The sequence below is a fragment of the Diaporthe citri genome (genome assembly GCF_014595645.1).
Source record: "Diaporthe citri strain NFHF-8-4 chromosome Unknown scaffold_13, whole genome shotgun sequence".
NCBI classification, from domain to species: domain Eukaryota; kingdom Fungi; phylum Ascomycota; class Sordariomycetes; order Diaporthales; family Diaporthaceae; genus Diaporthe; species Diaporthe citri.
This window is the reverse complement of record NW_025064858.1, coordinates 8,680-62,267: the sequence shown is the minus strand read 5'-3', so window position 1 is coordinate 62,267 and position 53,588 is coordinate 8,680. Positions and strand designations below refer to the sequence as shown.

Below are 53,588 nucleotides of genomic sequence, written 5' to 3'. Positions count from 1 at the left end.
ATAAAATTATTTTAATTATATTAAATTAATTATTTATTAAAATTTATATTAATATTTAATATTTATCTTTTAATTAAGAATATAATAAATTAATTAAAGAATAATATAACTTAATAAAATAGGTTAAAGCTATACCTTTTAAGGTAGCTAACTTAAAAAGCATTAAGAAATTCTTTATTTAAAAATTTCTTTTTAAATAAAGGCTTTTAATAAAAGTAATAATAAATAAGAAATAAGAAAATATAAGTTAATTTACTTAATATCTCTTAATAATTAAAGTTAAAAAGATTATAATCTTAATATATAACCCTTATGCTAATAATATTATTAAATATAAATACTTTATTATTATTATTATTATTAAAAAAATGCTTAATAAAGGAATTAAAGATTAAATATAAATCTTACCTTATGCCTTTTTTATTAATTAAACTTTACTTAGGAAATCTTATAAAAAGAATTCCTTTTATCTTCTTTATAGCTTTAAATTAATTATTTTAATTAAAACTATTATTCTTATATAGCATATTTAAATTTAAACTTTAAATATATTTACTTAAAATGCTTTTAATTCTTAGCTTTAATTACTTTTTAATTTCTTATAAGATATAAAGGCGATAATTAAATTAATTTTAAATTATAAAAAGAAAGCTGCGTAATAAAACATATATTATGGTTTTCCTTAACTTATTTCTTTAAAAAAAAATAACCTAGTTTTGCTTATTAATAAGCAAAGAAAAGTTAATTATTCCTTATTTTAAAAACTAACTTATTATTAATTTAATTCTTTTATTATTTATAAAATCTATTATAATAATATTTATAAACTTTAAATACTTAATAATATTTACCTTTTAAGCATATTTTTATTAAAATAATTAAAAAGATTTATTAATTATTTTAAAATATAAAAACTTAAATCTTATTTATTTTAAAAAATTAACTTTATAAATATTATAAATAATAACTTCTTTTTAAATATTTTAATAAATTTTAATTTATTTAACCTTATCTTAAATAACCTTAACTTTAATTATTATTAAGATTAATTAAATATATTTTTATTTATTACCTAAATATATTAATTATTTATAACCTTAAACTTATTAAATTCTTTAAATTTTAATATTTAAGATACTAAACTTATAATATGCTTATATATAAAATAAAGAAACTTAAGAAATAAGCCTTTATAGTTTATTAACATTCTTTTGCTTTAATTAAATAACCCTTAACGTTCTTAATATAATTAACTTAATAATACTTTTAAATCTTAGTTTAGGTATTTATTTAAAAAAGGGGGTTGTCTTTTCTTACATATATATATATATACATTCATTATAATATGAAATTTCTTTTTTTTTTTTTTTTTTTACATACATTTATTTACCTAATTAAATTTAGCTTTAAGTTTAAATATAAAATATTATATTTTTAAAAAATGCATTATAAAATTTATTATATATTTATTTATTATTTTTTTATTAAAATTAAAAACTTTCTTTTTTTTTTAATAACTTAATTTACTTTTCCTTTTTTCCTTTTACCTTAATTATTATTTATACCTTGCTAAAAGCTTACTTTTATAATTAATATAATGGGAATTTTGCATTATAAAGTTATAATTATTAGCCTTAAATAATGCTAGCTTTTTTTATTTTAAATAATATTAAAGCTAATTATTACTTTAAGCTATGCCATCTTATTAATAATAATTATAAAGCTAAGCATATCCTTAAACTTTATTTATTTAATTATTATAACCTTTTATACCTTTTTTATATTATTATATTTATTAAAAGTATAATTAAATCCCTTAATATAATAAATATAATTAATATAAGTATTATTATAAAAATTATATAAAAAGCAGTAATTAAAAAAAGGGATTATAATAAGGATATTTTTATTTATAATTAAGAAAAAGTTGCAACCTATATATTTTAAGCAATATTTATAAGAGAAAGCATTTTAATAATTATAAAAGGCTATAAATAAAGCTACTTAATAATAATAATTAAAGTAATTATATATTATTATTATATACTTTTTATAAAAAGCCTTATTGCTTTCTTTAATAATAATAATATTTATATAGCTTTTAATTAAATTTTTAATATTATTTAAAAATTATTCTTTTTATAGCTTATTAAAAAACTTATTAAATAATTCCTTAATTATTTTTTTAAAAATAAAATTAATAAGTTACTAAGCAAGGTATTAATTTTATTTAATATTAGTAATCTTATATATGTAAATACCTTTTATAAAAACATTATAAAGAATAGTTTTAATAAATTAATTTTTATTAAGAATGCCTTTTAAATTAAAAAAAGTATAAATACCCTTAATTAAAACTTACTTAACTTATAAATTATAATAAATAACTTAAAAAAAAAAAATCTTTTTATATTAAACTTTTTAACCTTAATTAAAAAGGGTTTAATAATAAAGATGCTATTATAAAAAAATATTTAAAAATAAAAAGATTATAATATTTTGTTTTAATTTTAATTTAACTTAAAAGCTAATTAAAATTAAAAGGATATTAAGAAAAAAAAAGAAGAAAAAGAAACTTAAGGAAAAAAAGGAAATTTATATATATAAAGTTGCTATAATAAGAAAAAATAAATAATGTTAATAATAAGCTACCCTATTATTAAAAGGAATAATTTACTACTTTATTTTTAATTAAGGTTGGTTTATTATTAAAAAGAAATTACTTACTTTTAATTCCTTGCTTATAAAGAAGTTATTTATTTTTCCGCTATAAAGGAATTTTAATTAAATAATTTATTTTAATTTATACTTAATAAACTTATAAATTAAAAAAAAAATACTTTATAATTAACTATTATTTAAAAAAAATAGAAAACTATATATTTTTTTATTTTAATTATTAATAAAATAATAAATTAATGGCTTTTAATAATAACTTATAAGCCTTTTTATCGCTCCTTCTTTTTAATTAATGTAATTATTTAACTTAAAGGTAATAAATTATTAACTTTTATTACTTTAGCTTATATATACTGCCATATCTATTTATTTATAGCTAAGCTCTTTTCCTTTTTCTTTTTTCTTCTTTTTTTTTTAACCTTTATATTATTATTAATTAAAAATTAAAAATTAATTATTACTTAGCTATTTTAATAATAATATACTTTTAATATATTAATCTTTTCTCTTATTTAATTCTTATTTAAAGATAAGTAATAATTATTTATAAAAGCTATCTTAAGCTATAGCTAAATATTAATTATATCTCTTCTTTATTTTTAACCCTCTTTACCTTAATTACTTATATAATAATTCTTAAAAATGTAAAACTCTTTTTATTATTATACCTCCCTTCTTTATTACTTAACTTTTATTATTTACTCTTTACTTTACTATTTATTTCCTTTACCTCCTTTCTTTATAATTAAAAGTTAAGATATCTTTTAACTAAAAAAAATAAAATAAAAAAGCGCTTTTAATTACTTTTATATTATAAAATACTTTAAAATCTTAATACCCTAATTTTAATAATTAAGCCTATTAATTTAAAAAAGAATAATTTAATGTTAATAATTTTAAAACTTCCTTATTTTAATAACTTTAAAAACTTACTTAATAAAGCATTATAATTTTTAAATATTATAAATATTTAAAACTAATAAAACTTTACTTAAAAAGTAAATATTAACTTTTTTAAAAATCCCTTTAAAATAAGAATTATTATAAATAAAATTTACTTAAATAATATTTAATAATCCTAAACCTTTAATTAACTATTATTTTTTAATATAAAATAAATAACATTTAATAATAAGCTTATAAAAATAATATAAAAATATTTTCTAAGCATTAATTTTTACCTTAAGCTAAGAAAATTAGCTAAGTTAATAAATTTAATAAAATAATATTAAGCCTTCCTTACCTTTAATTTTTTTAATATAAAAGGGATACTTTATAAATATAAAGAATTAAAAATTTAATATATTATAACCCTTATAATTTAATAGCTTTTTAACTTTTAAAATATTATATTCTTATTTAAAAAACCTTTATATTATAATTATACTTTACTTAAAAAATATTAATAATATAAATTAATAAAGAATTATAAATTTATTATTATGCTTATTTATATACTTAATTATTAAATAATAGTAATTTTTAATAAAATAAAGAACCATTACTTATTATAAAATAATTTTATATTAAGAAATAAAAAAAATAAGATAAATAAAAATATTAAAGTATTTATTTATAAATATTTAATAACTATCTTAAAAAATAAAATGCAAGAATTTAATAAAAAGTTTATATTAAAATTAAAATAAATTAATAAAATATTTTATAAATAATATACTACTAAGTTTATTAAAAATTATTTTAAAAAGAATTAAAAAAAGAATAATTAAAAAGTATAAAATTAAGCTAAGGCTTTTTTAATTAAAATTATATACTTTAAAATACTTAAAGCTATTACTAGCATTACTACCTAAATATTTATTATTTAATTAAAGCTTAATAAAATTAATAAAGCCATTTAAATACTTATATTAATTCCTCTTATTAAAATTAATAATATAAAAATAATTAAAATAAAAAGTAAGCTTTTATTATAAAGAAATATTATTTAGCAATAACTATTTAAATTGCAATATATTAAGATTATTATTAATTATAAAAAAAGCATAAAGGAAATAATACTTTTAATATAAATTAATTTAATAACTTAATTTTAAATATTTAATATATAATAAAGCATAAACTTTTAAATAGCTTAAAATTAGCTTAATAAAACTTTAATTAAATAAGCCTTTAACTTAAGTATTATATTATAAAATATTTTAAAGTTAATAAAAAATGCTTACTTTAATATATATAAGGATCTTTCTTATTTGCTTATTTTAATAATAAATATAAATAAAACTTAAAGTATATTAATTAACTTAAAATAATTAAAATAATAATAAAGTTTATTTAAAGATAATTTAAAAGGCTTATAAATAAGCTAGCTTAGTAATTAAATATAAAGTATAAATATTAAAAATAAAAGTATTATAAAAAGCAAAAGTAAAAACAAAAGCTTTATAAAAAATAAAAGTAAAAGTTAGCAAAGCTAATATATTATGCTTAATATAATAATTAAAAGAAAAAATAAATTTACTTTTTATTTTATAAAGATATTTAAATCTTTAATAATTATATTAATGCTAATTATTAAAGCAAACTTTAATAGCTAGGAAAATATAATTAATAAATATATTATTAAGTAAGTTTTAAGAATATTTAAAGCTTTTATAAAAAAGTAAAAGCTATAATAAAATAAGTAAGTAAGGGATTAAAAATAATAATAATAATTAAAATTATAATAAAGTAAATTTTAAAATTTAAAGGCTTAATTAAAAATAGTAAAGTTTTATTTTAATAATCTTTATAATACTTATTATAAAGTATTTAAAAAGGGGTATATTAGCGGATATAAGGAATTATATAAGAAATAATATTGCATTAAATTTTAATTAATTATAAAAAGTTAACTTTTATACTTATTTTAAATTTTCTTTTAAAAAATTAACTCTTTTCTTTTTTTATATATTTAATTCTTTAATCAAGCTTTTTTTATTTTTAAGAATTTTTAAAATATTTATCTTTTCCCTTTCTTTGGTTTCCTTTTATTCCTATCTTTCCTCTTTATTACGTTAAAGCTCCTCCTTAAGTTATCCTTAAAAAGGTTTAGCAAAACTTATTTCCTATTATTTAAATAGCTTGTTTTTAGTATATAAGTTAAAATACTTGCTATTGCAAATTAATATATTATTAATCCTTATTAAGTATATATAAAAAAGTTTAACGCTTTTAATAAGCTTATTTATTATAAAGCTTAACTTTATTACTTATAAATATATATAAATTTATAGCGTGAATTATAATGATATTTATAGCTTAATAATGCATTATAATAATTTAAGATTAATTATCGCTATCATCGCTATAATAAGCTAATGGCCTTAGCAATTTAACATTAAAATAATATACTTATCTAGCTATTTAAAATATAATATTTATATATAATTATTATAAGGGTATTAAATATTATTTAAAAATTAATAAATTATTTCAAAACTTTTTAATGCCTTATATAAACTTAAATAATTAAGTTATAAATAATTTAATACTTTTAAAGAGGAATTAATTAAATATTTAATGGAAATAATATTTAACCCTTACGTTTTTATTAAAAATTAAATTATTATTGCTATTTATATTAATAATATTCTTATTATTAAGAGTTTCTTTTAAGTTAATAAGTTTTATATTAAGCTTATATAATATTTTAAGTGCAAGGATCTTAATCTTTATAAATACTTACTTAAATTGGAAATTATATTAATTAATAATAAGATTTATATTTTTAAAAGGAATATGCTTAATAAATTTTAAAATGCTTTAATATATTTAATTATAATTAAAGATAAACTTTTATAAATTTAAATTTATTTTTAAAATAAGAAAAACTTAATAATATTATAATAAATGCAATAATATATTAATTATTTATTAAATTTATTAATCTTCTTATTATTAAAATAAAACTTAATCTTATATTTTTATATATAATGCTATTAATATTTAATGTAAAGCTTGTAATTTATTATTTAAATGTTATAAAGGGGGTGCTTTAATATATTTAGCATATATTAAATTATGCTTTATAATTTTTAAAATAAATAACGTAGTTTACCACCAAGTAGCGGATATTACCAAGTGGCGGATTTTTTATAACTTAGCTAAGTTTAAATATTAATTATACTTTAATTAAATTTAAATATTAAAATAAGAATTATATCATTAAATAGCACCTCTTTTAAATAAGATTTTTATATAGTTTTAGGGTTAGGGTTATAAGGTTGTAGCTATTTTAAATTAAATTAAAAACTGGGATTTAAGGTATAGCTATAATAAAGCAAAAAAAATAAGCGAAATTAACCTATGTACTTTACTTAATAATAACTTAAAAAGTATATAAATTTTATTATATATACCTTATTATATATTTTAAAATATATATTATATTTTAAGTTAAAATTAAATGTTTTATAAAGATAATTATACTTAAAATTTAATAGTAAATAGCTTAAATTTATTAGCATTTCTTAATAGCTCTTTAAGTACCTTTTCCCCGCATTCCCCGCAAAAAGCTATAAAAATCCGCTACTTAGTAATATCCGCCACTTAATAGTAAACTACATTATTATTATTTTAATTTACTATACTTAATATATATGTTAATGCTTCTTATAATATTAATTTAAATAATTTAAGGGCATTTAGTAAATATATGCAGCTCTTTAACAGCAGCTTAATTGCTTAATTATTAAAGCGTTAATTTATTATTATAAAATTTATTTATAAGGCGAAATATATAGCATATTTATTAGCATTATTATATTTTCGTTAAATAATTTAAGCATTAAGGAATTTAAATATTAAATATATTAAATATTTATTTATTTTATATATTAATAATTAATTAGCATTAAACTTTATTTAAAATTATAAAGTTAACGCTTAATTAAAATATATTGCTATTAATTATTACTTTATTTATAAAGGAAGTAAAGAGATATATAATGTTTATTATATTATATTTAAAGATAATTTTATTAATATTTACATAAAAGCATTGCCTTGCCTTATCTTTAAAAAGGCTTATATAAGATTAAAACTAAGATAAGTATAAGGTTTATATTGCTAAATAAGCATTTAAATAATTAGCTAAAAATAATGCAAGCGGAATATATAAACGTTAAACGATATTTATATAGTAATCTTAATATAAATTACAGCGGAATATTTAAACTATATTTTAGCTATCATATATTACATCCCTTATTATCATTAAATAATGATATTCGCGATAAGGGGTGTGTTAAAAGGTGCGAGGATTGTATGCCTATATGCTAGCGCTAGCCTATAAATAGGCTCCTTTTAAGCATTTAATAGCGAGAGATTTCTCTCCTCAACACACAATAATCAACTATCGTTTGCTTAATTGCTTCATTAATATCATGATCACTTGCGTAGTGTGGTGGTCCTTGAAATCGTGCTTGAAAATTTAAAGTATATGGAATGAAGACCGTCACTGACATAAACTACCTCATTTCTGTCCGAAGAGTCCACGCTTTTATGAAAGACTCGATTCAAGACCCTCAGCCTGGTGGCATGAACAGAACTGACACGGAAATGGAGTAGAAGAGACAGCACATCACAGGAGTGAGCGCCAAAACGCCCTTCTTGATATCGCAGGAGCGGGCCCAGTCATTGGAATGGTTGTACACATTATTGGATTGAAACCTATGACCGGAACATGGCTATCAATAGGATTTGGTGCCGAATATCCTATGTTCTGTCTTCAAATGTTACACTTATAGTTTTCTTGTAGACGAAGTGACAATCGACACCCACATGTAATTAATATCGCTTCAAGCGTGGCACACTTGTCTACAGTAATAGGTCCTATTATACTCCACTAGCACGGCTCGTTTGCTTAAGTTTGGTCTTCTGTGGAAGTATCTCAATGTTCCACTGCCTCGGACAAGGTTAGCCGTGCAGAAACTTCTCCTAGCCTGGCAAAGACAGATACACAGGCCTGAACGATATGCAGACCACAAACTCCAGCATCCAAAGGTATTGCTTGATGCACCTGTCAAATACCAGCTTATTTGGAGCAGTCCAGGAACCCCTATAAGCAGGAAAACTTTGGTTGAAAGGCTTTCACAACCTAGGCACCCACATTCTTATTATATTATCGAATCCCAACGATCGAGATGCAGCACTCATTCTTTAATAAATTTCACTTCTTCTACTTTTGAGATCCTCGCAAATAAGCTAGAGTACGTTAAAAAAAAGGCAAGCCAACAGCATTTGTCTCAAGTCATCGTCAGGTAATGGCCGAGATCCAGAGGATCGTAGCTAGGGCGCGCATTTGAGTAGGGTGAGCATAGGCAGATGACGATCTTAGGCTTTCTCAACACCTGAGCGGGTCTTTTCTCTTCTCACAAATACACGCTGACTAAAGACAGTTCGTTGTAAGAACCCCGGTTCCAGCTTACCCCCGATTTGATCAGTATCCGAATGTAGTATTGGAGGCTTCGTGGGAGCCACGGAAGTTAAAGATGGACGAGAAGAACAAGGTCATTTCAACACGCTGAAATTTGGTGACAAAAAGCGCAGTGCGAACAGTATCAACATATTCCATATCCACTTTGCCTAGATGGAGGCTTCTTGAATCCATGTACACTGGCACCCGCAACCGCTCCAACTGAGGCACACACAATGATACGTTGACCTTTGCACTTTCTCAAGCGATGGCCGTGGCAGCTTCGGAAGCGGCCTTTCCATCGGCCCAAACGACTTCCTCCGCGTGTACGACCTCTGCTTCCTTCTTCTCCGCCTCGCGGCCAGCCCGACCGACGGAGACATACTGGCGGAACTTTCTGGCGGGAAGACGCGCTTCGAACTGTAAGTAATGACGGATTAGCCATCGCAAGTTACTATTACCTGGCAATGGGGACGCAAGTTGTGAGACTCCTTACCATCTCATCGATTTCCTCAAGTGACCGATCTTTGACCTCTGGAAGGAAAAAGAATACCCATGCACTTTTCGGCGTCAGCATACTAGCGAAGCACTTTGGCCTAGACACGGGAACACTCACGCTGCGAGCCAGCAAGAAGGCGTCCAGATGTAGCCATACTTTGGTCCCCAGTTCAGAGACTCCGGGTTGATGAAGTAGGGCGCAGTAAATGTCGCAAGCCAGGCGGCGAAGAAACCGACGGCTGTCGCGAGGCCAAAGGTGTAGGACCGCAGCCGCTGCGATGGCAACTCTCCTCCCGAAATCCAGGCGTACGTGGCCACCATTCCCTACGGTTCGTCAGCCGAGGTGCAGCCATTGAATCCAACAGTACTTACATTGTAGCCGAATATGTATATGATTGCGAGTGCAACTATTCCTTTGCCTGTCGACTGGGTCCCCGGCCGGATGGTGTAGATGATAGCTGTCAGGAGCTGGGACAACCCGCAGATAAACAAGCCAACGGTAAGGAAGACGCGCCGGCGGCCGATGTGGGTGACGACGGCACTGTTGAGTATGATAGCGAAGACACCAACGGCCGTCAGAATACATGAGTTCTCGAAGCTGTTGCCGATGTTGGCCATCTCGAAGAAGTAGGTGCCATAAGCTGAGAAGTGTCAGACACGAGCCTAAACGTATTATCCGGGGCCTGAGGGAAGAAATGGCGCGGGAATGGGGCGTGCGGAATTACCTATCATGTACATTGCACCAGAGGCGCCCTGAAGCGTGATAGCGCAGACTGCCAAGACAGTTCTCCTGCGGTCCACAGGATGTGTCCACATGTCTTTGATGGCAGCGTTCTGCTTTGTCCGCATCTCTCCCTCCAGCGCCTCTTGCATGTCTTTGAGCTCTTCCTCTGCCTCCGCCTGGCCGTATGGTCGGTGCCACAGCAGCGACTTCAGGGCCCTGTCCCTATGGCCGTGCTCGAGAAGCCACCTCGGCGACTCGGGAATCACCAGGAGGCCGATAGCCATGATGACGGGGACGATGTATATTAGCCCCAGCGGAATCAGATACGATTCCCGACTCATGATCTTTGCTGTAAAGTTGTCGACTATAGTGCCGATCAAAGATCCGACTGACGTCCATACTTGGAAGGACGAAATCATTAGACCTCGGTATCGTGCCGGAACAGATTCCTATTCAAAGACGCCGTCAGTGGCGACTTCCATTGACGTGCTGCATAGGCTGCGAGACTTGCCTGGATGTACAGCTGCGAGAATGTCATGAAGAGGCCATTCGCCAACCCAAGCAGCAGACGACCGATGTATATAGCGTTGATATTGGTTGTTACCATCATGATGACATTCGAGATACAGCACAGCAGGCTGGCGGACCAGATACTCGGCTTGCGGCCCATGAAGGCGGCAATTGGGCCTGCGGTTGATGAACTCAGGAACGCGCCGAGGGTCATGAGAGACGAAATAAGCTGTTGGCGCTCCGTCGAGAGGTTCCAGCCCAGCGGGGTCTCTGGTGCTTCGTGTCCGAAAATCTACTCAAGGTCAGGAAATTGAATAGCATGTTGGCGAAGGGGTTTCAAGGAGCGGGCCGGGGAAGAGGGTTTTCGCCGCTGTACTTGCCTTGAGGAAGCCAATCATGGCCTGTAGGCCTCCTATGAGGCCGAAATCCAGTCCTTATTGTCCAGGTCAGCGTGCCCCATTCGGCTGGAGAAGAGTCTGGTTCTTGTTGTAAAGACCTACCATATTGGAAAGGGCACATAGAGACAAGGGTACAGGCTGCAAGGCACTTCCAGTGATCCTTGATTGAATAGGCCCTCCTGGCAGGAGCTGTAGTAGGGCTCTGGGATCCATCGCTGGAGTTTGTTGCTTTAGACTCCACAGTCTGATCGGTCTTCATGATGAAGATGATGGAGGCGTGGAAGCGCCGATGATCTGCGGAGATTGGGAAAGGGCTCTCGAGTATCGAAAAGACACGACCGAAAAGAGACAGAAGTCAACGAATACGCGCCGTCACTCTTGGAGAAATCCTGAAGAGAGAGGAGGCAGGCTTTCATATCTAGAGCCTGGGAGTGCTCGAGCCTGCCGCGGGTACACATGGTAATACGACGCAACCACCCTCGGTCCTGAATGCTAGATAGATCTGCCATCACTGATCCAATATGGGAGATTCGACAGCATGGTGCATTTTGCCGCCTCACCCCAGCTGGTGGGCAACGAATGGCGTCCTGAAGCCGTGCTGGGTGGGATGTCACACTGCAGACCATGCTTGATCTGGTTCCGACAAACCACCTGGCCAAATGGGATAACTGCCGGCCTGCAGAGCTTCTGTGGCTCTCCAGTCTCCACTGCGCCGCGCAACAGTCTGGGGTAACTCCTCTCCTTGATCAGTCCTCTGCCTTAGGCCCATTTGGAAATCCGGGGTAGCTTCGCGGGGAAAACAAGGGATGCATGCCCCTGTCCCTGACCTGTTCGCCGCCCGAAATCCCAACGCGCTGGGGCCGTACTGGTAGTGCACACGGGTTAGGAATCTAGATGTGTATTAGTGGTTGGGATTCGGCGTAGACTGTTACAGTCTGGTCTCGTGTTCCTAATGGAAGCCAACATATCCTGAATAGCGCTGGATTTGACAGAGCTGACTGATGTCTTGACGGCCGGCACTTCTGCAGGCCGATCACATCAGATGTAGTGTCCATCCGCCAACGGGAACAAGTTTGACGGCCAAGTGACAGGGACGATCTAGTTGTGCGGGGAGAAGAGAGACGGGGCGACCGGGGCCACGGGTGAAAGCCCCTGCCTGCATGCTTGGGCAGGCGTCACAACCATCAAAGTCGCACAGGGAGAGGTCGTTGCAATTGATCCATTAGATGACCCGCGGGATATCTACCACCCTGCAATGGCCAGCTGACCCACCACGGTGTCGAGAATCAGGGCAGCCGGAACTGAGGGGCCGTCTGATAGCAACACTGAAGCTGCGTATGCACAAGTCCACCTCCTCTCAGACGCTTCCTGACTTGAGCTTTTGCCGATCGGCCGGCGGGTACTGTAGAGATAAGTCGCGAGTACCCTCGTTTCAGGAGTGCTCACGTTGGTCTGTTAAGTATCTGTAGCAATTTACATTTCTCCCCCGCGGGGTCCGCCCTAAACAGAAGCAAACATCACCTCTTGGCTTGCACACGGCTCGACCTCAGGAAGCAGCGCTGGTGACCATCACTGAATCACACTACATACAAGGCGACGCACCTACAGGTCGCATTCCCGCATCAAGCAGCCATGGCCACCACCACGAAGCCGAAGACCGGCATCAAGGTCGTCGTTGTGGGAGCAGGCTTCGGCGGCCTCACTGCAGCCATAGAATGCCACCGCCACGGTCATGATGTCGAGGTCTACGAGTCCTTTCCGGAACTCAAGGTCCTCGGCGATATCATCTCGTTTGGCTCCAACGGCGGCCGCATTTTCTACCGCTGGGGGAATCACCCCGGCGAGATATCGGACCGCCTACGGAAGCTCAGCATTGACCTGAGTGAGTATGGCTTCCGCATCCACAAGTACGACACGGGAGAGGTCATGTTTCACCAAAAGACCCCCAGCCCAAATAAAGAGGCACCCGTGTTCAACGGCCACCGGGGCGAGCTCCACCAGGTGGTCTTCGACTATGCGAGGGACGAGCTGGGGATCCCCATCCACCTAGGTGAAAACGTTGCTGAATATTTCGAGACCGACGACAAGGCCGGAATCATCCTGAAGGGTGGTGAGCGGATTGTTGCAGATGTGGTGGTCGGGGCAGACGGTGTTCGGTCCAAAGCCAGGGAGCTCGTGCTCGGATACGAGGACAAGCCCAAGAGCAGCGGCTATGCAGTCTGGAGAGCATGGTACGTACAGCAGTCACGGAGCATGCCCTTCACATGAAGATGCACATGTGCTTACGTTCAAGTTAGGTTTCCCAACACAGACATGATCAAGGATCCCCGCACCAAGGAATTCTGCGAGAATGGGGACACCTTCAATGGCTGGATTGGACCCGACGTGCATTTCCTCTTCTCAACCATCAAGAACGGCTCCGACTGCTGCTGGGTGCTCACGCACAAAGACGAGCACGACATCGACGAGTCGTGGTCGTTCCCAGGCAAGCTGGAGGAAGTGTACGAGGTCCTCGAAGGCTGGGACCCCATTTGCAAAGCCATCGTTGAGAAGACCCCCAGCCTGGTTGACTGGAAGCTCGTCTACCGTGACCCCCTGCCTACTTGGGTGAGCAACAAGCGCAGGATCCTGCTCCTGGGAGATTCGGCGCACCCTTTCCTCCCGACCAGCGCCCAAGGGGCTACACAGGCCATGGAAGATGGCACTACGCTTGCTATATGTCTCCGCAGGGCTGGAAAGGAGAATGTTCAGGCAGCCCTCAAGACCCACGAGGAGATCAGGTATGTCCTCTCCATCTCAGATATAGAACCGCAAACCTTTGCTGATGGTGTATGCAGATACGACCGTGTCAAGGCGGTGCAGAAGACGGGGGAGACTACTAGAGACATGTGGCATAAGACTGATTGGAACAAGGTCCGAGAAGACCCCGAGAGCATTGCAATGCCTCGAGACGACTGGATACATTTCCATGACGCAGAAACCCACGCAGAGACTGTCTTTGATGAGATCTTCAAGAGACACTCTGGACCATCAGGAGAGAGAGGAGAGAACAACGCTGCGTTTGTTGAACACGTTGAGACTATCCCGCCTGTCGTCACGACCTAGAGTTATACGTGACTGTTGGTTTAGATGCTTCTTGTCTTCATCACCCTAAACAGACGAATAGATAGGGTTCTACATCGTGGGTCAAATCCCTTGTTCTCACATCGAGCCTGCAATAGCACCATCTGGATCTAGTCATTATTCTTGGCACATGGAAACTGGAAATTCAGAATTCAGTGGCCGACAGCCTCCCAAGCTGAGGTCTGGGTATGAGTACTGTGCTACTTGCGCATCTATCAAAGCCGTGACCCAAGATCAATCAGAACGGTCTTCACCTCCAGGAAGTTGTCCAAGCTGTTCGTGCCCCCCTCGCGCCCTTGGCCACTGGACTTGTAGCCGCCAAAGGGCATGTCGGCGGCGATCTTGGGACTCGTGCAGTTGATTCCCACGTACCCGCTTTCCAGGGCCTTGGCAACTCTCAAGGCGCGGTCTATATCCTTGGTAAACACGGACGCGTAGAGGCCAAACTCGGTGTCGTTTGCGATCTTGATGGCCTCTTCCTCGGTTTCGAATGTGCTGATGTTGACCACCGGCCCGAATATCTCGTCTTTCATGAACTTTGAGTTTTCTGGAGTGTCCAGGAACACGGTCGGCTCGATGAAGTACCCTCCCATGCTGTCTAGCTTGCCTTTACCTCCCAACGCAAGTGACCCACCGGCACTCTTGCCCTCCTCAATATACTTCAAGACGTTGTTATACTGGAAGCCATCGGCCTGCGGACCATGGTTGGTTTCCTTCTTGGTGGGATCGCCAGCGGTGATCTGTGAAAACTTCTTCTGGAACGCCTCGACAAACTTGGGGGCAATACTCTTCTGCACGTACACGCGGCTGTTGGCCATGCAGATCTGGCCGCTGTTGGACTGAATGGAATGGCTTGTGTCCGCGACTGCCTTGTCCAGATTGGCATCTTCGAAGATCAATGCAGGGGACTTGCCGCCCAGTTCCAGGATGACCTTCTTCAGGTTCGATTTCGCGGCCGCCTCCTGAATGAGCCTCCCCGTGCGAGCCGAACCAGTGAAGGTGAGGGCACGGACGTCCATGTGAGAGGAAAGCACGGCTCCAGAAGGGTTACCATGTCCAGAAATGACATTGAAGACGCCGGGTGGGAAGCCGGCCTCCTTGATGAGTTCGGCCACCTTCGCAGCGGCGAGGGGGGCCTTCTCGCTCGTCTTGACAACCACGGTGTTGCCCGTTATCAACGCCGGTGCCGCCTTTGAGGCGAAGAAGAGCAGCGGCACGTTCCAGGGGATGATTGCAGCCAAGACGCCATAAGGCTGGCGGAAGGTCAAGCTGACATGACCTGGGGTGTTGAGACTGCTCTCGCCCTTGATCTGCTCCCAGGACGCCGCGTAGTGGTCGAACTTGCCAGCTGCCGCGTAGGCATCGTAGTAGCCCGCCACGGGCTTCCCCATGGACTGGGCTTCGAGGACCGCCAGCTCCTCGTTATGGCTCCTGATCAGCGACGCGAGCTTGTGCAAGTAGCTGCCGCGTTTGGCAGGGGCCGTCTCCGACCACGACGGGAAAGCCGCCTTTGCTGCGGCGACAGCGGCATTGGCGTCATCCTCAGTTGCCTCGGGGACTATATGCATGATTTAGTTTTGTCCTGGCGTGTTCTTGTGTGTGAATAGAGTTCCTACCGTCTGCCAGCTTCGCAGTAGTTGCGGGGTTGTGCAGCGTGAAGGTCTTGTTGCCTGAAGCCTCTACCAACTGGTCCCGACCTTCTGTTAGCTACCAATCCCCGAGACATATCTGGCAGGTTTCGAGACCCACCTCGCCATTGATAAGCATGCGAGGGTGAAAAGGGATTGTCCCGTTGGTCTTGTGCCCGTCTGCAGCCATGATCAATACTGTGTGGTGAGATTCGTGGCAATTTAGTATTGGAAGCTCGCAAACTCGAGGAATTGTCAGTCAAGGTCGGGCACGGAAAACGGCCAGGAAAATTGTTGATAACTATTGTTTTGGTGGTGAGACGCGGGGAAACAAAGGACTCGGAGGAGGAGAAGCACAATTTTGTCAGGGCTTCCTGCTAGGCGGCCGCCGATGTCATCAATGAATGATACACAAGTCCCATTCCCCTGAAACACCACCCTCCACGGCCTGTGAAGTATCCACTAAGTCGGTAACTCATGCACCTCCACAGCGGGGTTGATGTCCCAGACCATCCCGCCAGCGCGCCTGGCCCGCTTGCCGGCATGGTTGTCTCTTACAAGAGAGCTACTCCCGGGTATATCAGGACCCCGGCGGACGAACAGTTGGTCGGCAGATCATCCTTGGACGCCTAGGACGCCAAGGCCTCGGGTCCATCGTCCGACAAAGCGGGGCATAATTCTTCCTGAGGGGCTACATTCATGGACCATTGCAATATTGGTAGCACGCAAGTGACATTTGACAATACGCGGGGCTTACACTGCTTGGTCTCACAACGCGTTGCCGAAGGCCACATCACCGAGAAATGTAGAGCCTAGTAGGTATTGAAATTCCCAAGAGTCCCCACGGTTCCCGAAGACTTATTAATCCGGACGACGCCGCGGTCACTCGAGCAGTAAGTGGTGAATCCGGTTTTTGGACAACCCGTCTGACAATAATCTTACTCGCATTAACGACGGTCTCAAGCTACGCAAAGCCTTCCTCATTGGACACACCCCGCTCCCCCCCCCCTTTGCCCCCCAGAGGAAAAAAAAAAACACAAGGACACCCAACATTCATCAAATACCCTGGGCTAAATACGTACTGTGGAAAGATGCCTCAAAAGGGAACCATAGCCATTGAGGAAGCTGTTCTCAATCCTGAGGGTGTCTCGTGGATGGCAGAAACGGCGTCCCTGTTTGCACCTGGCCAAAATGCTTCTCAGCTCAAACACCATTCCCTGACCCAAAAGCTCATGGACATACACGGCCAGCGTCTCAGTGAGATGGATGCCGAGGGTGTCGAATACATGCTGTTGTCCCTGACATCTCCAGGTGCGCAAGGCGAGAAGGACCCTGTGAGGGCTGCCAATATTGCCCGAAATGCCAATGACTGGCTGGCCAATGAGGTGAACAGGAACCCTAGCAGATTTGGAGCACTCGCTTCTCTCTCGATGCACAACCCAGCCGAGGCGGCGGCGGAGCTTAAACGGGCAGTGAAAGACCTAGGGATGTTTGGGGCCATGGTGAATGACTTTCAGACCTATGGTGACGACGGTGCGGGCAAGAAATACTACGATGCCCCGGAATACGAATTGTTCTGGCAGGAAGTCGAGAACCTAGGCGTTCCAATCTACTTACACCCTCGGTATCCCATCTCTCAGGAGCTCGAGGGACCGCTTGCAAAATGGGCCCCGAGGAAGCACCTCCTTGGAGCCGCTGTGTCTTTCCACCTCGACCTGAGCTTCCACCTTTATGCGCTTTGCTCGAGCGGCATTTTTGACAAGTTTCCCGGGGTTCAGGTCGTAGCCGGGCACCTCGGGGAAGGGTAGGTCTGAGTCAGATACGGTTGAGGCTGTGGAACCGCGTGTACCGGATCTGACGTGACGCCAGTATACCTTTCAACCTCTGGCGGGCAGACCACTGGTACAACAAACCAGTGAAAAAAGCCACAAGGCCCTCAAGAGAAGACTACAGCTACTACTTCCAGCACAACGTCTCGATCACAACCTCGGGCGACTTCTCGACCTCCGGCCTGAAGTTCTGTATTGAGCAAATTGGCATAGAAAGGTGCATGTTCTCCATTGGTGAGTCCTCAAGTCATTAAATTGCTCTCTGGAACTCTGTCGCCATGGGACACCGACTGACAGGTTCCACAGATTACCCTTACGACTCGGTCAAGGAAGCCCAGGACTGGTGGAAAGGAGTGGACCTTCCGCCCACTGACAAAGAGGCAGTGGCAAGGAGAAACGCCATTAGAATCTTCAAGTTGCCACTTGAATCTTAAGAGCCATAATACAGAAAGTAAAATGTAGGACAAATTGAATATATTAGCTTGGAGCATGTGCGGCTTGCATCCGGTTCAAAGTATCCCTCCAAAATTATTATTTTGATGCATAATTACTTCCTCAATTTACCACTGTATGAAGGGACTGGATACATACTGCCTAAGAAGCATATGTAAACAGATTAAAAACGAGACCACTTAGAAACAAGGGAACTATGTGCCGACACGCGATACACGACCCCACCCAACAACATCTGAATGATGACCCGAGGAGAAACAATGGATATCAGGGCCACAAGTCGGCGGTATATAAGTTCAAGACTGGAACGTTGTGCGCTGTCTTGTCTTAAGGCCTGGCATTAGTCGAGTATGAATGTCCCTGCATACTGAGACGGTGCTAGACTGATCTTGTAGACTGGGCACTTTCGACATCAGACATCTCACCAAAGCGATGCTGTTCCAGATACCTCTTGCGAGCGTCTAGGCATGCCACCTTGTGTGGTGTGTATCTGCGCAAGGTGCAATCACGCAGGTGAGAAGAAGGATCTGATAGAATACCTTCTGGAGAAGAGTGCTAGTGCGTGTAAGCGGAGAATCGATACACCATGTGACTCCAGCCTAAGAGACCAACCACCTTCGTTATCCGACATTTCAACTGCACGCCTTTCGGGGCTGCGTCTGAATACTTATAAACGAAATCGCACGGATGGGATCCGCTCAACTGACCACAAAGCAGTGGACAGAGCTTGCGCGATTTCTTTAATACCTCTGCGAACCCTACTTGACTCGGTACACAGCACATCATGTCTACAACCACGACGTACACTCTCGCCTCTGAGGTCCGTGGCCTTCTCTCACACAATGCAGCAGTCGAGAGTAAGAAGCCAATCCGAACAATTGATGAGCTGATCAAACGACGCGCCGTTGAGTTGAATGAGGCGCCTCTGATCGGATATCCAAGACAAGGCATAGTCGATTTTGAAGAGCACAGTGCGCGTGCTATTGACAGATACGCCGATGCCGCCGTAGTCGTTCTGCAACGGCTAGGGCTGAAAGTTGTTGTATGTCAAGAGTATCTCCTTATTGCAGCAATACGCCTCCGCGGTTGGTCTTCACACATGTATATGACTGCATGGCAACGCTAGATTGCTGACTGTGTGGTCGTTTGGGATAGGAACCCACTACGGAAAAGCCTCCCGTCATCGGAATTCTGGCCCGGAGGCGAAGCAGCAGAACAATTCGAGCTGTAAGTACTTTGCTGGAATGAGCAGGTTCGCTTTGCCAAGGTTAAGGCCCAGGGTGGAAGTCCAACCCAAATTGGTGGACGATGCTGAGTCGCAGGGAAATGAGGATGGCTCTTCACCGCAAGGCCCGCCGAAAAGGGCTCAGACAAGTAGAGTGTGAAGTGTCAAAGAAAATGTCTGTTTCCAGGTCAGGCTGTTGTGGGGCTCACATATATCTCCCCAGCTTATTTACTCAGCGCTGCACTATGCATTCAGGTCGGTTCTGTACTACTTTTGTGTCGGTGGCCCTCCTAGAGTGGTCATACTGGGAGACTTATTTAACCCTTCGCAGCCCTCTGTGTGAGAGTGTCACCACTCGAGTCATTCCATTCTTCTCTCTAGCGTATAATTTTAACTTCTGATCACCAGACCTCTAAATAATAGAAAATTAGTCCGCCGTGTCTCCTTGCATCGAGGACCTCTCAAGTCAACGGGAAGGACTTTGGGGTGGTGCACCGGCACGTTGCGCCTGTTGATCTTCCGCGACCTTGCTCAACGTATATACCTCCACGCTGGTAGTGGGACAATATCACATTGACGCCGACGCTCGTGGAGTACGTTACACACTCCATCAATCTTGCGACCGATGGTATCACTCCATTGTGGAACCGGATTCCGATCTTCGTCGGAACTATGCTCAGTCTAGGGGTGGAGATGTTGGTAGGCACTGAAGAACTCAAAGACGGCACCACGTTGGTCACGACGGGCTGTTTATCCTTCAAAGGTGGGCATGCATTATACAAATTTCCAAGCCGACGACGAATGAGCCAAGAACAACATACAAAAATATCACTCATCGCAAAAGAGGCGCAGAATCAAAGTCGTTTGAAGTTTGGCAGGTCATAGGATTACAGAATAGATACGCCATATCCCGGTAACTAAGTAGGTACAGCAGGCATCTAACTAGGTACGTGGATAGCCCTGAAAGAAATGAAACCGGTATAACTGCCTGGAAATGATAAGGACCCGCGACTCGGGAATTCTCATAACGAACTGCTCCTACGCTAGCTATTTTACATGTTATTGGAAGGCAACCTCGGGATGCTATCTCTCCACTTCATGTCTAAGTCCCTTTCGTGATCGTTCCACGTGCTCTTTCCGTCCACTTCTGGGATGTTTCCTGGCTCTTTTGCCTCCTTCCAATCATCCAGTCTCCTGTCTGCTGATGACACTGGCCTTGCAGCGCGTATTGGCTTTGTAGACAGCCCCGGGTATTGATAGTCTGCCCTGGGCGGTTCGCGCTCCGTCTTCTTTTCCTGGGCCCACGGAACTGGAGCTGGCGGAACGCTGCGACCGCTGGTCACAGACGGTGTGTAAGAGTGATAGCTATATCTCTCACGTTCCTCCATACGCACCGGCACCTGGGCCTGCCCGGTGTACTTGATCGATGGGCCAGACAGTGTTGAGATTCTCTTCTGATAACTCCGCGGCGTGCCGCGCCACTCTGCGTTCGCCCTGTCGTTGTCACAAGGGGCCCTGTTCCCCCTCCACCATTCATTCTCTGCTTCACGCAGTTTTCCGGGGAAGAACTCGTCTCGGAGCGGTTCAGCGCAGCGATACTGCACCTCCAGGTCCACGAGCCCATCCATTACCTTCTTGGCCCGGATGACCTCGACATGTGTCAGCGGCAGGTTGCGCAGGTGCGGCGGCCGTACCATCCCCGCCAGGTAGCCATTCTGGAACATACCCAGGGCTCCAATCGCCAGGAGCACCCAGTTGTAGCTGCGCGAGCTGGCGACGTTGACGAGCAGCAGCAGCCAGAGGACGGACTGCGACACGACCGACACGCGCGTGAGCCAGAAACCGAACGGGAGCCCGTGGCCGACTCGCGCCTTGCGCAGCCGGGTGTCTCGGCGCGGTATCTCCGGATGGCCATCCTTGCCTCTGCGCGGCTTCGAGAAGATGTCGCCCCACGTGAATTTCTCCCAGGGCCTGCCACCCCGGGGACTGCTCGACGAAGACAGCTCCTCGAGATCCAGGCAGTTGGACTTGCCGAAGATGACGGCGATCTCGCGCGACCCGTTGCCCTGCGTCAGGGCGTAGGCTGCGGACCGCCTCTGGCGGTTGGGCAGCTTCTCGGCGCGCCACTGGGGCAGTGCGCCCACCATCTGTACAAGGAGCGTGCCCGCCGCCGTGATGAGCATTATGTCCCACTCCCGCGCCAGGGCGATGGGAATAGTGGCCAGATCGAGCTGCACCAGGATACATGCAAGGCCCCAGAGGTGCATATGGCTGAGGGAGAACTGAGTCAGGCCGTTACGGTTGACTGCGGCCTCATAGACAGATATGCGGACGGCGTCGTCAGCCAAGGGCTCCTCCTCTGATAGACTGGTCTCAAGGTCCCGCAGGATTCGACCAGCAACCCAGTTCTTGTTCTCGCGGACATAGCCTGACTCAAGATTGAACACCTTGACGGGATAGTCCGGTTCCGGGAGGAGGCGCCCATTTCCTATGATATTGACGAGAGCAGTGAAGGCGTAGGAGACGCAGCCGAATGAGAAGCACACTGGCGTGAAATACCACACGCCCGTTCCCTGCGCAAGTGCTTTCTGGACAACGTCGCCGCCGATCACCATGAGGATAGTCGATATATCGGTGGGATTAGACCACTGGCTGAGCAGGTTGGAGTCCGTCTCGCCGCCCATGTTGGAAGCGCTGGAGGTGGTTGCAAGGATGCTGGCAATGTTTGAGACGCTAATGTCTGCAATCTGAGGAAGGATCATCTCGTCTTGATGAGTGTAAGGCTTCTGTGACTTACTTGGCAGACGAAGAACACCATTTTGCTCTCACGTTGATTCCTGTGCCGTCCCGCTCGCGGTCATCCACTCAAATAATGGAGGCACTCAAGGTTACCACAAACCTGCATGCGCCAATCCTCCCTTAGGCAGAATGGGACTCGATGAGCTGATGCATGGCCCCGGCCGTGGCGTCTTCTCCTGCAACTCTCATTGGCCGTGTTAATCCCACCCTATCCAAGGCACCTTGCCAGGTGGCTTGCGAGGCAGGATCAGCTGTATGCAAATGTATCTGTGTGGATTCAGCTGCATGAGATAGCGGCCGGCCTGCCGGCAAGCTAGTGGAGGGACGTGTTGTATTCATCTACCCTTGCGAGTTTCAGGCAAGTTGAGGCTTTCAGAATATCCACATGACAACCTGCAGGGCGTTGTGAGCCCATCATAGCAAATCGGCCTCGCAGATGTGCCTGTCTGATACCAGAACCAGTAGCATCATGTTCTGGATGACGCCCAAAGGTAACACATCAGTCCCCGTGTAAAACTCACCCTAAGGCGGCTCCACTTCCATGGTCTATTAGTGGAGCCAGCACTATTGGGCGTCCTTTGATTTAGTCCAGACAGACCACCGCAGGGCGACTGGAGTTGGGGTCGAATGATTGTGTTCATAAGGCATCATCGGCTAGAAAAAGCCTTGATGACTCAAAAATTCCCTAAGGTGGATTAATTGCGTCGCTGTAAAAATGCATACAAACAAATTTAGAAAGTCTGTGTAGCACTGCGCTGTTGGTTCCCCCGGGGGGGGGGGGGCTTGTGGTAGCGTTCACGCTTCGAAATGTACAGTGGAATCATGCACCTTTAAATGGCTCCCAAGTCACTCGTAGCTACGCTGCCCTTTGCCTGTCTTTTGTTTACGCAAGAATTAAGGTGAATCGATACTTTACAGCCAAAACGAGCCTCTGGGCCGTGGCGACGTAGCAACAGTCCCATCAAAGATGACTTTCATGCCCGACAAAAGCACTGCCCACATGCAGCGCTGTGGCTGGGCGCTATCTGCATCAACCAGAATGACACATAAGAACGCAATACCCAGGTCTCAGTGATGGATTCTATATTTAGTAAAACCAGTCATGTCCTGTGCTGCCTTCGCCATAGGGACAAAGTAAAGTGGTGGGGATGAAATTCGTGAATCGCCTTACAGCAGCTCTGTTCAATGTGTCTAACCTATTCGAGTCAGGATATTCACCATTGAAGAACCGATCTATGTCCTTATAATACTGAAGCTAGCCAAGCGGTAAATGACAGCAAATCACATCTTACCATTGCCTCTGCAAGTTTGACCACAATCTCCATGCATACCAGGTACAGCTAAAAGCACCGCTGAAGATTATGCCCCACGCCACGGAGCCAGCCACGATGACGAACCGCTTGACCGCCCTAACGTCCTCGGGTTTATTGTTATAGGGGAATGGATGCGTTGGGACCGGCACCTTTAGCATCTCACACAAAGGTCCCCAGCCGTCACGGACCCTGTAGAAAAAGAGGCGCTCCGACGGCACGACCCTGCGGAGGAACGCCTCATGCGTCTCGAGCACTTCGGGGCCTTGGAAGCCTTTGACGCCCAGACGTGACACGCATGTCTTCTCGATAAGTGGTCCCCACCTGGTAAGAAATTGTTAGCACGCATGGAAAACATATATGGACTAGGGGGGGTTGTCCGATGGTAGACTAAGTGAGGCGGTCTATAGGCGTAATCACGATTCACGTACTTGACGAATGAGTTTAGCACGGGCAATGGCCGGGCAAAGAATGGCAAGTGTGGCCGGTCGACGAGGGCTAAACGTAAAGCGGACTTAGTTTTTGGAAGGTTCCAAAGGAGATTCAGGGCCCAGGCATGACGGATAACAAACGGAAGGGACGGCTTACCAGAAATCGTCTGCGCGCTCTTCCACCAAGACTCAGTATCTCGGGTCGTTGCGATCACTATTGAAAGACAAATTTCAGCTCCTGAAGTCGGCTTAAGATTTTCGTGGTCGACGTATCAGATATTCTACTTACCAATAGCATCCGGATACAGCTTAAGCAGCTCCGGGACAAGCCAGATACATGGGGCGTCAACGGCCTCAGAGAAAGGTGAGCGATAAATTCGGTTGAAACCAGGAACATAAGAGCCGCGCAATATGTTTACTCACCGCCGAATAACCATCCATGAGCTCGGCCAATAGCCACTCTAGCCGTTTCTTCTCGGCCAGCGATTTATCCTCCTTGGTCACCAGCCTCATAACCTGGAGCCACTGTTCCCGCTGCTCCGCGGTCCCAACAAGCCCTTGGGCGCCGCCATCATGGACAGGCCCTATAAGCGTTGTCAGGGCTTGGGCGAAGGTCTTAGTGCCGGTCCGGGACCTGCGGTAGGTATCACCACGCTGGTTAGCATCACAGCGGCCATGGACCTGGGCCTGGTGATGTATGGGGTGGTTGACCTACATGCCGGCACCAATGACGCGGAACTCCGTGCCCGGTCGTGGGGTCGAGTGTCCTTGACCCATTTTCTCGTGCCTGAGTTCTAGGTTTCGTCGCCACTGGTGGCACTCATCAAGAGGCAAATTTGTAGGTTTGAATAGTTTCTTAGTTCCAAGGGTTGAACTGAGACCCCAGTCACACAACGTTAATCAATGCTGGCTCGTCTGTGATTCTCTGAAATTCTCTGCTTTCTCGAGAGCCAGACACATCACGGTAACCGTACTCTCATATCGAGCATAAAACAGAAATAGCTTTCCGACAAATTGATCAGCGTCCCTCCTGAGTCAAACCAACCTGGGAAGTCATGGACTCATGAAGGGAACTTAAGCGTGGGATCCACGCCACCCAAGTTCAAATGAGATCCACCTTGAGACTTGGAGCGTTATTGGTCACTTCCCCGTGTAAAATTCGAGCTACTTAAATGGTAATACTTCGGCCAGCTAACCTGTGTGGTAAATCGTCTATTTTCTTTTGCTTTTCTATGAGTCGTTATATAAATTTTTACATACTCTTTAAATTTAATTTCTGAAAATACGACTTAATCATGTATTATTTCATTGTTTAAAAATAGCTTTACTGCATTTACTAGCGTAAACTATTATCTCTTTCTTTTTTTTTTTTTTTTAAAAAAAAAAACAACGTTTGGAATTTCAAGAATATGCAGTACCAAACTTTAATTAGAAAAGGTTAGATTTCAAAATTTCTGAATTGTAAGGGAGAGGTGGCCAAGACACGATGGTGCGAATTTAGTATTTTCCCATATGTCAAGGCCAAAGATCGTCATTCTCGACTCCCCACTGTAAGAGTCATTTAGACCGCACCCCATCCCGGTTGTTGCCATGCTATCAATTCACGATTCAGGATGTCAGGGGCACAATGAAGGAGGAGAACGACTGAGTCAAACTCGCAATCGGTTCGCTCGAGCAACTAGAGTAGGTATATACTATAGAAGTACCTTCACGGATTAGCCACCGCTCAGTGACCTGAGATACATGGTAGGCTTTAGAACTGAAAATATATGGAATGGCCCAAGGGGTGTGAATAACAGAGGCTATGTATAAAGAGTATCAGACTAAGGCAGAGTAATACTACCTCAACTTCAATCCCTCTCAACCTCTTAATCGTCGCACACTCAACTCTATTGAAAGTTGAAAAACCGGCTGGTCAAGTCCCGTGACCCAGTCATAGAGCTCTAGAATGGCTTCCACTACTCTTCCAATGGACCAGTCAGGCGCCGCAAGAAGCATGATTTCAGAAATGGAGTCGGCCTTCCAGTCGGGTGTAGAGTCAGGTCAAATTCCCGGTGCTGTTGTTATGGCAAAAGACTTAACCGGTACGCTCTCCACACCGACCTAATCAAACACCTGGCAGAATGTTGCCAGTGGTTGCTACCATTAGCTGACAACCGACTTTTCTGAAAAGGGAAAATTGACTATGTGCGCTGTTTCGGAGCCCGATCCGTCAGGCCGGAGGAGCATGGGAAACTGCCCCCTATGGAAGTGGACACCATCATGAGAATGGGCCAGGCGACCGCGCTCGTTGGGGTCGTCGTGGCCCTGCAATGTGTAGATCGAGGCCTGGTCAGCTTGGATGAAAGCGTGGAGCGTTTGCTTCCGGACCTGACGAGCATGGAGGTCCTAGTTGGCTTTGATTCCGAGGGAAAACCGATCATGAGGAAGCGCAATGGAATCATCACTCTCAGGTTGGTACCCAACGACATCTCAAGTGACAATACTGATAGTCGGTTCCCTAACCCACCTATCTTCTTGGAAACATAGACACATGCTCACGGATACATCGGGGTTGTCGCACGTCCCTATCAACCCCCTGCTGCGGGAGCTTGTAGCCAGGGGCTACTCCGAGTATCCCTTACCCATTGGAGGCGAGTCCGACATTCCCAACCCCTTGCTCGCACCGCCCGTGGGCGACCCTGGGGTGCAGTGGATCCACGGGACCAACATCGACTGGGCGGGCAAGCTCGTCGAGCGGGCGACGGGCATGGACCTGGAGACCTACATGCAGCGGAACGTCTGCGAGCCGCTGGGCATCACGGACATGACATTCAAGCTCCAACAGCGTCCGGACCTGATCGCCCGCCGGGCCGACCTGACAAAACACGGCAGGGAGGACGGAACGCTGCACTACGACGACACGGTCTTCTTCCGGAAGGACCCGGATGAGTGCTACGGGGGCTGTGGCCTGTTCGCCAGCCCGGCTTCGTACATGAAGGTGATCCACTCGCTGCTGAAGAGGGACGGCGTCCTGTTGAAACCGGAGACGGTTGATCGCATTTTCCAGCCTGCTCTGGACGCACAGATGGAGCGAGAGATGAATGAGCACTTCAACAAGGTGATCAAGCTCATCAACTATGGTTATCCTCTACCGCAGTGGCCCACTCTGCGGCGCAACTTTGGGCTCGGAGCGGTCGTGATCATGGAGGATTTGGACGGCGACAACTGGCGGCGCAAAGGATCGCTGTCAATCAATAACGGTTGGAACACCGGAGTGGTAAGTGATATGCTCTTCTTGGCACAGAAAGTTTCGACGATGGAAGAGCTTGGATGCTGACCTCGTCTCTTCCTGTGTGAAGCAAATCGACCCTGCGGCGGGACTCTGCACGCTCGTGGCATTTCAAACACAGCCGTACAGCGACCCCATTGAAGAGGCTCTTGTCCATAAGTTTGAGAGGGCTATGTACTCGCAGCTCAAGACTAGCGCGTGAAATATAGGGCCGCCGTTGGAGATACATACACCTATTTTTTACTGCTAGCTACGCGTCGTACCTATTATGCGTGCCACGCTTCTTGGATAACTGGTAGTAACTATATGTATCCATCACTGAATCAAAGTTTTCCTCTCCAAGCAGAATGCCACACCCTGGTCAATAAGCTCGGCAGTCTTCGGAGCCGTCAGCGGATACAAAACACCATGATGATCCACGTCGACAGCCAAACACAGCAAGTTCTTGCCGGTGCCACCGTCCTCCCCGGCTCCAACAAAGTTCTCCCAGCCTCCCGGGCCCAATTCGGACTCGGTCTTCTTGTGGGGAATACTCCAGGCCATGGCGCCCAGCTTAGGGTCCTCCATATACCCGGGGTACGACTCAACGGGATATCCGAGCTCGACGAGCTTGGCGACAAGGTCGGGACGCCGCGCCTCGAGCCGGCCGACCATGCCTCTGGCACACCAGATGATGACGGCAGGGAGGTGGAAGACAGGTCCTACTGCCACACGCTGTGGCGGGTGGTAGCCCAGCACGGACTCGAACATGGTGCGCAGGTGTTTCCTCGTGTTGGATTCCGCCTTGGAGCCTTGGATCTGCCCGGCCATGCTCTCTTCCGCCGTGGTGAACAGGATCTCCCAGACCTCCTTGTCCGAAGGAGGGAGTGCCGAGTTTGGCGGCGGTGGCGGGAGAGGACATCGCATGTCGAGCAGAATGAGGCCGTCCACGCGCCGCCCCTGATCGGCCAGCTGTCGAGACATTTCGTAGCAGAACAGGGCCCCGCCAGAGAAGCCGCCGAGGACGATGGGGGATCCTCCGTTCGCATCTGAGAGGCCGGCGTTGGGTTGTAGGCTGACGAGAGCCTCCACCATGCCTCTGGCAATGCCCGGGATGCCGATTCGGGGCGTCAGGCGGGACGGGCAGCGCAGGAAGGGGGAGTCGATCCCGTAGACAGGCAGGGGGAACTGGTGCTTGAGCAGATGGATGTAGTTGGAAATACTGCCGGTGCCGTCGCATACGAGGTACAATCGCGCTTTGCTGGTCGAGGCCCCGGCTTGTGGACGTCCTGGTTGTAGCAGCATGATCCTGGCCTTTGGTATAGGCTCAGCAGTCTCAATTGATACATGCGATGATGACTCCAGTGGCGGAGTCGCTGGGGTACGAGTGGGTGTTGGAGAATTCGAGCAGGAGGATGGGGATGCTGAGAATGGGGATGCAGACGCGGTCTTCTCGACTTCCTCCTTCGGCTCGTGACTGTTAGCTGTTGTAACATCATCTTCTTTGTGGCGCCCGAGAGCGAGCTCTTGCTCTTGCCCTTGTCGGCCGACCTGTTGCTGCTGGGGTGCATCTCTACCAAACACGCGAACAAGGTGGCCCATGGTCGGATGCTCCAAGATGAAGGACGGGGATAGCTGACAGCTCGATTTTGCCTTGACACGCGCACAAATCTCTACCGCCATGATAGAGTCCACACCGAGATCCGTCAAAGAGATATCTTCTGTCAGCTCACTCGTGTCCGAGAGCCCTGTCTCTTCGGCGATGCTCTCGAGGATGACTGGAAGCAAGCCGGCCGGGGCCTTGGTAGCATCTGAATCCCCATGTTCGAGTTCGTCCTCCAGGAATACCGAGCGTTCGGCTCTTGACTCTGTCTCCCTCACCTGGACGTCAGGGGTCGTGCCATTAGGCACTCTGAGCTCGTCAAGCAAACCAGGCTCAGGCGCACCCGGGAGGAGGCTTGAGTTGGACTCTGGAGCGGGTAGCAACACGGTATCCGACAACTGCTCCTGTCTGGGCGTTCTGGGAAGCAAGCTCTGCAAGACTGCATTCGGCACCTCATGGAACCTCATCCGCCAGGTGCGCATGGCTGGTCTGTCCTTGTCGTCGAAGACGACGACCTCGCATACAGCCGAGTCCGCCCTCTTCTCAAGGACACGCGCATATGTGAAATATGACCTCCCCGGCTCGATCATTCCGGGCCTCTGCTCGAACCTTTCGAGGCTATCCATGATGAAGCTCGTGGTCGCCTGCGCGCCAGCTGCAAACCGGCCCGTGCCACAATTGACCAGGAAGCCGGCAAGATGCGCCAGGGCCTCGCCCCAGTAGGGAGACGATGCCACGAATCGCAGATCGGGCGGGTCAACGGCCGGCACCACCTCGGCGACGGCTTCGGAAAAGTCGTCAGAGACAAAGACCTCCCGCACACACTGATAATTTTTACTGCCGTACTGCACCGCGTGTGAGAACAGGGCGTAGAAGATGCTGGCCGGTAGTCTGCTATTGCTGGTTCTGGTCACTTCGCGCATCCTAGCCCGAATATAGAACGAGTCAGAGTCGGAGTCAGAGTCCGGTGCCGCTGCCTTGCGGACCACGACGGCACAGTTGCCAAGGTCGAATGAGCGAGCCGGCGACCCGGGCCCAGCCACAGCCTTGAACGAGACGAGCACAAGGCTCTCTGATTCAACGACAGCTGTGGTAAGAAGGCTGCCTTCAGGACCAACGAGGCTGGCCGTGAGCGGGCGTCGCAGATGTGCCTTTTGAAGACTGAGTTCATCCACCTTGACATTCTTCCGGCCGCTGTGCTCCAACGCGCACTTGGCCGCCACGAATGCAGCCTCGCAAAAGACGGAGCCAGGGCAGAGACCTGCACCCTGCATGCGATGGCCTTGTATCAACGCAACGAGCGCCGGCAGTGAGAGGGACGCGGCCAGGGTGAGATGGGGCTTTCCATCCTTGGTGGACTTGTCCACGACATACTGCGCGCATGTGGAAATGGGCCGAGTAGGAGTCATACAAGTACTGGTGGCAGTAGCTCCGACTTCTGCATAATTTCTCTCCCGGTAAGCAATCCAAAAGTCCTTCGCGTCCCAGGCATACGAGGGCAGTGTCAGAAGCTGCAGGGCGTGTTCGAAGGGTGCATGCAGAAAGAGCCAGTCCGGATCGCAGCCGTGCACGTACAGACTGGCAAGACATTCGGAGATGGAGGCCCAAGGGCTATGGGCAGGGGAAGCCGACAGCGTCGACACGACGTGTCCAGCCGGCGGCGAGACCGTGTCGTGTACAAAGCATCCGCATACCTGGCCCGGTCCGATCTCGAGCCAGATCGGGGCCGCGGCCGGACTGCTTAGCGAGGAGTTGCCTTTGTCGTTGAACCGCGCCGCAGCCCAGCCCCGAGCGGCATGGATCGCACCAACAAAGTCAACGGGGTTTCGAGCTTGCTTTGCCAGATAGTCTGGACCGAAGCCCTGTTGAGCCGGCGTCTCCGCGTCGACGATGGAGGCCAGCAGTGTCGAGGCCACGGGCACACTGGGTGGTGAGTACGTGATGCCTGGTCCGGAGGCGATCGGCTTGAATTCTTCCAAGATCACGTCAACCTGGGAAGAATGGAAGCCAAACGGCAACGGGAGCGTCTTGTTGCGGATGTTGCGTTGCTTGAGCGCCACCTGAAGCCTTGCCACGGCGGTGACGGTTCCACTCACGACGGATGCACCAGGGCTGTTGACGCACGCTATTGAGCAAGACTCCTCGTCCAAGCTTAGCTCCTTCATCATTTCGCGTACCGCTGTCGCAGGGGCCGAGACGGCGAGCATCGCGTAGGCACGGGGATCGCACTTCTTCATGGCCAGGGCGGCACGGGAACCGACGAGGTAGAGGGCATCGGCGAGGGAGAGTACGCCCGCCACATGCAGGGCTGCGTACTCGCCCAGTGAGTGGCCCATCACCAAGGCCGGCTCCACGCCCAGCCGCCTCCAGAAGGTGGCGAGGCCGATTTGGAGCGTTACCAAGGCAAGCTGCGTCTGCGCCGTATTCCACGTCGTGTCGGTCCCGGTCCCGGTGATCACATCCCAGAAGGGCGGGAATCCAAAGCCATCGCAGATCTGTCTGCACAAGTCCACCGTGTCCCGGAACACGGGGCTGGTATGGTACAACTCGGCGCCCATACCGGCGTAGTGCGAGCCCTGGCCGGTGAAGACGAAGATGACGGGCGATTTGGAGGTGACTGGCTGCGGCCTGTCCAAGTTGGAGTCCACCTCGGACTCGAGGGCATGGGTTAGCTCTTTGGTCGAGGAGGCGGCGCATGCGAACCGGAAGGAGGGTTGGTGAGCCCTGCGGGCTGTGGTCGTGTAGGCAATGTCCTCGAGACGAACGGTTGGATTTGCGCGGAGCCACTTTGCCAGTCTGGACTTGTTTGCCCGATGCGATGCTGCCGTGTGGGCCGATAGCACCACAACTCGTGGTTTCCGCGGATCTTTGTCCTTGTGTATGTCCCTGTCTCCATGCCTCTCGAAATCTTCCAGCACTAAAGCAGTGTTCCCGCCCTGAGCATCAGAGGAATTAGATTAGAGTATGACGCGTGACGATGAAGGAGGCCACTTACAGCGGCATCAAAGTTGTTGATCAGAACTCGTCTCGGCTTTCCCCTCATACGATGGAACGGGGCGGCCTTGCTCAGAATTCTGATCTTTTTGTCGTGCAGTGGCGGGAACTGCTTGTTGAGAGCGTGAGGCATTCCGGCCTGAGGCGGCAGAATATTCTTCTGGAACATGAGGATCGCCTTGATTACAGAGGCAATTCCAGACGACTGCCATCGAGTTCCGAAAATGTCAGCAACACTATAAAGCAGTATACCTGCAGATGACGAACAAAGACCAAGGGAATTTGAAACTTGAACCATGCTTACCGCCTCGCTGTGACCAATGCTTGCCTTTACAGACCCAACCGTCAAGGTCTCCTCCTGGTCCTCCACCTCATCCCTGACAGCGTTTGCCTTTGGCCTGCGGCCCAGCACGTTGGCGACGGCCGTCATCTCGCACGGGTCTCCCACCGGCGTCGCGGTCCCGTGCATCTCGGCGTACGCAATGTCTTCCGGACGAAGCCGCGCCCGCCGCAGGGCCTGCCTCAGCACCCGCTCCTCGGTGCCCGCGTCGGACGCCGTGAGAAAGGTCGAGTTGCCCGCCTGGTTCCTTGCCGAGCCGGGAATGACAGCTAGGACCCGATCATTCTGGGCCACGGCGTCCTCGAGTCGCTTGAGCACCACGACACCGACAAACTCTCCGCGGCAGTAGCCTTGGGCATCGTCGCAGAAGGTTTTGCAGTTCCCCGTGTCGGACAAAACGCCCGCCTTGCTCAGCAGACACCAGCCATGTGGGCTGGCCAGCACGTTTGCGGCGCCGGCGACGACCATATCGTAGTCGCCCGCGCGCAGACCAGCGCATGCCAGGTGGATCAGAGACAGCGAGGTCGAGCACGCCTGGTCGATGGAGTACGTGGGCCCCTCCCAGCCGTAGTGGAAGGCGACTCGGGCAGGCGGGAAGGGACGGGCGAGCGCCTGTAGAGTGAAGGCGTCGCAGCCTTTCTCGTGGTGGGCGGTCTCGTAACCGTCGACGTTGCTCTGGCCGAAGAGAACGCCGATGCGGCTCGGGTCCAGCGCGCGCGTCGTCCCGCATGAGTATCCGCACGATTCGAGCGCTTCGTGGGCCGCCATCTGGAACAGCCGGCTGCCCGGGTCCATCAGGAGCGCCTCGCGCGGCGACACGCGGAAGAAGCGCGCGTCATAGTGGCCCGGTCTTGAGAGGAAACAGCCCAGCTTGCATGTCGATGTGCACTTGGGCGGCGGACTTGGCTCTTGCTGGTGGTGCTGTTGGTGGTGCTGCTGCTTGGCACTCGCATCGAGGAAGAGGCTGTCGGCGTCGAATCGACCCGGAGGTATTTCTCGCGCAAGATCACGACCCGATTCGATGACCTGCCAGTATTGCTCCAGGTCCTCGCACTCTGGAGCCCGCCCGGCCATGCCCACGACGGCAATACGTCCCTCGTGGTTGGGCACGCCAGACGATGTGCCAGTGTCTTTGGTTGGAGCATGCCCAGCCTGTTGCCACCCCTCTGCCCCAAGCACTGTGTGCTGGACGACCCCAACCCTTCTTCCCGTCACTTTCAGCTTCCTCTCGAGAGAACCAGCAAACCAGGTGGGACCCACGATTCTAAGTTGGACTTGTGACAGATCCGATCCGAGACGAGTGTTGAGCCCCTTCACCATCTCGACCAAATCCACCGTGTTCGAAAAGGCGGCATCTACCACTCCCAGAAGCAGCCGGCCCCAATCGACAGGGGCATTGCCCAGAGCATCGGCATCGTCTCTGCTTGTGTCACTTTCCTGTAGGCCCCAAAGCCGAAATCCCGGGTGGACGGGCCGGAGATGAAGGCTTGAACTTCCGGCAATAAACCTGCGATGCGACTGTGAGAGATGGTAGTTGTGCTGCATCGAGTAGATGGGGAGCCTCTGCTTGACGAGATCCGCCATGGCGCCATGTTGCAGGCACATGTCGAGGACGGACGGCGGCCCAACAACGGTGCCCCAGCTATCACCTCTGATGCCCACCCTGGCTCTTTTCAGACCGGGAACGTTCTTAGTCTCCTGGATCTGGTGCAGGACCCCATCCAGTTGATCCGGAGAGCTTCCTATGACTGCACACCCCCATGAGCTTCTGCTTCCGTCACTGCCTCCTCCTTCTTCTTCAAGCTCCACCGCTCTCGAGACCACCCCGGCGACCTCGCACAGTCGGCATACGAGCCCGGCTGTTACGACGCTGGCCTCGTAGAGCGACTCAAAGTCATCGGATATGGCCAACACCGCGGCATTGATAAGTCCCCCCGAGATTCCCATTCCTTCGGGCCTGGGGCTGACTTTCAAGGCATCTGGCGAGTCGTGGATCCATCTAAAAGTTGGAAACCACACAGCAAGGAAAAGGTCAGCGGCCTGGAGGTTACCCAAGATTCATTGACGTGTGACATCAAAAACTGAACCGTCGGTTCGTCTTGGATAGTGTTTATCTTACCTCAAAAGGATGACAGCCTGGACGATGTAGGACATGATACACTGCACAAAGCCGACATGGTCATCGTGATGCCGGTACTGGTCGGCGACCTCTTGGACGCTCATGAAGATGCCGTTGGGTCCCAAGCTGTTCCGTATGCTGGGGTGCATGCATTTTGTCTCCGCCCTGACTACCGACGCGACGTCGTCCATGAAGCGTCGCAGCCAAGCATACAAGCCGGCCTGCTCGTGAATGCGATCAATGGACTCTAGCCACGGCTCCGTGTAGCCCCCAAATAGGAGGATTGTGGGAGTCTCAACCATCGTTGCCACAGTCATTTGAGCCTCCTGTAATTGCTACGCTCACTGTGATATCATGGATCTTAGCAAGGCGACCTGTTGTTTGAGTTGTGTCTAGATGTGACTAACACTCAGTCGTTATTATTACTTGTTATGATCTCTGTGCCCTCTGCATACCCACTCGGTTGTTCTATGAGATAGAGTACTACTGTCGTATGTTCACAGGACGGGCGTGGAACCAAGTTCACGACTCATGGTGAAACAATGAAGTGAGGATACCACCTCCATCTTGTTTAGGCAAACGTCTCCAGACTTCTGGAGCAAAATAATCAGGGGCCAGGTTATAGGGGTGCAAGAGCTTGACTCTTTACCGGAATCTGGTGTAGATCTTTGGGATCTCCGCCCCTGCGTAGCAGTGACACGATTCACGAGGCGCCTTACATGAAAATCCACCTAGAGTAAAGGCCGCGAGAAGCTAGGAGGGTTACCAGCTTAACAAGCAACTAAGGGTTAAGGTTAAAAGGATGAAGATAGTAGTAAAAAAACTAGTAATATTAAATGCTATTAAAAGCTTGGGGAAAGTTATGTCTTTCCTTAAAAAGTTATATAAAGCTTGATAATTAAAACTTTTGTTATTATTTATAACTTTTAAAGGTAAATTTTATTTATATTAAAGTAAATTATTTTAAAAATAATAAATTTTTTTTTTAAAAAAAACTATATAATCATTACTGTTTAAAAAAAAAAGGGTATAATGTCACTAGAAGAGGTTAGGTTGGTGGGAAATTATGGTGGGTTTAAAGGCGCCGCACACAGTATGATCACCGCACTGCTGACCACCCCCGACTCACCCTTCTACCTCGACATGACAAGCTGTGGGTGCGTTTAAAGATAGAAAGGGCCCTGTGTTCAAAAAAGAATTCTAGCTTAATTATAGCGTCCCTGGTTGACTACAATAACACACTGACTTGCAATCGGTAATTACTCCCTCAACACCCTGAGTCGCGGTGTGGACTGCTGAGTCACGGTTCCCAGGCCATGGGCTCTATCGCGACCATGGGCGTGGGAATGTATATGACATGGATCTCATGCGGTACTTCAGTACGAATAGCTGGATTCTGTGCAGTGCTGTCGATCGTTGGGAGCATTGGCGTGATAAACCTATGATACCCTCGGTTGTCGACTGGACTTGGTTTGGAAAGCAGGAAACCACCTGGATAACCATCTGCTTTCTCGGCCAAACCAGGACAGCGTCGATCGTTTCTAGCTGCTGTTTAAGTTCAGTATTAAACAGGCTTATCATGGGGTCTTCTCATGCTCGCCGGGACAATTTCCCTGTTGCTGTGGTTGGGTTGGGCTGCCGTTTTCCTGGTGATGCGACCTGCCCGACTGAATTCTGGAACCTTATGAAAGATGGGAAAGGTGAGTGCCAATATGAAGTACGGACAGAAACGGAATGTCAAACCTGCGATACGCATGGGAGACAGAAGCAAAAAGCATCTTGACGGACTGATACACCACTTTGTAACCAAGTACTTACTAACATGTCCAGATGCGTACTCTCCCGATACGGATCGTTACAACACCTCAGCCTTTTACCACGCCAACAGCAAGGATCGACAAAATGTGTTGCCAACCAAGGGCGGGCACTTCATCAAGGAGGATCCCTATGCGTTCGACTCGTCCTTCTTCAAGCTGTCAGCCGCAGAAGCATCCGTGCTCGACCCCAAGCAGCGCATCTTGCTCGAGGTGACGTACGAGGCCCTCGAGAACGCCGGGCTTCCACCGCCCCGGGTGGCGGGCACGCGGACGGCGTGCATCATCGGTACGGCCTGGAGCGACTACCGCGACGCCATCGTGCGCGACTTTGAGCACTGGCCCCGGCTCTACCTGATGGGCGTCAGCGACGAGATGGTCAGCAACCGCCTGTCGCACTTCTTCGACCTGCGCGGCCCGAGCATGACGGTCGAGACGGCGTGCTCGTCGAGCCTCGTGGCTATTCACCAGGCGTGCGAGAGCCTGCGGTCCGGCCAGGCGGAGATGGCTGTCGCAGGCGGGATCAATATGACACTCTCACCCGAGGCAACCATGGAACTTAGTAGCTTAGGGGTGCTCAATCCGGATGGGCGATCGCTCTCGTTTGACGAGCAGGCGAATGGGTATGGAAGGGCCGAGGGCTGCGGTATTATCGTGCTCAAGCCGCTGGACCAGGCTATTCGCGATGGGAACCATATCCGTGCCGTCATCCGCGGTAGCGGTGTCAACTCGGACGGGTGGACCAAAACAATTTCGACACCGTCCGGCTCCGCCCAGGCCGAGCTGATCCGTGTTGTCTACGAGTCCAACGGGCTGGATTATGACGCGACACAGTACGTGGAAGCGCACGGGACGGGTACCAAAGTCGGAGATCCTATCGAGCTGGAGGCGATTCATAACACCATTGGTCGAGGCACGAACGAGTCTCGTAAACTGTATGTGGGCAGCGTCAAGGCGAACATAGGCCATCTCGAGCCTGCCGCGGGTGTAGCGGGCATCATCAAGGGCGTTCTGTCGCTGGAGCACGGCATGCTTCCGCCCAACGTGCACTTCCACAAGGCCAACCATGCTATTCCCTTTGACAAATGGAACATGGTCGTCCCGACATCGCTAACTCCCTGGCCCGCGGCCGAGAGTGAGACCAAACGCATGAGCGTGAGCAGCTTCGGCATGGGAGGGACGAATGCGCATCTCGTCCTCGAGGAATACCGACAACCACCTTCGTCTGCCCCCACACCTGTACAGAATACCTCTACCATAAAGGTCAACAGGAAAAGGCTATTCGTCTTCAGCAGTAACGACCAGGCTGGTATCAAACGAGTTTGTGACTCGCTCGTAAGGCACATCCAAAACGTCCGGCTCGAAAACCCGACGTGGACGGCGGACCAGGGCGAGCCGGAGTACCTCGGTAGGCTCGCGCACACCCTTGACACCGCACGATCCAGCCTGGGCTGGAAGGGAAGCTGCGTGGCGAGCAGCCTATCCCAGCTGCAGCAACAGCTGGAGCTCGCCGCCCGACCCGAAGAGGCCAGCGCGGCGGTGAAGGTTTCGCGTGCGAGCCGAGAACCACGAGTCGCCTTTGTCTTTACGGGTCAGGGCGCCCAGTGGGCCGGGATGGGCATCCAGCTTCTTGAACGACCGGTGTTCCGGGACTCTGTAGCCAAGTCGGCCGCCATCCTCGGCAGCCTCGGATGCCCATGGGATCCTGTCGACGAGCTTTCCAAGACGGGCGATGAGTCGCGACTTTCCGCGCCCGAGATCAGCCAACCGATCTGCACGGTGCTGCAGATCGCCCTCGTGGATGAGATTCGCTCATGGGGCAGCTCCCGCCTTAGCACGCCGGCCAAGGTCGTCGGCCACTCGAGCGGAGAAATTGCCGCTGCTTATTGCATGGGGGCCTTGACGCACCAGGATGCCATCGTGGTGGCCTACTCCCGAGGCACGGCTTCGGCCATGCTGCCGGCCGTCGCTCCGCACTTGGACGGTGCTATGATGGCTGCGTCATGTTCGCGCGAGACGGCCGAGGGCCTCATAGCGGATCTCGGACTGGTCGACAAGCTGACGGTCGCCTGCGTGAACGCCCCCGCCAGCATCACCCTCTCCGGGGACTCGACGGCCATCGATGCCATGGCTTCTGCGCTCCAGCAACGGGAAACCTGGTGCCGGAGGCTCAAGGTGCAAGTTGCCTATCACTCGTCCCATGTGGCGACTGTTTCCGGTGAATACTACCAATCCATGGAGAGCATCGAGCCTGTCAAGCCCGTGGCTGAGGACGGAACGCGCATGATGTCGAGCGTGCTGGGGGAGGAGGTTTCGTGTGAACAAATGGGCCCTTTCTACTGGTTGCAGAACTTCGTGTCGCCAGTGCTGTTCTCGGATGCCTTGAAGGAACTGGTACAGCCAGCGGACACAACCGAGCCAGAGATTGACCTGCTCGTCGAGATAGGGCCGCATAGCACCTTGGGCGGACCCATCGAGCAGATCCTGTCACACCACGGCGTGCAGAATGTGGCGTATCAATCTGTTCTCCGACGTGGTGCCGACGCGATCGAGACGAGCCTGCAGCTGGTCCAAGAGCTCTTCCACCAAGGCTTCTCCTTGGACATGGCCAAGGTCAACGGCGATCTGAATCTGCAGTCGGGACCTGGACTCCTGACGGATCTGCCTCCGTATCCCTGGATGCATGAGCACAAGTACAACGCCTATCCGCGTGTGCAGAAGGAACGTTGGCACCGCGACGCACCGATGAAGAGTCTACTGGGGGCACCGACGCCCACCATGCAGGAAAGGCAACGCGTATGGCGTGGCTTTATCCGGCTCGACGACGAGCCCTGGTTGCGCGGCCACACGGTCGGCGACACGGTCGTTTTCCCCGCGGCCGGGATGATCAGCACCGTGCTCGAGGCAGCCCAGCAACTGGCTGAGCCGGGCAAGGCCATCCATGCCCTGCGACTGCGCGACGTGTCGGTCATGGCAGCCTTGTCCATCCTCGAGGGCGTGGCCACCGAGGTGGTGGTCACCATGTCCAGGTCTGGAGGCCAGGCAGGTCCGTGGTGGGACTTTACCGTGTCGTCGGCCAACACCAGCACCAGCCAGCTGCGAGACAACTGCCGCGGCCTCATCACGATCGACTATGCGCCCGGCAGGAGTGAGCACATGGTCCGCGAGGACGGGCACATCCGCGACCAGAGGATAACACAGTACCGGGACATCGTGCAGGAGCTCAAACTCCGGGGGGACGACCATGTTGAAAGCAGACTTTTACTCGCGAATCGCAAAGGACACCGGCTTCAAGTACGGCGACGTCTTCCAGGGTGTCGAGAATCTGCATGTGGACTCGGGCAAGACGTACTTTGATCTCCGCATCACCGACATTGGCAAGACGTTCGGCCAGGGCCAGTCACAGCAGCCGGGCAAGAGGCCGTTTCTGATTCACGCGGCCACGCTCGACGCCATCTTCCAGTGCTGGGTCGGCGCCACCTTTCGTGACGGCGTCCTGGGCCTGAAGCCGTTTGCCCCGACTTATCTGGGCGCCATGGAGATCGCCATGGACGTCCCGGGCAACCCCGATGACCTCATGGCCGGGTTCAGCACCAACAAACGCCACGGGTTCCACGAGCAGACAAATGACATGTTCCTCTTTGATAAGGAGCTCTCCAGAATGCACATCTCCGTCACCGACTTCCGCATTTCCGAGCTCGATGTTGCAGGGGGCGGTGGTGCTGGGCAGGATGGGCAGGATCTTGATAATGACATCGGTCGTGTTCTCGACGGGCCCGGAGCGTCGGTCACGTACGAGACTCGGTGGGACTATGCTTTGAGTCTTTTGGAAGAAGCACATCTGGCCAAGGTTGTCCGCACAGTCGAAGGAGGACCGCCTCAGCCTGAGGGCGCGCTGGCTCAGCTTCTCGGCATGCTACTTCATGAGAAGCCTGCGGCGGCAGTCGTCGAGCTGGTTTTGAATCGCAAGGGTCTTCGCCGCTCGGCCGTGGACAGGGCCCTTGGTAAGCACGGTTTGCTGCCAGAGGGGGCGGTTCCAACTTCCAATATCCGGTACGCTCTGGTAGACAACACAGACGGTTCAGGTATTGCCGATGGTGACGAGGAGGATGGGGCTTCTGCCGTGGACATCCTCGGTGAGCCACTGCTACTCCAACAGGCCGTCAAGGACGCTTTGTCTGCGGACCTCCTGGTCGTTCCGCCACAACTCCTCCATGACTTGGCAGACAAGGACAAGGACGGGGACAAGAACCTCCTGGATACTTTCGTCCACCTTGCCAAGCCGGGTGCAGCACTCGTCCTCGCTCCCAAGAACCGTGAGAACTACGCAGCAGCAGCGTCCCTGCTTGGGTCCAGGGGTTGGCGAGCCCAGTCGGTAGTTCCCGGCGCAGAAGACGATGGGGCTGTTGTGGCCGTGTTTCGATTTGAAAAGGCGCAACGAGAACAAAGCAACGAGACACAATCCGCCGACAACTTCATCATTGTTGAAGCATCCACACCTTCACTTATTGTCCAAGATTTCTCCAGAATGCTAAAGGATGAATTGGTTGGGCATGGGAAAACCATCTCGGTAGCAAGTTGGCACGATGAGCTCACCGAGTCGGCCTCGGCCGGTTCTGCCATCATATCTTTGCTGGAGCTCGAGCAGCCCGTACTACACGACATGTCGGAGCGTGATTTCAACGCCCTTAGAAGACTGGTGTTGCAGAGCGAGCGGATCCTGTGGGTCACAGGCGGCGACGACCCGTCCTTTCACGTCGTCGACGGCTTCGCACGAACCATGTCCAGCGAGACGGCCAGTCTGCGATTCCAGACCCTCCATGTCGACAGCCCCGATGCCGACGGGCTAGCCAATGTACCGTTGCTCGCGGGTCGGGTCCTCATGAGCGATCGTAGTACCTGTCCGGACAACGAGTTTCGCGTGGTGCAGGGCATGCTCCAGACGGCCCGGGTGTACAAGAGCCACGCGGGCGAGAGGCGCATCGCTCGCCACCTCAAAGACGCCACGCGTGTCGTGTCCCTGGCGCAGGAGAAGGCAAGGGGCCCCCTTCGACTGGCTATTGGCAGGCCCGGGCTGCTGGACACGCTGCACTTTGTCAGGGACGAACGGGCGCTCCAACCACTCGGCGACACGCATGTGGAGATCCAGGTGCACGCTTCGAGCATTAACTTCAAAGACATCATGGGAGCCATGGGCCTGGTCCCGGTGCCGATGCTAGGCCTCGAAGCCAGCGGCGTCGTTGTCCGGACGGGCCAGGCAGTAACTCGTTTCCAGCCCGGTGACCGAGTTGCCGCACACGCGTACGGAAGCCATGCCACCGTCGTTCGAACCCCCCAGGAGGTCGTGCACAGACTGCCCGACTCGATCACATTTGAGGAGGGCGCCGCCATCAACCTGGTCCACGTCACGGCCTACTATGCGCTTGTTCGGCTGGCCAGGCTACGAAGAGGCCAGTCCGTCTTGATCCACGCAGCTGCCGGTGGGGTGGGACAAGCAGCCATCCAGCTTGCCACGTATCTAGGCCTGGTCATCTACGTGACGGTCGGGTCCGAGAGCAAACGAAGGCTCATGACGGAACGGTTCCAGATCCCGCCGGAGCACATCTTCTACTCGCGCGACCTCAGCTTCGTCAGGGGCATTGAGCGCATCACTGATGGCCGCGGTGTCGACTGCATCTTGAACTCGCTTGCCGACGAGCTGCTCCGGGCCTCGTGGGACTCGAGCTGCCTGGCGCCGTTCGGGACCTTTGTCGAGATCGGCCTCCGCGATATCACGGCCAACTCGCAGCTAGACATGAGGCCCTTTGTCAAGAACGCCACGTTTGCCTTCTGCGACATCCTGAACTACCCGCTCGAGGACCTCGGATCGGTCCTCGCCGAGGTCTACCAGCTTGTCGAACAGGGCCACCTATCGCCCGCCTTCCCCCTGAAAGCGTACCAGGCCGGCCAGGTCGAGGACGTGTTCCGCATCATGCAGCAGGGCAAGCACACCGGCAAGGCCGTCCTGTCCTTCGCCGGCGCTGACGACGACGACGACGACGACGACGACAACAACAACAACAACGCGCGAGCACCCGTTTTCCAGCGGGCGGGTGACCTATTCCGCCTCGAGCCCGCTGCCACGTACCTCCTGGTCGGCGGCATGGGCGGCCTGGGGCGCAGTCTCGCGCGAAGCTTCGCCGCCGCCGGAGCCCGCAACATCGCCTTCCTCTCGCGCTCGGGTGACAGGACGGACGAGGCCCAGGCGCTGATGGCGGAGCTTGCGGCGCGTGGCGTCACTGTCCGGCCGTACCGGGCCGACATCACCAACGCCGCCTCGCTCCGCTCCGCTCTGTCGCAGTGCGAGCAGGAGCTCCCGCCCGTGCGGGGCGTGGTGCAGCTGGCCATGGTGCTGCGCGATGTGGTGTTCGAGAAGATGACATACGAGCAGTGGACAGACCCGTTGCGGCCAAGGTACAGGGATCGCGTAACTTGCATGAGTACTTTGATAGCTCGTGGGACGGGGAGCTCGACTTCTTCATCTTGTGCTCATCTGTCTCAGGCGTCATCGGCAACCCGTCGCAGGCCGCGTACGCAGCCGGCAATGCGTACCAAGATGCACTGGCGGCGTACCGGCGTGCGCACGGGCTGAGGGCTGTGGCTATCGACTTGGGTATCATGCGTGATGTCGGTGTGCTGGCGGAGAAGAGGGCGGAGAGTGGCGTGCTCGGCCAGTGGGAGGACGCAGTCGGTATTCCAGAGCCTGTCTTTCACGCTCTTGTCAAGAGCATTATCCACAGCCAGCAGGAGGGCGAAGACGTCCCTGCACAGGTGGTCACGGGCCTGGGCTCGGCGGACGTCTGGGCCGCCAATCATCTCCCTCTGCCGTACTACTTTGCGGACGAGCGCTTTAGCGCCTTGGCGGTGGCCACGGGCGCAGGTGGTGACGGGCAACACCAGGCCGGGACAACCGCCACGGTGTCGCTTGCTTCGCAGCTTGCGGGCGTTCCCAGCATGGAGCAGGCCGCCCAGGTCGTGACCGAGGCGCTGGTCAAGCGGACGGCCGAGATCCTGCAGATGCCCCCGTCCGAGGTGGACCCGGCACAGCCGCTGTACCGTTACGGTGTCGATTCACTGACAGCCATCGAGGTGCGTAACTGGATCTCGCGGGAGCTCAAGGCGAATATAGCCTTGCTGGAAATTGTGTCGGCCGTGCCAATCAAGGAGTTTGCAGCCAAGATTGCGGAGAAAAGCCAGTTAGTATCACACATAGCCTCATAGGGCAGTTATGGAGTTGGGAAAAGTTTACCATAATTATGAGCCGGCTGTCCGACCGCTCGGCATTCGCTACACATGGATCTCGGCACATGGAAGGTTAGGACAATTAGTAGTTAGCATCACCGGCTAACGACTCACATCCTTTGACTTCCAGTCAATGGGGAGCTTTCTCTGTTACCTTCTGGTCTTCTGCTGGGTCTTTTGTTTGTGTACAGCCTTCATGATGGATGCAGATACTCAAACACGCGTTGGCCTGACCTTCGTTTCTACTGGATCAGTCCAGATCAAACTGCCCATGAAAAATCAGCCCGTGAAGACCTATTAGGACCAATTTGTCACACTCCGCCGACTCCGCTGCATCGCCAATCGACAATGGACTGACCCCCTGCCCATCGGCGTTTTCCTCATATCTCACCCTGACGATCGGATTCTATTCAACACGGGAGAATCGCCTTGTTTCAACGACCCCGGCTACCTGCCATATTCCAGTCCAACCAAGATGTTCAGCAGCGTTGACATTAGGCCGGAGGACGGAATTGTCAACCAGCTGAAAGCGCACGGCGTAGAGCCCCGCCATCTCCAGGCAATCGTCCTGAGTCACCTCGCGCCAGACGTCCCCGTCTACGTGAGCGCCGAGCATTGGGCTGCTTTTGGCAACAGCCCCATCCACGCGACATTATCCGGCTGTGTCCCACAACACTGGCCGGAAGGATTCCAGCCCACTCTGATCGACTTTTCGGGCAGCTCCATTGGCCCCTGGGAGCACTCGGGAAAAATCACGGCCGATGGGACTATCGTTGCGGTGCACACCCCTGGCCATGTCCCAGGCCACATTTCGTTGGTCGTGTACGGCGATGATGATGGCACCAGCACGACATATTGTTTGCTTAGGGACGCGAGTTATGGATTGGATTTGCTGGATGAGGAGGAGCCCGACGGTATTAATAACGACCCTGTTTCAGCGTTGGAAAGCTTAAGGAAGATCAAATCATTTGCTTAAGCAAGAAACATAACGTCCCCGGCCCCGATTCCGGCCGCCCCCCCTTCCCGGCCGCCTTTTCCACATAAACACCCACTTTACAACCCCTTTTTATTAAACTTAAATAAAACTTAAAAGCTTAATCTTAATATTTTATATATCATTTAACTTATATTTTTAATGAAAAATTAAATTAAAACTTTATTTTAAATATAATATTTTTAAAAAGGGGTTTAAAGTTAAAGAATTTAAGAATTTTAAAAATTTTAAAATCTTTCTTTTTATATATTTTATAATATATTTTATAATATATTTTATAATATATTTTATAATATATTTTATAATATATTTTATAATATATTTTATTTTATTATAAAAGATTAAATATATTATAACTTTCTTAATTTTAAAGTTTATTTATTAATTATATAATTTTATATTAATAAAATTAAGCTTTTATAATTTCTTTAATTATATAAGTTTTATTAAAGAAATTATAAACTTCTTTAATTTTATTTTTAAGAAATATTATTATTAAATATAAAGCTTATATATAATTATAATATAATTATTATATATAAAATATAATTTATTTAATATTTATGTTATGGGCTGGCCCCAAAGGGGCTGCAGGCTGGCTAGCGCCTTCTTCCATAAGCTGCAAAGCAGCAACCATTTGCGCCAAAAGGTACGTAATAATCCAAGCTCCCTTGGATTATCTAGCCACACTATATAAGGCTTGGGCAATAGCCCAAGCCCATCACAATTTAATATTAAATAATTAAATAAAAAAATTATTTAATATAATAATTAAAAATAATAAGAAAATTACATTTATTTTTAATTAATATTTTAATTTATTTTAATATTATATTAAAATAAATAAATTAATAAAACGTTAATATTAATTAATATTAACTTTTTATTTCTTTTATTTCTTTTATTTCTTTTATTTTTTTTATTTCTTTTATTTCTTTTATTTCTTTATATTAAATATATAAAATATTTTAATAATTAATATATATTATATATTAAAATATTTAATATATAATTTATTAATTATTAAAATATATTAATTATATATTTTAAAGCTTTTAAAAATATATTTTTTTTAATATAATTTATTAATTAAAATTTAATAATTAAAAGTTATATTAAAAGTTTAAAAAAGTTATAATAAAGTAAAACTTTTAAGTTTAAATAATAAGGCTTAATTTTTATATATTTAAAAATTATAATTTCTTAAAAGCATTTATTATAATATAAATTTATTAAAATAAAGTTTAAATTATAAATATATTTATTTAATTTAAAAGCTTTATAAAAAGTTTTTTTAAGTTAAAAATATATTAAAATTTATAAAATATATATTTTAAAACTTTTAAAAATATATTTCTTTTAATATAATATAATAATTAAAATTTAATATAAATATATAATTATAACTTTAAATATAATTTTTAGCTTAAAATATATAAATATATACGCTTTTTTAATTACTTTTAATATAATTATTATTAATTTTAAATAAATTTAAGCTTTTTCTTAATTTAATTTAAAATATATAAATTATTTAAATTAATTAAAAAACTTAATTCTTTAATTAAAAGATATTATTTATATATAAATATTTTAATATATTTAAAATAACTTATAAAATTAAACTTTTTTAAAATCTTAATATTTAATAATTAAAACTTTTAATAATACTTTTAATATATCTTTTAAATAACTTTAATTTTAATTTTTAATATTATATATAATATAGTTTATTATTAAGTAATAAATATTATTAATTAACGGATTTTTATAGCTTTTTATAAAAAATATAAAGAATAAATACTTAAAAAGTTATTAAGAAATATTAATAAATTTAAGTTATTTATTATTAAATTTTAAATATAATTATTTTTATAAATAATTTAATTTTAACTTAAAATATAATATATATTTTAAAATATATAATAAAGTATATATAATAAAATTTATATTTTTTTTAAGTTTTATTTATAATGATTTAATATTAAGAGTTAAGTAAAGAAATGAGATTTAAAGAAAAAAGAAATTTAAAATTTATAATATATAATTAATAAAGCTTCCTTTTTTAAAAAATAAAAAGAATTTTAAAAAATTTAAAAAATCTTTATATTTTTATATTTATTTTATTTTAAATCTTATAATTTATTTATATAAAAGGCTTAATATATATTATTAAATTTAAAAAGTAAAAATAATAATATTTCTTTTTCTTAGCATTAAAAAGGAAATATATTCTTATTCTTTTTATTAAGTAAAGTATTTATATAAATACTTTTTATAAAAAAGTTACTTTAAACTTTTTTTTAATTTACTTTAAATTTTTATATTACTTAAATATAATATATATAAAGTTACTTTAAACTTTTATATTACTTAAATATAATATATATATAAAGTTATTTTAAACTTTTATTTAATTTACTTTAAATTTTTATATTTCTTAAATATAATATATATATAAAGTTATTTTAAACTTTTTTATAAATATTTATTATAAAAATTATTATTATTATAATAAAATATTATAATAATAATTATATTTTTTAAGCTATTTATTATTATTAATTATAATAAATATTATTATAAGTATTTTATTTCGTAAATTACTTATTATTATTAATTATAATAAATATTATTATAAGGGCTTTATTTTCTTAAATTATTTACTATTATTAATTATAATAAGTATTATTATAAGGGCCTTATTTCCTTAAATTACTTATTATTATTAGCTATAATAAGTATTATTATAAAGGCCTTATCCCTTTAAATTATATATTATTACTTAATATAAGCATTAATTTTATAAAAAATATAATCCTTAAAATATATATAAATAATATATATAAATATAATAACTTTATATTATATTAAGCTAATTAATATTCTTATATACTTTTTAATATTATTTTATTTATTAATATATTATAATAAGCTTTAATATAATTTTAATTATATTAAAAAATTCTTTAAAATGCATTTTTAAAAAAATTAACTTATTATTATATAACTTATCTTAAATATTATATAATAAAATATAAATAAATTAATTTTAACTATTTAAGGTTTATAATAACATTATAGCTTAGCTATAATATATATATAGCCTTTTAATAATACTTTCTTATTATTATTATAACTTATAATTCCTTTTTCTTATAGCTTTTTTTTCCTTTTAATATTATATATATATTTAAATATATTTAAATTATAAATTATTTAATGCTTAATAATAGCTTTATTATATTTAATTATACCCTTATTAAAAAAATATTAAAGAAATATATAAAGTATAAGTAATAATGCTTATATAAAAAAGAAATGTTTTAATAAATTATATAAAACTCTTTAAATAATATAAAATTAATAAATTAACTTATTATTAATAATTAAGCTTATATTATTATAATATTAATATGATGGGCTTGGGCTATTGCCCAAGCCGTAATGCATGCCCATACCGAGCCCATACTGCACCCAACCCTTTTATATAATAAGGCATATACTTAAAAGATAAATTTAAGGTTAGGCCCTTTTAAGGCCTAACTTACTTCTTAAATATTATAATTTATAACTTCTTTTAAGTACCTTTTAATAAATGCTTAAGGCCAACTTATAATATTAAATTGCAATCTTTAAATTATATTAAGGAGGATATTTATATTATAAAGATAAATAATCTTATACTTAGGATATTAACCTTTTTATAAAATGCATAGCTAAGAATTTCTTAACTTACTTTAATATTAAGCTATAAAAATACTTAAGAAGCGCTTTAGCTCTTTTAGCTATTTATAATAATGCTTATTAATGCTAATAGCAATATTACTATATTTCTCCTTATAGCAATACTTTATTAACTTGCAAAGTTTAAAGTATGCGCAAACCCTTTTAATTTACCCTTAATTTAATGCAAGCCGTTCTTAGTTAGCCCTTTATTTAATAATAGCTAAGATAGCTTTTTAACTTAAAAGATTATAATATAGCATAAGCTATGAATTAATATAAACTTTATTAAGAGTCTTTAAAAGTATTAAATCTTTTTATAAAGCTAGCTATTTATTAAGGTATAATTATGCATTATAGCATTTTATAAGCAAGGCAGGCCTTAAAATAGCTTTAATATAAATAAGTTCTTTAAATACCTAAAGTGTTATTATGGAAATTTATATTAATAAATAGTTATTTTAGCTAAGCTTAAGATATTTTAAATATAAGATTATAATGGCTTTGCTTAATTTTATATTTAGTTTAAATAATTAATAGCATAAGCTGGGGGCCTTAAGTAATTAGGTGAAATAAAGTTAAACTACTTTTATAATTAGCTTTCTTTATAGCTTTGCAATAAGGTTATTAAGGCATTAATCTTATATATGGATTATAATAAGGCGGTAAATATATATTATTAAATTGCTTATAAGCTAAAAGCATGGAACCTTAAGCGCTAATAATATGCGGGCTTAACTTTGCGCCCCTTAAAGCCTTTAACCTAAGGGTAATAAGTAATGAATTGGAATATAGTAATGATGAATATAGTTATGATGGATATAATAAGGGGCTAAGGTGCTAAGAATAAGGGGCTGTAAGGGTATTAAGGCATTTCTTTCTCTTAGCTAGCTAATAGTTAAGCTAGGGTGCTTTGGATTTCTAGATTTAAAAGGGAGGCCCGGCAAGGGCGCGGGGCGTGTCTATATTATAATTAATAAAGATACTTTATAATAAACTGCAAACTCCTTTTTATGGCTATGCTAACTTAGATTTAAGTTATAAAGCTAGCTATACCTTATAAAAAAGATCTTATTAACCTTAAGAGAAAAGATTAGCTTTTAAGCAAAGTCTTATTTAAAAGCATAAGCTTTCTTTATAAGCTTAATTTATATAAAAATAATATTAATAAGTATAAAATAAATTAAATAAGCCTTTTTTCTTAATTCTTATTATTATAAATTATAAGCATATTATTATTACTTAAATAAATAATAAGTATAGCTATTATGCCGCTATAAATAAGTAATGAGTATAAAAGGTAAAATTAAAGCTAATAGCTTTGCTTACCTTAAGAAACTTAGAAATAATTATTAGCTTATTATAAAGCTAATATATTATATATATAATATAGCTTTCTTTAAATATTAATGCATAACAAGCCTTTATTTTAACTTATATAGTTTTAAGCATGGCTTATCTTTTTTTACTAGGTTTGCTTTAATTATGCCATTATAATATTTTGCTAAACCTAGCTTATAGCTATATAGTAGTTAGCATAGCTTAAGGGATGGTTATAAAGGAGGAGGGTTGGCGAAATATAAGTAATTTAACGTAATTAATCTTTAAGGTAGTTATAAAGGTGTAAATAAATTACTTATTCCATGATAAAATAGTGAATATTATTTTAATGGGAATAAGCTTAAATAAGGTTATATAAATTCTTTAAGTTATAGCTTCTTAAGAAAGAAATAATAATAATGTAAAGCGGTGCAAAGCTAAGCCCTTATTAAAGAAGGTATAAAACTTTGCTAACCTCTTTAATAAGGATTAAGCTTTCGCCCTTTTATTATATTAAGATTAATTTAATTACTATATTTATTTATTATTAATAAAGAATAGGTTTGCATTAGTATTATTATAAGGCTTGTTATATAATATGCCTTGAAATTAGCTATTTAAGCTATAAAAGCAAGTTATAAAACTTTATAATAAGGGCTAAATAAGGGCTAACTTCTTGTTTATAGCAGCCTTAGTCCTCCTAGTGCATAAGGTAAATAAGGGGTAGTGGTTTTATATAAATTACTATGCTTTTAATAAGATAACTTAGCAAAATCATTACCTTCTCTCCCTTATTAAGAAAATATTACGCTCCCTTTTTAATATTTAATAGTTTATAAAGCTAAATATTTATATAACCTTTTATTAAATATAAATAGTAAAGGGGTAAGAGTACTTAATGGCATTTTAAACTTAGTTTAAGTTATTTAAATAGCTAATTTACCCCTTTAATTTATTTAATGTACTTATTATATTCCAGCGGTATATTAACTTAATTTTAGTTAATATCTTAAAAAATTATATAATAATATATTTAAATAATATATTAATATTTTTTTTAAGCTTAAAGAGGGATTATATAAGGAAGGTATAAAAGGTTTTGCGTTGTTTATAAAATGCTAAGCTAAACTTAAATTAAAATAAATATAAGTTTGCAATAAAGAAGGTAAAGTACTTAGGTTTTATTGCTATAGTTAAAATAAGCGTTTAAGTAGATTTAAAAAAAGTTAAGGCAATTTAAGAATAAAAGGCATTATAAATAGTTTATAATATTTAAAGCTTTATAAAGTTTGCAAACTTTTATTATAATTTTATTAAAAACTTTTTTAAAATTATTAACCTCCTTCTTTATTTTATTATTAAAGGGACTTCTTTTTAATAAAGAAGTGAAAAGGATATAGCCTTTTGCTATTTTAAAGCAGCGTTTATAAAGGCATTAATCTTAGCTAAATAAAATTTAAACTTAAATGCAGTAATAAAGGCGGATTGCTTAAAGATGGCTCTTAATATATATTTATTAATTTAAAAAGGGGGAGCCTTTTATTTAATTACTTATTACTTTATAAAGCTTTTTTTAATATAATAAAATTATATTATTTATAATAAGGAGCTATTAATAGTAATTAAGGCCTTAAAGGCATGGTTACTTATGCTTTAAAGCATATTTTACTTATTTATAATATTTATAAATTATAAAGGCCTTAAGTACTTTATTAGCTCTTAGCTTTTTTTAAAAAGGTAAGCTTAATAAGCTAAAACTTTATCTCTTTTTTATTATAATCTTTAATATTACTTAAGGATATAAGCATAATATCTTAATGCATTATTATAATAAAAATAAGATAGAATAACTTTAAAGGAGGATTATATAGTTAAGATGCTTTAATTAATTTTAATAGTAATTTTTAATGCTTATATCATTATATTTATAAAGCTATAGCTATTTAATAAATTAATATTAATTATACTTTAAGATAAGGGAGTTTAATAAAACTTATAATATAAAATTTATTATAAGGTAGTTATATTTAATTAATGGTAATTTCCTAAGGAAGTTAAGATAGTGATTTAAATTGCTAATTATATCTTTAGCATATATAGCGTGTTTTAATTTTAAGGTTAGCTATGGCTTTTAAGTTAAGAATTGCTTATTATATTAATATTATAATAAGCTTATAACTTTCTTATAATAGGGCATTTAAAATAAAAAGGGACTTTTTAAGTCCTTTTATATAACTTTTATTAAAATAATATATTATAAGCAGTTTAATATTTTATTTAAAACTATAATGTATATTGTTAAACCCGGCTTAATTAATAGCTATAATAAAGCTTACTTTGCTTTATTTTTCCTTTAAATTATTATTAATTTTAAATATTTATTAACTTTATAATAAACTTATTAGCTTATAAGAGCGGCTTGCATTACTTAATGGTTATTATAAATTGCTTTTTAAAATAGGTTTTCTTAAAAGTAATGCACTTTATAATTACAAAGGATTGCATATAATACTTTATTACTTTATAATAACGTTATTATAGGTTCCTTATATTTATTATTAGCAATTAAGGCTTTAATTAAATGAAGGCGTTTTAAGCTTTTCTATGTACTTAAGTAAGTATAAAATGCCTTTTATTTATAGCATACCACCTTAAGATAAATAATAATATAAAGTAAATAAATTAAAAAGTATAAAAGTATTTATATAATATTATTATCTTTTTATAAAATAACTAGGCTAATTACTTCTTAGCTTGCTAAATAGCGTTAAATAATAGGGATTTAATAATAACTAGCTAAAGCTTAAATTAGCTGGTAAATAGGTTTAATATATAGGTAATCCCAGGCCCCTTAAATATAATGGCATTTATGGCTAGTTTTAAGGGCTAGGCGGCTGTATTCTTGGATTATCTTTAGATTGAAATGGATATTACCTAGGCCGCTATTATTTTTACTTAGCAATAATAAGAGCGGGCAGCTAATAAATGCTGTTAAATGGCAAAAAGGTTTTGCATTAATAATTAAATATAGCTATCCTTAAAATACTTTTAAACTACTTAATTAATAAAAAAGCTTAATTAGTTATATTAAAAATATATTATAGTAAATATTTTTATGCCTTAAATAATTATTTTAAATATATTAAGCTAAGTTTATCTTACCTTTAATATTAATTAAGTTAAGCATATTGCAAAGGATTTATTACCTATTTAAATATTTATAAATACTTAATTAAGTGCTATATTAATTTTAAATAAAGTAAATAAAGGCTAAAATAAGGAGTATTTTATAAAGAAAATCTTAGCAATTAAGAATGCATTAAAGTACTTATAAAACGATCTCCTTAAGAAGCAAGTTTATATTAAATAAAAAGGCTAGGATATATTAATATAAAAACTCCTTGGGAACTTATAAAGATTAACAACCCTTAACTTATTTAAGGTGTAATAAGGGGATGCTGCTATTTATAAGGAATTACTTATTTAAGATAATTATAAGGCAAGCTTATGCTAAGCTTAATAAGCTTATTTAAAGATAAGGTGCAAAGTAATAAAGGTTATAGGCAAAGATAAGATGAAAATAAGTAATTTATTTTCATTATGCTATTTAGCTAAAAAGGCAGCTTTATTTATATAAGCTTTAAATAAATTAAATAAAGCAAAGTAATAATAAAATTTAAACTTATAACCTTGCTTATAAATAGGCGCTCTTAATTAACTAAGACTTATTATATACCTATTTTAAGTTTAGCTAACTCCCTTTCTTAGCATAACTTAAATTATAATAATATATATCTTTATATATTAATAACTTATATAAAACTTAATGCAATACTTTAATTAAGTTATTTAAGAAATAAGAAACCCATAATCCTCTTAAAATTTTTCTATTTATTACTTTATTTAAGTAAGTATAATGTATATCATTTTATTAAGGCGCTTTTAAAATAGCGCTAAAACAGGGGCAAGTTGCATGCATAATAATAAGAATTAAATTTATATTATTACCGGCAGGGTATAACGCTCCTTATTACTTAAACTTATTATATATATAATTAAGGCTTGTTTAGCAATGGCAATAATAGTAATGCTTATGCTCCTTAAAAGGGGATAGCTTGCGCT

The 53,588-nt window shown here is 43.1% G+C and overlaps 10 protein-coding genes across 10 annotated transcripts; 4 read left to right on the top strand and 6 right to left on the bottom strand.

Moving 5' to 3' along the window:
- Positions 1 to 9,358: 9,358 nt before the first annotated feature.
- Positions 9,359 to 10,603, bottom strand: INS49_004747 (uncharacterized protein; the record flags this gene model as incomplete). Its single annotated transcript, XM_043165535.1, has 5 exons — positions 9,359 to 9,517; positions 9,594 to 9,657; positions 9,714 to 9,919; positions 9,968 to 10,236; positions 10,321 to 10,603. The coding sequence occupies 5 exons, from the start codon at positions 10,601 to 10,603 to the stop codon at positions 9,359 to 9,361; spliced, it is 981 nt and encodes a 326-aa protein (XP_043017664.1).
- Positions 10,604 to 10,737: 134 nt separating this feature from the next.
- INS49_004746 (uncharacterized protein) lies at positions 10,738 to 11,486 on the bottom strand (the record flags this gene model as incomplete). Its single annotated transcript, XM_043165534.1, has 3 exons — positions 10,738 to 11,099; positions 11,206 to 11,262; positions 11,330 to 11,486. The coding sequence occupies 3 exons, from the start codon at positions 11,484 to 11,486 to the stop codon at positions 10,738 to 10,740; spliced, it is 576 nt and encodes a 191-aa protein (XP_043017663.1).
- A 1,373-nt stretch (positions 11,487 to 12,859) lies between these two features.
- Positions 12,860 to 14,332, top strand: INS49_004745 (uncharacterized protein; the record flags this gene model as incomplete). The annotated part of the gene is made up of 3 exons (XM_043165533.1): positions 12,860 to 13,458; positions 13,525 to 14,007; positions 14,065 to 14,332. The coding sequence occupies 3 exons, from the start codon at positions 12,860 to 12,862 to the stop codon at positions 14,330 to 14,332; spliced, it is 1,350 nt and encodes a 449-aa protein (XP_043017662.1).
- Positions 14,333 to 14,565: 233 nt separating this feature from the next.
- Positions 14,566 to 16,168, bottom strand: INS49_004744 (uncharacterized protein; the record flags this gene model as incomplete). Its single annotated transcript, XM_043165532.1, has 3 exons — positions 14,566 to 15,908; positions 15,967 to 16,036; positions 16,100 to 16,168. The coding sequence occupies 3 exons, from the start codon at positions 16,166 to 16,168 to the stop codon at positions 14,566 to 14,568; spliced, it is 1,482 nt and encodes a 493-aa protein (XP_043017661.1).
- Positions 16,169 to 17,069: 901 nt separating this feature from the next.
- INS49_004743 (uncharacterized protein) lies at positions 17,070 to 18,241 on the top strand (the record flags this gene model as incomplete). The annotated part of the gene is made up of 3 exons (XM_043165531.1): positions 17,070 to 17,782; positions 17,848 to 18,041; positions 18,114 to 18,241. 3 exons carry the CDS (start codon positions 17,070 to 17,072, stop codon positions 18,239 to 18,241), a joined length of 1,035 nt encoding a protein of 344 aa, XP_043017660.1.
- Positions 18,242 to 20,537: 2,296 nt separating this feature from the next.
- INS49_004742 (uncharacterized protein) lies at positions 20,538 to 22,247 on the bottom strand (the record flags this gene model as incomplete). The annotated part of the gene is made up of 1 exon (XM_043165530.1): positions 20,538 to 22,247. The coding sequence occupies one exon, from the start codon at positions 22,245 to 22,247 to the stop codon at positions 20,538 to 20,540; it is 1,710 nt and encodes a 569-aa protein (XP_043017659.1).
- Positions 22,248 to 23,572: 1,325 nt separating this feature from the next.
- Positions 23,573 to 24,802, bottom strand: INS49_004741 (uncharacterized protein; the record flags this gene model as incomplete). Its single annotated transcript, XM_043165529.1, has 5 exons — positions 23,573 to 23,918; positions 24,026 to 24,092; positions 24,183 to 24,201; positions 24,449 to 24,659; positions 24,741 to 24,802. The coding sequence occupies 5 exons, from the start codon at positions 24,800 to 24,802 to the stop codon at positions 23,573 to 23,575; spliced, it is 705 nt and encodes a 234-aa protein (XP_043017658.1).
- A 1,192-nt stretch (positions 24,803 to 25,994) lies between these two features.
- INS49_004740 (uncharacterized protein) lies at positions 25,995 to 27,498 on the top strand (the record flags this gene model as incomplete). The annotated part of the gene is made up of 4 exons (XM_043165528.1): positions 25,995 to 26,109; positions 26,199 to 26,478; positions 26,555 to 27,284; positions 27,367 to 27,498. The coding sequence occupies 4 exons, from the start codon at positions 25,995 to 25,997 to the stop codon at positions 27,496 to 27,498; spliced, it is 1,257 nt and encodes a 418-aa protein (XP_043017657.1).
- Positions 27,499 to 27,611: 113 nt separating this feature from the next.
- Positions 27,612 to 34,633, bottom strand: INS49_004739 (uncharacterized protein; the record flags this gene model as incomplete). Its single annotated transcript, XM_043165527.1, has 5 exons — positions 27,612 to 30,251; positions 30,573 to 31,814; positions 31,874 to 32,077; positions 32,177 to 34,211; positions 34,332 to 34,633. 5 exons carry the CDS (start codon positions 34,631 to 34,633, stop codon positions 27,612 to 27,614), a joined length of 6,423 nt encoding a protein of 2,140 aa, XP_043017656.1.
- Positions 34,634 to 36,015: 1,382 nt separating this feature from the next.
- Positions 36,016 to 44,402, top strand: INS49_004738 (uncharacterized protein; the record flags this gene model as incomplete). Its single annotated transcript, XM_043165526.1, has 5 exons — positions 36,016 to 36,031; positions 36,162 to 39,358; positions 39,426 to 42,611; positions 42,710 to 43,380; positions 43,892 to 44,402. The coding sequence occupies 5 exons, from the start codon at positions 36,016 to 36,018 to the stop codon at positions 44,400 to 44,402; spliced, it is 7,581 nt and encodes a 2,526-aa protein (XP_043017655.1).
- Between the last annotated feature and the right edge of the window lie 9,186 nt (positions 44,403 to 53,588).